This window comes from Lytechinus pictus, chromosome 18 (assembly GCF_037042905.1).
Source record: "Lytechinus pictus isolate F3 Inbred chromosome 18, Lp3.0, whole genome shotgun sequence".
NCBI lineage: Eukaryota > Metazoa > Echinodermata > Echinoidea > Temnopleuroida > Toxopneustidae > Lytechinus > Lytechinus pictus.
In genome coordinates, this window is record NC_087262.1 from 21,190,799 (window position 1) to 21,242,500 (window position 51,702).

The window sequence follows — 51,702 nt, forward strand, 5'->3', positions numbered from 1 at the left end:
GTGCAATGGACAGAATACTTCATTCGGTGAAAGATGAAATAATGATCCATTCAACTCGGCTACGCCTCGTTGAATGGATCATTTCATCTTTCACCTCATGAAGTATTCTGTCCATTGCACTCATAAACATTCATTATTTGTATACCATGGTAACAATGATCAACAGCCAATCAAAATCAAGGATTCCATGATAGTTACCATTGAATGACAAAAGTTATTATAATGGTAATTTTTATGCAATGGAGTCCTGATCCTGAAATTTTTAGCCTATTCCATGCTTTAGAAGGGGGTTTCATACAAACACATATATTTTGATATAGAATCTTTAAATGTATCCAATAAAACACATTCTTTATTTTAAATCCTTCACATGATACATGTACCTGTTTTAGGACACACAATTTCATATTAAAATTATATTGCTTTTTTTTTCTTTCTCCTGACAAGACTCTTGATTTGCACCTTTTTTTTTTAAATCTACATTACAACATCTGTAAGCTAGGATTTAAGTTGTAATATGTCTAATTTTCTGTTGCCACACCTATTTACAATTACCACATGGTGAGAAAATATCATTTCACCCGAAGCATGGAATTCTTTTACTATTTGGAACTGATACTACTTCTTTGTATACCCTTCTCTTTTCTATCCTGAAAAGACGTATTTGCTATTTTTAAAATTCAAAATCTATGTTATATGTACATCATCTGAAAGCTGGTACATGTATTTGAGTCAAAATACAAGTATTTCTGCATTTATCAGTTGCTACACCCATTTTTAATTACCACATGATGGGAAAATTCTCATCCTCAAAAAGAAGCATGACAGTTTCTTCTTTGTGGAAATTCAAATTCTTCTTCTTTATTTTCCTTTCTTTTTTCTACTAAATGTTTCATTAAGCATTTTTGTAAATGATTTACCCTGACAAAGTCACCCTGAGCCAATCAGATGCAATGATTTAAGTAGCTTATAATGGTTTTCATTGAATATCAGTGATTATTTGTTGCATGAAATGCTCCCTGATGTATGATTTTACATCTGGGTCCCATTGCAGGAAGAGCTGTAATTAAACACAACTCAATCACATGTCACTAATACTCACGTCTGATTGGTCCAAAGTAAACTTACATTTTAATGCAACTCTTTTGCAACATGCCTCTGAAAGCTAGAATTTGACTCATTACCAGTTTAAACCTTTTTATATTCACCCCATTGGAAGTAAGTCCATCATCAGCCTTTTGTACAATTATTTTTCCATTCATGAAATGGTATAACGCTACATTTTCCCTTCCATTTTTGTGAAACCTGATAAGATTGGATTTGCTTTTTATATTCAAATGTGATGTCTGACGTACATGAACCAACAGCTAGGATTATACTGTAATTTGGGTATGATTGAAGGGACAACAAACATTGATCCCCCCCCCCCACCCTTGGGTAAACGATGTCCCAAATGACATCAAAACAATTTAAAACATGACATAGATGATTTCTGAAAGTGATTAGGATATTCATTAAGGATGTATTTTAAAAAAAGAACTGACAAATACTTACAAACTTGTCCCTCATCCGACCCGTCCTGGCAATGGTTTATCCCGTCACAGACAAGCAATGAGGAGATACACCGCAGGATGGAGGTACACTGGAACATTCCACTTTGACATGGGAAGGGGCAGCTTGTTTCATCTGAGTCATCTGGGCAATCCACAAAAATGTTGCAGCGCTGTCCATCGACACAATCACCGTTCGAACACTTCAATTGACTTGGAATGGGACAAATCAGCTCTGATAATATAAATGGAGAATACAAATGATTACTTAAATTACAATGGAAAGATACATTAAAAATATTACCAGGCAATTTACAACTTTAATTAATTTGCTCAAATTTTTCCTGACTAATAAAAATGTTCTGTGCCACACCTTTTATCATTTTAGTGTCTTCAAGTGGCATTATCACATTCCCTGCTAGTTTGTCTATGCTAAAATGACAGGATTAGTGAAGAAAAGATGCTTTAAGAATTCCTACTGGACATGGTCACAAATTTTCTATACTATTATGTGTATTATTGACCCAACTACAGGAGCCCATATCACAGAGACTTAAAGCTATCACAACGCTGCCATTATTGTAACCGCCATGGTAACAGGGCTTAGCAGCCAATCAGTCGAGGTTTCCATGGTAGTAACAACAATGACAAAGTTACCATAACTGTAACTCTTTATAAAATGTGCCTCTAGTGATTTTTGGTGAAACTTACCATTGGTTTCACAGTTAGTACCAGTGAAGTCTGTCAAGCATGTACATGTGTAAGTGGCTGGTTCGGTGTTTGTATTGGAATTACACACACCACCATTTAGACAAGGGTTGGGATTGCATGGATCTAGGTGAAGAAAAAAGTTCATTTCAAAAAGATTTATAACATGATAATGATAACAATAGTAACACTAATAATAATGATAGAAATTATAATAATAGTAATAATAATAATACTTATACTAACAATAACAGTAATAATGATTACTAATAATATGCATCATATATCATATAGGGAAGATTCAAATAACAGACAAGGGTCCTCAGTATTATCATTATCAATATCACTTTTATTTTCATTATTTTTACTATTATCATGATCATCAACATTATAGAATTATTATTATAATATATACCATCATTGCTGTTTTTAATATTATCATTACTTAGAGATGTATCATATTCCATAAAAGTTACTTAGCAATAAATGGAAACTATGATGTTATTAAATTGAAGAACATACCTGCAATCTGTCATTCTTAATGATTAGAGGAATAGATAATGATGTAATGTAGGATATCAATATAGAGTAATGATTATTCATGAGTACATTGCAGGTTTATGATGAGCAGGTAATTGTGGGTCAATTGCCAATTCGTCCACTGCCAACTCATCCACTTACCACATGGTCTACCTTAATTTAGTCTTATGCCATTCTGTCCATCAACATTTTGTCTAATAACCATTTGGTCCAATTATCACTTCGTCTAATCACAGGTTCATCTATGACAATTTCGTCTCATAACCAGTTGGTCTAATATTCGTTTTATTTTCATTCGTTTTGTCAATTTACACTTATGGGGCATTGCAAGAAACTTACGATCAATTGCAAGTCTATTTTTGTTCCCGAAATCAAGCATATGCCATGCAATTAATTGTAAATTTGTGATTGATTGCTAATCTGCTTCTTGAAACAAGGACTGTAATCTGATTTGCTACAGTTGAAAGTGATCAATCAATTGTAACATTGCAACGGAATATTTGCGATTGATTGCAAATATTTTCTTGCAACACCCCCTTAGACTAATTAGACCAAATGGTACATGGACTAAATGGCTACTGGACCAACTGGTTATTAAACAATATGGTGAGTTTACAAAATGGCAATTAGACCACGTGGATATTTGACGAACTGATGGTAGACCAAATGATAGTAGACGAGTTGGCAATTGGACGAATCGGCATTGGACCAAATGAAAATAAACCTAATTGTGTATGGATGCAGATGGAGCATAGTAACATGAGGGACAGGTGATGAGGGGCAGATGGAGATGAGGTGTGAAAAAGAGGTGCAAAGATCCATTTAGTGGTAAAAATGGTGGGTATGTTTATTTTGGGTGGTACCCTTAAAGGACAAGTCCACCCCAACAAAAAATTGATTTTTGAATAAATAGAGAAAAATCCAACAAGCACAGCACTGAAAATTTCATCAAAATCGGATGTAAAATAGGACAATTATGACATGTTAAAGTTTCACTCAATTTCACAAAACAGTTATATGCACATCCTGGTCGGTATGCAAATGAGGAGAGTGATGACGTCATCCACTCACTATTTCTTTCGTATTTTACTATATGAAATATTCCAATTATCTCCTCATTGTCAAGTGAAACAGTGATTAATTCCTCCCTGAACAAGTGGAATTAGCATTGTTTTAATTGATTGTTTAATACACACAATTAAAAAAAAGACATCCCCCAAATGTGTAATTCACATGAAGAATTGAAACAAATTATGAAAAAAAAAGATAATACATGCTAAAATATTATATCATAAACAAAACAAAAGACATGCAATTTTCATGATAAAATGGTGAGCTGAAATAAACAAATAGCAAACAGCTAGAAAATACATTCCAACAGCCAGAGTGTGTTAGTATGTTAGCTTGCATGAAACTAATTTTTAAAAACTCAAGTAAAAAGACAAAAGCAAAGAAAGTACCATGAATGAGATATGAATCATGGCATAATGAAAGATGGGTAAAACTAAATATGGATGGAGGATGGATGAATGATGAGATCACATGCACACTCGACCCTTGACCCCATGACTTTTGAACTTACGACGCAAGTGACACTGGTCTCCATAGTACCCTTCCAAGCAGGTACAGTCATAGTCATTGCTTCCACTCATTAACGTACATGTTCCTCCATTGTAGCAGGGCGTTGCACTGCAAAGGTCTATTAGAGTGATCGTATGGACAGAGAGCAGTTAGTGCTACTCAAGGTCTACTTAGACATGCTGCCGCAAAGCTAAGCAAGTAGCTCAGCAAAAGTTTTGTATACAAAGAATCAGAAAACTACAATTGCTCATTTATAACTTTAGCCTACAACATTTTCTACAGGTCTTCATTGTAAGGGATCTCTCATGAAATACCACATCTTCAAAAAGGAAATAGGCTAGATGTCTTAATTCTATCAGCAAATTCTAAAGCTATTGAACAAATGAGTGTCAGAAAAAGTAGATCATACCTACCGGTGTACACAATTAACTATCAGCTCCTGAAGTTCAATATTTTCTCAAAGTAGAAATAGAAAGTGCTTAGCCCTGTTTAAATCTACTATCAATATATACAAAGACCAAAACTACAATGTTTCCAAACAATACAATAGCTAATACTGAGAGTACAACTTTACAGACCTTAAAGCTCAATACAATCTCAAAGTAAATATGAAAATACTTTTTTAATGTTAATGTGAAATATATAAGCTCTCATCAATAACTACTATAAACTGAAGTTCAATTAGCTTCACAAAGTATAAACAGAACAAGATAGTCTTGCTTTCTCCACTAATGAAATCTTTAAGACAGCAGAAGCAAAGTGTCTTAATACAATACAATAAAATGCAATACAATAGGTCATTCTTGATCTACAGTATCTCTTACATTACCTTATACGTATAATTAAATTTAATAAATAGAAAAGATTTCCACACTAAAACATACATCTATCTTCCAAGCAAGAACACATGGTATGTATAAAATGAACCTCTACAACAAGACACTAAAGTTATAAAAACAATATTATTTCATACCAGAATATTACTGTAAAATATGAAAAGGAAACAGTGTTTCAATTACTCTACCATACAAGGTGGCATAAAAATTGATAACATTACAGAAGAAGTGCTGTATTATTCAAGCTTTCTAAATCAAACAGGGCATGCACACAGAAAATATATTTCAATATATCAAACATCAAACAAGAATACATAAGGCACATTCTCACTTTTGCATTAGTTTTGTATAAGCCAGTAAGCTTCTCGCACTTCTGCTAAGACTTTGATTCATATTGTAGTATCAAATTAAGATTACTAAAAAAAAAATCAATTAGTCTCAAATCTAATGAAGGAAGCTTATTAAAAAGCCTTTAAGAAACTTCTAAAAGAGGGCAAAGCATTGAATAACCATGAACTCACCAATCAGGTTACATGTTTCTCCTGTGTATCCAGATGTACACACGCATCTGAATCCACTTGCTCGCGAAGGATCATCAAAACACTGCCCACCAAACAGGCAAGGGTTTACGCCACAGGGATCTGTCAACACATTGAAAATGTTGAAAAATTCATTTGTAGGTAGTATACAAATGAATCGCAAGCATATTCAATTAGTTAATCTGTATCATATTTATGATACAGATTAATGATGAAAATTGCCTCAAGACATTGACATTAAACATGATCTTTACGGTCATCTTGGTCACCATAAATATCTCCATTTACACCCATCATTATTGTCATTGACATCACCACCATTATCATCATCATCATCATCATCTTGCGGGTCATCATTATTATCATCATCATCGTTGTTCTAAGCATTAATATCATCATTGTCATTATTCCTAGCATCATCACATCTTCAGCATCAACATCATCGCCATCGTCTTAAGCATCATCATCAGCATGAAACTCATCATCATCATAGTCATTATTCTTAGCATCGTCATCATCATCATCTTCAACACCATCAACATACTCATCTCCTTTATCATCATCATCTTAATAGTCACAAACATCATCATCTTCAGCAGCAGCATCATCATCATTTTCACAATCATTATCTTATCTTCATAACAATTATTTCACCATCATCATCCTTGTCATTGTCTTCATTACATTATCTGTATTTATCAAAGATAAGTGAGACCCTTACCTAATATTTGGCAAATTACACCAGACCACCCTTGGGGGCAGGTGCAAATATAATTGCCCAAGAAATCAGTAGCACTGCAGGCACCTTGATTTTGGCATGGATTTTCTGGACTGCAACCATCTGATGATAAAAAAAATTGAATAAAAAAAAGAATTGTTCCAATTCACTGGTCATGACTTTAAGAGTGAAACATTCCCTGAGGCTTTTTTTAATTCCTTACAACATGATATTTACTTCCAAATGGAACACTGTGAATTATAACAGGAAGTAAAACTTCAACAGTGAAGACCATATTATTTTTGTTCAAATTATTTGATCTTCTGTGTTCTATACAATGGAATATGACACCTCATTGTTCCCATTCCAAGAAAAATCCCCTCCTACGCTTGCAATGGCTTAGTTAAAAAGTCTCTTGACTAGGAATACATTCTAACGTTCGATTGCTGCAGATGCTAAAAACAATCTGGAATTACATCATGTATTGTCTTTGTATGAATACAGTAAAAACAAAATATAGTAAAGAAAAAACGGCGAGAGGCATTTATACTATCAGTGAAGTATTCTCTCAAAGAATATTTCCTTAAACGCCATCCCCACAAGAATGTAGATTTAAATCCACTCATGTCCAATAAATGTAGGGCAATTCCATAAAATTATCAACTTTTTTGTACATCTGACCCCTATTTTTCTCAAGTCTAACTTCACTTCATAAACTGACCAAGTCATGGCCCTTTGAGAACATACAGACTGTCAAAAGTACAAGAAATCAGAGACAAAAAAATTCATGAAGGTCCCACATAAAAGGGGTCGGACGTACATATTTTATGGAATTGCCCTGTAGTTACACTAGGGTACCTCGTCAAAAGTCTTTGCCGCATGCTCTAGCAGGAATCCCATTAATGAGACACTTTGCATCTTTTCATAGCGGCTCTCTTGCTGCATTCCCCATTATTTTGTCTATGATGAAGGGTCAGAATTGGGAATGAAAGGCCACTTGCGGGATTCCTGCATGAGATACGTGACTCCGACTTTTAACAAGGTACCTTGATAGTTGTAAACTCTGAGTGAGTGGGAAAGATAACGCGAGGGGAAGGGGGAAAGTAAGTGAGAGAGGAAGAGAGAGAGATTGGAAGATGGCATGAGAAAAAGGCCGAAAAGGCCCGTATTCTGTAGTCAGGTTTAACTTAAACTCAGGTTTAAAGTTGTGGTTTAAGTATGGATAGCCAATTGTTACATAAATCACTAACTGTAGAGATATCATATTTCAGCTCATTTGGCTCTCAAATCATTCATAATTGTCTAGGAAGTATAAATAAATGATTGTCTTCACCATTGAAAAATCAGGAAAGAGCACAGTAAATATAAGAAACATACAACATAATAAAAATTTTGACACTTTTGGCTTCCCATAATTTTAGCACAGAGTTAGACCATGGTCTAAGTTAAACCTGACTTCAGAATACAGGGCTTTCTATCCGGAAAAACCCACCTTGTAAATTACACGTTGGACCAAAGTATCTTGAGCTGGGGCAAGTACAGGTGAACTGAAGGCCCTGTGATGTAACGCCACATACACCTCCGTTTACACAGGGGTTCGGCTGACAAGGATCTGACCAAAATAATTTAAATGTTCAGTTAGCTGACTTGTACAAAGCACAAAAAGATAATCATATTAATAATATATTGACAATGCCAAATCCACTCTGTGGATTGCTCAAGGTGCTTATTTTGCATTATGAAGGAAATTAAGAACATTGATAAGAAATGTTTTTAGTTGTGTTTGAAAGCTTGAGAGATTGATTTTTTAATGACTTCAAGATGCATTAAAAACTGAAAGAAAATTGTTCTTTCTAATGAAAGTCACTATATTAACACCATTGAAAGAAATTATGGCTCACATTATTCTTTTGAAACTTCAGGAACCTATATCCTTACCATAATAGTAGAAATCAATGTTGATAAAATATTTTGTTTTTTATAAGATTTTCAATTTTGCATTCATATGCATATTTCAAAATGTTGCATTTTCCATTTTCCTCGATTCTGTCCTCTATTTGTTAAAAATATTAATTTTTTAAAGTGTTTTCAAATTTTAATATCACATTGGTGATAGTATTTATGTCTACAATAGCACACTCACACATGCATGGTATAATGCATCAATGAGAAATTGCTGAAGACTTACTTGAAATATCACACCTGTCACCCAGGAAACCCGAAGGACAAGCGCAACTGAATGTATTGCCATCACTGAAACATGTTCCTCCATTAGAGCAGGGGTTGGAGTTGCATGGCACTGAGAGAAAATGAGAATGACAAATTTAAAAACAGGAGAAAATGAGGAGAGGAAAGACCGTAAGGAGGAGGAAGGGGTAAAAGAAGACAAAGAGGTGAGAAAAGGAAGAAGAAATAAGGGTAACAGGAAATATAATGAAAGGAGAGAAAAATTAAAAATGAAAGAATGAAAATATAAATAAAAAAGAACAAAAGAAAAATTTACGAAAGAAAAAAAGAAAGAAATATCAAAAGAAAATGAATAAACAAAGAAATAAACATAGAAGAAAAATAAGGAGAAGGAATATGACAAAATTATGAATTTGATCAGGAAGAAGGAGAAAGAATGGAGATGATGAAGAAGAAGGAGGAGCAGAAGAAGAAGAAGAAAAAGAAATAAGAGTAACAGGATATATAATGAAAGGAGAGAAAAATTAAAAAAGAAAGAATGAAAATATAAATAGAAAAGAACAAAAGAAAAATTTACAAAAGTGAAAAAGAAAGAAATAGCAAAAGAAAATGAATAAAGAAAGAAATAAAGAAACAAAGAAGAAAAATAAGGAGAAAGAATATGACAAAATTATGAATTTGAACAGGAAGAAGAAGGAGGAGAAAGAATGGAGATGAAGAAGAGGACAAAGACGACGACGAAGAAGAAGCAGCAGCAGAAGAAGAATAAGAAGACCCCAAAAGAAGATGAAAGCACAGAGGGAGAATAACAGCCACTGCAAGAACAAGAATAACAAGATGGAAAAATATAGTATTCCTTTTACATTAGAACTAACAGTAATAGTTAAACAAGTAATACAAATATTAGAAGTACAAGTAACAGGAGTCGTAGTAATATGAGTACCATTACTACTTTTGAAATAATGGTACTTACATTACTAAAATTAATATTATTATTATTATTATGACTGGACCATTTAGTAACAGCAAACATATACTGTACACCATTTTCAGTGCAAATGGTCCCTGTACCAATTCCATTTTTCCTTTCATATTAAGTCTTCCAATCGATTTTTTTGTTCGATATCTCTGATGAAAATTCAGACAAATTAGGGGAATGAACAAATGCAAAATCAAGGTAATCTAGAATATTATTTTTACAGCGAACTAGTGAAAGTTCTATTGAAAAGAAGCTCTCTCTTACGACTTATGCTGCACAGGTTTCCTCCATACCCGACAGGACACTGACATGAAAAGGTTGTTCCATCAAGAGATGGGATACAGGTACCTCCATTAAGACAAGGAAGTACTACACAGATAACTGTAAAAAGAAGAAGAGTCACATAATCACCAAACTCATGGTTTACTCATCTGCTGTTGCATGAACTACATATATCCTTGACTGCACATAGCTGAAATTCATGCCTCCACCATTACAAAACAAAAAATATTCTTTTTATACTGTGTAACTTTTACATTTTCAAAGAACGTCCTCTTTGCCCTCTGACCTTTTGACCCCAAACTCTAATTGGATCATCCTCACTTACATAAGCATCTGGAGAAAAATTTGACATTGATTGCTAAAATGGTATTTCAGTTATTGCAAGAATATATTCAAAGGTATATAATAACCATTGTGCCCTCTGACCTCATATAATCAGACAATTGTCTCTCTATTACGCAAACAAGAATCAAAATTGAGAATGATCCCTAAAACAGTTCTTCAGTTATTGCGAGAACAAGGAATTCCTTTGCATCTAATGACCTACATGACCTATAACCTTTGACCTTGAAGCCCTGAAAACTTACAAGATCATTGTCATTAACCAAGGGTGAATTTGATCAATTAAATAGTACTTTAGCTATGGCAAGAAAGAAAATGGGACAGACATCCCTAAAACGTAATGCTTCAGGCACTTTGAGGCATACAAATTTGATCATACCAACAAAGATGTACTTGTTTATCAATGTATACGTAGTGCTGGTCGATATTTGATTTCAATTTGTTGAATATCACCAGCAAAATATCCCTGATAACACATTATATCCTTAAGATATATTGCCGAGTTTAAAACTTCATTGTATACATTCATTAAAAGCTGCGATTCTGTGAGAGAAGGGACGGTGAAATGAGAGTAAGACTTGGTGCTTATCCATGAAGACTAGGCATTTAGGTACCAACTTAAGAAGTTTTGAGTTGATTTAAAGCAATACAGTGCAACATTTGTGGTCAATAAAGTATAAACAGTAATCAACATTTCATAATGAATATTTTGGGCATATCATATTATCGCAATAAATCAACAAAATCACAAAACCATTATCAAATATTAAATAGTTTTTTTTAATATCACATAATTTTGATAATATCATCCAGCACTATGTATGCTTACCTGCTGTGTTGCAGTTGAGTCCTGTCCAGAGAAGGTCATTACAGTCACAGGTATAGGAAGCACCAGAAAGTGAAGGTTGACAGATTCCTCCATTCTGACAAGGGTTATTCACACAAGGGTCTGGGAGTAAAGATACAGAACAAGGATTTAAATTGGGGTAGAACTTATATATATATTAAAGGATGTCGGTAAAAAGAAGTAGGAGGATAAAGACAGGGAAGAGGAGGAGACAGAGAAGGAAAGCAAGAAAAAGAATGAGAAGAAAAAGGAGCAGATGGAGGAGGAGAACAAGAAGAAGTGGACAAAGAAGTAGAATGAAAAGATTAAGAAGAAAAAGAAGGAGAAGAAAAGAGAATAAAATGGAAGAAGTGGAGGATTAGTAGAACAAAAAGAATAAGAACAAGAAGAAGATACTTACTTGGAACACTACAGCTCGGCCCAGTAAAACTTTGAAGACATTGGCAAATAGGCAACTGCCCTGATGAATCTAGCGTACATGTCCCTCCATTTGCACAAGGGTTAGGCAGACATGGATCTAAAACAAAACAATGTTCTCATAACATTTAAGATTCCTTTACAATGTGAAAGAGATCAGAAGGAAAACTCCTCGGGTAGAGAGGGATTCAACTACATTGCTATAAACAGTCACAACTACAAAATAAGACTGGGGGACTGCTTCAGCTCACTTCCCTCCCCCCCCCAAAAAAAAAAACATACCTTTTAAACAATTAAATTGTAGATTAATTAAATGGATAGTTTGTGCCACAATGTTTCATTACTTTTCTGTTAAGTCTTCAATAACTTTAAGACAGACTTTGCAATGCCACAGCACGCAAATCAGAATTACGCAAGTGCATTTTAGACCCAAAATTGCTCAAAAACCTTATTTTAACTACAAATCCAATAAAGTTTTACACCACATAGCACATGATAATTTGTAAAGAGAGCCACACAGCTGACCATTTTTTTCTTCAAATCAATCATCTCCTTTTAAGAGTATTAAAAGGAGGACACATTTTATTGACATGTACTATATACTTACTATTGAATTGGCAACGGTCTCCACTGTATTGGGGCAAGCACTGACAAAACCTTGTATCACCCTGCAATATACACGTTCCCCCATTTGAACATGGGCTCGCAAAACACAAATCTAGAATAAATGAAATATGATCATAAGCATAATGTAGTGTACCATTTCAAGAATAATTCATTTAATTAGATATCAATGATGGAAAGATGTGAGTTGGTATAATGTCAACTGGCATCTGTGCGGCAAAATATACTGTGAAGATTTAGAACCAAGGGAGGGGGTTTATTAAAAAGAGTTAAAAGTGACGTTCCCATTCACCTGTAGTATAAAAGGCAACACCGCATTGGTTAAAATATGCTAAGAGGATGCACACTACTGCGTATTAATCAATAAGATTGCGCAATACAAACCAAGGGCGTGCTGGTATTTATGCATGACTGTAAGTGGCACATAACTCTTTTGTGAAACAACCCTCAGGGTTAGGTGTAATGCTCTGGTTTACTTCTGGCATAATGGTCAGATATGGGGAGTACTAAATGATCAAGTTGTAGAATACATGCCTCAAAATTGTATGAGACGGAAAGTGATTTCACGTGCTTAATGTATCGGATGTTCATTTTATTTCTCTCTCTCTCTTGTCAGGAGGAAGCATACTGTTCTGAGTTTATATACTATCTTCAAAGAAAAATATGGACCAAATAAGATGGCATGTCTTACCTACAGTTTGGCAGTTCAACCCTTGGAATCCAGCAGGGCAGTTACAGGTATAACTCTGTCCAGAAGCATCAGAAGAACATGTACCTTGGTTCTGGCATGGGTTCGGAAAGCAGATATCTTCATTGGACAAAAAAGGAGAAATTTTCATTGAGCTACTAAAATAATCATAGCAATAAGAATTCTTATTAATCCAGGGAAGCCATTTTATCTTGTATGTTACTATCCTCCTAGTTGGACGTGCACAGCATAATGTTAAAAATGTTACCCTTGCCATTCTTATACACTGAGCACGTGACAATGTCTTTGGTATGACTTGGCTGGGGATGGAACCCACAATCTCCATTTTGTGAGGTAAGAACTCTACCACTGAGCCACCATATCTGGTCATTTTCATTTCCATTAAGATGAAATGGGAGAATCTGAAAACTGCAGAAATGGCAGGACTGAAATAAGTGATCAAAATACTGGTCTGATGCCGAGTGTAGTGGGCGGAAGAGTATGCTGACCTAAATTGAATGTACTCACAAATAGAAGAGGCAAGTCTAATGAGCATTGGGGAAAAACTGAGTAAGTAGTTTGCTCCACACATTTTTTCCATGATTTACTGCCAAAATGTGGCATTACCATGGCAACCCAGTTTCTAATATATTAAAACAAAAATACGTTTTGCATATTTTCACATAAAGGCCAATTTGGGTCTCACAAGCTTTGAGCAAGAACTGAGGAAGTAATTGGATCCGCAAATTTGCAATGGACAGAGTCAGATAGATAGACGGGCAGACCAACCAACCAACAGCCACCCCCCCCCCCCCCTGGCTAAACGCTAATTCCAACCCTTCAAAGTTTGTTTAGCAAGGGTTTTATGATACTGATAACAAAAATTATACTAACAATAATAGTAATGTAATAACTAACAATAGTTATAATGAAAATAATAGAAATATAATATATAATATAAAATAATAATAGGATTCAAATATAATTTAAATATAACCCAGAGAAAAGAAGGCCCTTCGGGCAGATCAAGATTTATTGTACAGGTAGGTCAGGGATTAATTTGAAATGATTGAAAAATTATCTTGAAAGTGTTGACTTACCAGGGAACTGGCAATTGACGCCCTTAAATCCCTGTTGACAGATACACTGGTAGGTTGCCAAGTTGATATCAGGAAGACATGTTGCTCCATTCAGACAAGGAGACTCTAGTATGCATCGATCTGTGAGGGCAAAGGTCAGATTATTTCAGTAAATAGCTCTACTCCTCTAGAACTCAAAATAATAGTACTTCCCAATAGGTCAAAGGTCAAAGTGCATTAGCAATTGTCTCCTAAGTCAGAAGGGTCAAACTATGGTTTTGGGAACCACTGGTTGATTTTTACATACGTGTGCAATTGTGTACAGAGTAAATGGAGGTGGTAGTCGAAAATCAATGGATGTAACTGAATAAAAACACTGCTGTAGAAAGTAAAAAGTGATTCCCCATGTCATGATAATGCTGGTCGAAGGTGCGTACAATTAATTAACTCTAACAATAATGGACAAAAATATACTTTTAAGTCAAAGGATGAAATTAACTGTATATATCAATGTCATAATATAGTAGCAATCACTAACTCTAGATGTAAAATGTCAAAAAATCGTCAACAAACTCTAAATTAAATGATTTTTGTAGGTTTGCATGGTGGAGTTTATAATGTGGAGAAGGTTTACGGTTCACCATGTGTAATGTGAAAAAGGGAAGGAAATACTGGCAGAAAGATTAAAATTGAAAGACGAGATAAGATGAAAAGAGGAAATTAGAAGTATTCTTTCTTGAAAGTGAGTGAAGTCCTGAAAAGGACTGTAAACCAGATGAGATGAGCTGAATATGGCTTGAGTAGCGATGGTTTGTGAAGTAGCAGGATGAAGTGAACTCAAACCATCGCTACTCAAGCCATATTCAGCTCATCTCAACTGGTTTACAGTCCTTTTCAGGACTTCACTCACTTTCAAGAAAGAATACTTCTAATTTCCTCTTTTCCTCCTATCTCGTCTTTCAATTTCAATCTTTCTGCCTGTATTTCCTTCCCTTCTTCACATTACACATGATGAACCGTAAACCTTCGCCACGTTATAAACTCTAAATTGATGAAATAAATTTGCATGATATATCACAGTTTGATTTTACTTGTCTGGCACTTTACTGTTAAATCCTGTCAGATATGCAATTCACTTTAGAAATTTGTTTTTAATTTCAGGTTCCTTCTTTTTGCATTTCCAGCTTTCTAATCATTTGTACACCATATACTTTAAAGTATACATCAAGGCTTGGTACATGGTCTTTAATGCTCTCTTACCTCTGCTCAAGCAAGTAGCACCACTGTAACCGACCGGACAGTTACACAGGAAATAGGTGCTTTGTCCTATGCGACTGCAAGTCCCACCATTGGAACAAGGCAAAGAATTACATGGATCTGCAAAGGGTGCGAACGGAACAGAATTTCAAGGGGGTGATTCACTAACATCTAAAATCATTCTAAGTTCGGGAAAAAATGAAATATGATTAGTCAACAACTTGTTAAAATTGATTTCATTTGTTATGGAACACCAAACTAGTTAAAAGATTAAAGCCTGTCGATATCTTGTTCAATGGCATGAATAGGTGAGGATAGTGATGATGATGGTGATAATGATGATGTTGATAGTGATGATACTGATATTGATGACAATAACAATAATGACAATAAAATTGAAAACAAGTATTTTTCACACATTTCTTGCTTTAGAAAGAGTATCAAGTTTTTCTAAACTGAAAACAACAATGAAGTGATACATTTTAGGCAATCTGGTGGAGCACTCTTCGTTCAAGCTCAACAACATTAACGACAATGCTTTTAAAAATGAATAGAAGAAAAGTAATGAAATACCTGGAGGTATAGTACACAAGAAACCTGTGTAGCCATTGACACACACACATTGGAATGTCCCATCATCCTCCGGAATACACATACCTCCGTTAAGACAGTTGTTTGGAAAACAGGGATTAACTGCGTAATAAAATTTAAAATGGAGTTATTTCTTGATGTATGTGTAATTGAATAAACAATTCACAGTATTTATTCTAAATCCCCTCTATCAATAGCAACAACATGCAATATTTATAGAATGCGCAATACAAAGTTTCTAAATGCTGTACACAATTAGGCACCTTGTCATAAGCAAGAGCCGCGTATTTCCGCAGGAATTCTGCAAGAAGCTGCACAAATTGTGAGTCACCATAGACGGAAAAATGGGGACTGAAGGAACGCTGCAATGAAAAAGACGCATAGAATCCTTATTGTGGGATTCCAGCTAAATGACAAGGCACAGACTTTTGACAAGTTGCATTACCCCAGCTTTAGCAGGGCTACCCTGATCACGCATTCAAGGAATTCCTTCCTACCAGGTACCCATCTACTAAACCTGGATGGAGAGTGGAGAATGGAGACAAACACCTTGCCAACAGACACTTAGGCCCGAATTCACAAAGGTGGTTTTGAAAACCCATGGTTGAGTCCATGGTTTATGCAGATTTCCTGTATAAATTACGCTTAATTTAGCGCGTGTATAAAAATGTCCAATGCTGATGCGCGCTTTTGTCACAGTGCGCCAAATTGACGCCTGTTACCATGGTTAGATACGCTATTTTATTAATTAGTCCACTGTTTGAAGAGTGGATTCATTATTCAAAACAGTTGACTCATGAATAAAATAGCGTGGATAACCACGGCAACAGGCGTCAATTTGGCGCCCTGTGACAAACGCGCGCATCAGCATTGGAATTTTTCAACATACGCGGTAAAATAAGCGTAATTTATACAGGAAATCTGCATAAACCATGGACTCAACCATGGGTTTTCGAAACCACCTTTGTGAATTCGGGCTGTAGTGCTGCAGAGGGATATGGACCCCAGACCTTGCGGCACAAGGTCCAGAGACTTGTCCTCTGAGTCACAACACCTCTACAGAAGATACATGTAAACGTTCAAGGAGCTTTATGTGTACTTCTGTTTGAGTGTGTGCTTTAGTAGGCAAGCTGGCTTTCTTGTTCTGCTTCAGTTACACCAATGAAACCAACGTAAAGCCTACATTATCTCAAGTAGCATATATCATTGGTCGGTATAGGGTCGGTCTGCAGGTGTGTCTGTAGCATTGCCCTTACCAATATGGGTATCGGATACTGTGTCATCAAGGTTTCCTGTATTCTATTGTGTTTGAATTAAAGTTCAATTTGAATTCAATTCAACTCAATCCATTCCTTCCTCCTTAATATATTAAAAATGGACATTGAAAATAAGCCTTCACCAGCACAAATGTATCGTGATTAATTAACACTCATGTACACCCCAAGATGAAAAATATACACCAGAATGTTGCATACTACAATATAAAAACATTTAAAAAAAATTTAAATGCATGAAAATGTTAACACATGTATTTTGGTTTATATGGAAGTATGAATTTCTCCATGTTATCTCTATAGGCTTCTTCACACTGACACTATCTGCCCTCGATCACTGATGGAATAAAACTAATCCAGAGGTTGTTTCATACAGGTACTCATCACTTCAGGATCAACTATTGTGTGTTCTTTTGTTTGATGACATGCACAAATATTTTATAGTAGTTTAACATGGCGGGAATGCTATAAGCCAAAGCACAGTTTGAAAATTTCCAACCATCTGATCATACTCTCACTGAACCCATCCATAGGCGAGGCTGCATCAGCAAGGCTGTATCAGCAAGAAGAAAATTTCTGTTCAACACTTAATCAACTGTAAATCCACAAAACAAATGTATGTCCTTTGATCAAATGCAAATTTGTAGCTAATTTACATGCAATTGCAACTCAACTTCCCTCCGACACCCCGTTTCACTTCATTTTAGGAACAAAATCTGTGGCCCGTCTTACAAAGAGTTGCAATTGATCCGATCAATTGCAAAACTATGGAAAGCCAGCAAAGTCTCGTTTGTTTACAAAGGACATTTCACAAATTTCCTGTATAAAAAAGTTATGACACTGATGGATTTCCATAGTTACGATTAATTGGATCAATCGTAACTCTTTGTAAGACGGGGCCCAGATTTGCAATTGAAAGCAAGTTTCTTGAAACACATGTTATATACAAGCTGTATCATGTATTTAACCCATGAAATACAGGATCCATTCGGCCCTGTGTCAAAGTTTACATGAACAAGAACCTTTTTAAATAAGCAGTTTAAAATAATGCATATTCAAGGAAATGTGGTCTCATCGAAACAAGGTTAGAGTGTTAATGTTTCTTTCACCTGTTTGACATCGGATTCCAACCCAAGCATCGGGACAATTACAGATGAATCCATCTCCCTGCTCAATACATGTACCGCCATTAATACATGGATTGGATGCACACGGTGATGGGGCTGCACAGTGAAAAATCATTGCAACATATAATAGACAGATTTTGACATAAGAAAGATGTTCACAACACTATAAAGCACATTGAAAGGATGGGAGGGGAAACATTAAACAAAACACATTGAAGTAAATGATGGACAGACTTTGACATATGTCAGATGTTCACATTCCTATACAGCATACAGGATTGGATGCACAAGGCGAAGGGACTGCATAATGAAAACCCATTGCAATATATAATAAGACACACTTTGACATATGACAGATACAGCACATTTCCAGGGAGTAAGAGGAGATATAAGAAAAACATTGTAATAAATAATAGACAGACTTTCACATAAAAACAAATATTCACATTACTACACAGCACTTTAACAGGATACAAGGAGGCATTGGGGCAATCATAAATAAATCCCTCTAGTTTCTCAATACATGTACCCAGGCATGGATTCCACTGGGTTAGATACAATAGTTTTGGGAGACCGGGTATTGTTTAAAAGCAATATGGCCCCCGAAATGACTGTGTCTAATCAAGCTGGGTCCGCACCTACATGTACCACCATTAATGAAGGTTTAGATGCATACGGTAATGGGCTACAAAGAAAAAACCTTGTAATAAATAATAGACATACTATAAAGCAAACAATTGTAATGAATTAAAATTTGATTTTAGCACAAAGAAATATTCAGATTATTGTCTGGCACATTGACATGATTCAAGGGGAGACATATTAAGGCCTGGTCACACCGCCCAAACTTTGTTGGAGCTTTCCTTGAACGGAAGGAGAGCGGGCCAAATTTCGACAACGCTCGTCATCGCGCAAAACAGAGAAAAAAATTAAAAACACAAGGGTTGCCTAAGTGGTGCAATGCTGAAACCGCTGTTGCTTTAGCGTTGGTTAAACGGTAGTGAGAGTTGGTCCGCTCCCACACCTCCATACCAATGCCAAACCAAAGTTCATCATTGCAATGGATCGCTGCTTCAACGCCCGACACCGTTCAAGCAATCCCGTGTCCGCTTGTGAAATGCTTACAACCGCTCCACCAAAGTTTGTGCAATGTTTAATTACCACCCGGGCAAAGCTGGTGATGCAGCGGTGGTCCAGCATTCAAGATTTCTGCGTTGGCCTAGCGGACCCAAGCGTCCAAGAACTTGCATCTAGCGGTGCCAAACTTTGACTGGGCCTTGTTGGAGCGGTGGTGAACTTTGCCGGAGCGGAAAATTACCGCTCACCGCTTGCAATATTTTGTGCAGCTCAAAACTTTCGGAGCGGTAGGAGGGACCATCAGCGGTGGCCGAGCATATACAGCCTTGCCTTAACTGGGGCCAACATCTGTTAAATGGTGGTGAATGGTAACGAGCGGTGATGAATTTTTTCACCGTTCCAGGAATGCTCAAGCAAAGTTCTGGCTGTGTGACCAGGGGTGGTATTCTGAAAACGTTCTTATCTTTGTTCTTATCTTTGTTCTTATCTCAATGAGATAAGAAGACGCTAAAATCATTGCAAATCGGTATTCTGAAAATCTTCTTAACGCGTTTTTATCTCTGTAAGGACTGCCTCCTTCTTATCTTCAACACGCCCATTTTTAAGATATTACCAATCAAAATGCGCTTTATATTGGCAGTTTAACCAATAGAAGCGTTCCTTATGTCAAGAGAATATCATGGGCGCTGCGCGTACACTGTTTCTGGCCCATTGCGCGAAATTGGCATTTTATACGCAATGACTGATCATTTCGAGACACGTGCACAAAAGAAAGAAAGAAAGAAAGAAAGTAAAGAAAAAAGGTGAAGAAAGCAGTTACGAATAAGAATAAAACAGGAAGAAAGAAAGTAAGTAGGTAAGTAAGAAGACAGAAAAGGGTCAGAATGAAGCAGAAATTTAAAAAATAAAAGGATCAAAGCAGAAAACAATGAAAGAAAGAAAGCAAGCAAACCTATTAATCATTTGTAAATTTTGTGATTTATTTCAATTTGTATAATAAAAACAGAATTATAAAAAAAAAACTTAAAAGAAAATTAAAAAAATCAAAAGAAATAAAAAAGGAAATAAATTCAATTTTAAAAAAAGAAAAATAAAGAATAAATAAAATAACACAAAAGAAAAATAAGGAAGAAGTTAAAAGATTCAAAAGCGTGGAGCGTTGTGGCCCAGTGGATTAGTCTTCGGACTTTGAAACAGAGGGTCGTGGGTTCGAATCCCAGCCATGGCGTAATTTCCTTCGGCAAGAAACTGATCCACAAGATGCTGCACTCAACCCAGGTGAGGTAAATGGGTACCGGTAGGAAGTAATTCCTTAAAAAGCTGTGTGCGCTATGAACGCCTAGCTTAGCCGGGTAATATAGGAGCGCCTTGAGCACCTAACAAGGTGGATATGTGCGCAATATAAATACCCTATATTAAAAGACTAAAACAAAATGAAGAATGAAAGAAAGGAAAAAAAGACAAACAGATAGAAAGGAAGAAAAAGCGAAAATAAATAAATGAAATAGAGAAAGACAGTACGAAAGAAGAAAGAAAGAAAAAAGGGATAGAAAAAATAAGAGACAGACAAAATAAAGGGTGAATGAAAGAAAGGGTGGGAGGAATACTTGTTACTACCAGTGGCCATCGATTTTTAGCAAGAAAGGAGGCGGACATTGTAAGATGTAATAACCCTCTAGCTATCTTAAATATTATCATAAATATCGTGAAAGATAAGAAAGAAAAAAGATAAGAACGTTTTCAGAATACCACTTATCTTTATTTTGTTCTTATCTTTTAGCGCGCTTTTGTATCATATGCGCGAATAATAAATTTACGCGCTCAGCATCGATGGAAAGCAAGATAAGAAAAAGATAAGAACAAAAGATAAGAAAAAGATAAGAACGTTTTCAGAATACCAATTTGAGAACGTGACGTAGATAAGAACGTTTTCAGAATACCGCCCCAGGCCTTTAGAAACCATTGTAATAAATAATAGACACACTTTAACATATGACCAATATTTGCATTACTATACAGCACATTGACAGGTTGAAAGGGGAGACAAAAGAAAATATAATAAATGATAGACAAACATCAACATATGACAGATATTCACATTACTACACAGCACATTCACAGGGTGGAAGGGGAAACATGAAAATACCAAGTGAAATACATAAAAGACAGACTATAACAATGTCAGACAATAGCACATTAACGTGACTGATTCCATAAGAATTAGAATGTATGTCTGAATATGGCTCCTTATTGCTAGCACAAATGTATTTTTTCTTTTTTTACAAAGATTACACAACTGTGTTGCTGTTAAGTATGACTTAACTTAAGTTTAGTCACACTTAACTTGTTTAATAAAGCACCCAAAGCATGATAAAGCATGGACTGAACACATACCCTCACACTGTAGGAGTTGGCAGAATCTGGTTTGTCCACCAAGGGTGAAAGGCACGGATGCTGCAGGATTCTCTTGAAGATCAAAGCAGATGTAGGTGTTTGGAGTACACTGTACGTTTGTCAGGTCCACTTGCCCCTGATGATCAAACAAGGAAACCCATCAACAACATTTGTCTATAACACCCAACTGGATACACAGCAAGCAACTTGCCCTTCTGTAGTAGCCCCTTTGAATAATGGCCAGAAATCAGCAAAGAGTGTCTGTGACACCATGTTTCTGGACCACTGGGATGTTTTACCGAGACTGCACAGTATGAACATTTCCTTCCAACCCTATTCTTTGGCGCTATCACTGAACTTCCTGTACATTAACTCAAGTGCTTAAGTACATGTAGGTTATTATTGATCAATTTTGACAAGCTATACATCATTCTTTTTCAAGCTCATTAAAAATCTCCAAAATAATTTTGAGTGACTTATTGTTGGTATGGGGGTGGCAGGTCACATATGTAGCCCCATACCTGTATATTGGTGAACTGCAGAGTACCTCCTCCCACCAAGTCTAAGCTGGCCTGGTTTCCAGGCAGTATGGCCAGCAGTTGTGACGAGCCACTGGGCGGGTCACCATTGTTGACGTTGGTAGTGTAGACTTGGATTTGCCAGAGGTTGTCACCGTTGATGCTGGCAGAGGCCGGGACAGCCGTTGCGGTGAGGTCAAAGGTTATGGGATTGACCTGGCCACTGGTCACAGGGAATCCGTTGCTGATGCTTGCAAAGATGGTGTTGATAGTCACACCTTTGAAATAAATATGGAGCAAAAAATGCACTATGATAATGACTGGGCCCAGTTACACAACAATATGCAATCAATTTCAAATATGAGATGATTCTGATAGAATTATTGTCTTTTAGCCATAATCACATAGAATATTTATCTCCATTGCCTGTTTGCAAGTTTTGAGATTGATCAGTTCTATAAGCACAGGGGAACTAACATTTTATGAAGGATCATTTCTATTGAGAAATTTGATCTCATCCAATCCCATACAGTAATTTCAGTAGCATATGAAAATTGTCAGTAAGAATTTAAGAATAAACTTCTCTGTTAAATAATCTGTCAGCTTTTTTACTGTACTTGTTCAAGAGTCCAATGTTGGTAAGCTGGACACTATGAATGACAGTTAGCACTGTACCATACTAAAACTTAGTCATTAATTTGCAAAAAAAAACCTGAAATATAATGTCAAGTAACAATAATCATTTGAACAAACTTAGATTTACAATGCAAATGTTTATCAAAATTCAATTTTAATATTTTTTAGGGCAAAGAAAGTTTTTCTAACACAAACTCAATGTAATAGTTTTAAATAAAGTTGTGCTATATCAAAACACTGGGGTGACCTGTAAGCGTTTAAATTGCAATTGATAATTAGTTCTATGAAGGGAGGAAATGGTTCGAATGTGGATCTTGATGTTCTGCAAACTTCATGCCATGCAAGATGAAATAAGTTGAGACAAATAGGAATCAAGAAAAACCTGAGCACAATTTCCATTGCCATCACAAAAATAAGCCTGAATTGATGTCGCCGTGTGTTTATGTGTATTGTTTTTATTATGTTTTCTAACATACTCTTTAGTTTAGTGTTTCTATAAATATTTTTTGTTATGCTGTTCTAAGTTCCTTTCATTAATGGGACCCCTTTCACAGGGTCTGCGTCTTTGTGGTCTCAAACCTACATATATTACTTCTTATCAATTTACTGTAAAATGTTGTTTAATTGATCGGTTTGAATAAACCAAAACTTTGATCTTGAATACCGCAAATTAAAACATGCGCAGCTCAGTTGCAGACAAACACTAACCATTGCAGTTAATATTCACACAGGATAAACTGCTTTGAGGGACTACGACGAAATCCAAGCTGGGGTTCGCACCCTTGGTGAGCTCTGCACAGAAGTATTGGAACTCGCTGCAGTCCACATTGGTCAGGTCAGCATTGGTGCCCACGTTCTGGATCTGTCTCCGCTGTCCTGAGACTGCTGGAACAGACCCCTGGATGGCGGTGAGGGGGACGTTGGTCCTCAGGCTCAGCCGGGGACCTGAACCATCGGGCTGGTTGCTGACAAAGGTGTTAATAGACCTGTGGTTGACGGATGAAGAAGAGATAATGACTTTTGACCTTTTTGGGTGAACCTACGATATTTCATCAATATTAAAGCCCGTTGATAAAGTCCCTCATAATAATAAAACAATACTAATAACAATAACAACCATAATAATAGGTAGATTTACACAGCGCCTTTCCAGAGGATAAAAAACATCTATTATTTATAACAGCAATACACGCAGCTCGAGCTGCAGCTCCCATGCAGCGCTCTCAGTGCATTAAAGATTAATCCAGCCAGGGTCCTATTTACTTTACCTGGGTTGAGTGCAGCACAATGTGGGTAAATTTCTTGCTGAAGGAAAACATGCTAAACTATGTCTGGGATTAGAGTCTGAATATTCAGCAATAATGTTTAGCATTAATATCGTTACTTAACATTACAATTCCTATGTAGCCCTATAATTGCATTATTCTGTCCCTTTACATTGTAATTTGCTCATTTACCTACCAACACTTGATATCTGTTTTCAAATACAATAATAACTTACCAAATAACATTATTCTCCAAGTTTAGCTCAGTAAGAAACCAATTACCCATGTATCAGCACACTGACTAGCAACTTCTCAAATTTGAATCAGTTTATCTAACCCGTTGGGGACTGAAAGGATTTGTTATAACACACGTTTTCCATAGACTCCAGCTTCCACAAATGCATTCTCAGTCTCTAAAGGATTAATTCGGAATTACAATTTTCTAAATCCAATGGAATAAGTTAAAGGTCATATACACCTTGTATAGTCATTATGAAATCTGGCCAGCATGGTCTTTAATTAAATTGTTATATTTTCTCGGAATGAAGCCCTTAATATGTTCTTTCAATACACACAACATCAAAAGTGAAAAATGTACAAATTACATTAAATTCAATGACTTTTTACACTATACAAACTTGACTTGAATTTATTGGGAGAGGTTGACCATAAATATTTATCACGACAACAAGGAATTCAAAGTTTTGTTAAAAACTGCAATAAGAATAGTGATTAAGTAATGGTGAGGGGGAAATTCAGCAACGAAAAAGAAAATAAAAGAAAGGATAATAGATTGGTAAGGCAAGGACTGACCACAAGTTAGTTCCTGTTGCACTTCCACCTGAGGGATCGCTGAAAAATGATAGGCTGAATTGCATGGGGTTCGTTGCACTGTTCTCATCAGGAAGGAATCCAGACAGAAGCGTCAGATCAAGCGATGTTATATTTACTCCTAGAGAGGGTAAACAGACCAGGGGGGGTGTTTCATATAACTTGTTATCATAACAATTTTTCAATTACAGTTTTAAGCTACTGAAATCATTCAATTTGATTGGCTGACGGTAAACTTGTTATAGAAACAATGCACTTGTTATATTATAACAAGTCTTTATGAAACAGGAACCAGGTGTGCATTTCATACAACGGTTTATAAGTTACAAATGACGTTACGCCTGACTGGAGACCCTTACTTGTGCTATGTGATATGTATATCCCTATGTAGCTGACGTAGCACCTAAGAATATGTTCCAGTTGTTCATAAAGTCTTGCGTAAATTTACGAACAGCTTTATGAAACACCTACCTGCTTGTTGTTACAATATGGTACAAATAACACTGAAATTATGTGGGTATAGGGAATTTCTGTTCAGTTCAGGGTGGTTTATATTAAGGTTGAGTCATGTCGGAACATTATATTTCCAGATTTAAATTGCATCTTACCAGTTGAAATAGATTTAAAAAATTTAGACACAACGAAATATTGATTTTCAGGTTTCCATGTTTAACCTGTAAGTAACTAATATACTTATACAGGATTAGCATGCAGCACTTCCTCCCATTCCCGTCCATATCTTAGACAATGTCTCTCACAAAGGATGTCATCACAGAGATCTCAAAATAACTTTCCATCAAATATAAGTGACTTTTACATACCTCTACAGTTAGAAGGTGAACAGCCGATCAAAGTCCCTCCAAGTAAGAAATTTGGGTTTGGGTTCTGCCCTTTAGCGACCCTTACACAGAGATAAGGAAAGTCTGAGCAGGACAAGTTTGCCAAATCCAGGTTAAGGCTGACACCTTCGATCGTAGCCTGACCACCTGACACAAGATCAACCCCTGACTGCTCAAAATTCAGGAAGGGGGTGATCCCAGGAGCTGGGGGTGTCCCAAGACCATTGAGAGAGGTACTGGGGTAAATGGTAACCTGCCACAGTCCTGATCCTGTGGCATCGTCCCCCGCTGGGTTGCTGTTCAGCTCAACATCAACGTTGAGGAAATTGAATGCGGTAGCCTGGCGCACCACACCAGAGTTGATCAGCAGCCGCACAAACTGCATTATAACACCTAATCAAAATGTGAAATATCAAGACTGGTGAATATTGAGGTAACTAAGGAAAATACATTGGTGAAAAAATTGCAAATGTGGTTTTTTCTCTAAAGAAATAATTACTACCGGTATATTATAGACCTTGCATGATGCAGTTTTCACACATAGCTTCATAGACATCTCCATGCATCTTGCCATACCAAAATTTAAGTTAAAGAGATCATGTACTAAAACAGAAATTTAGCAGGTCACATGATGCATTTGAACTATTTTACAAATCTTGCTTATACTTGTACCCATGTAACAGAACAATACTCACCAGTATCACTTATCTGACATTGATCACCCTCCCATCCAAGGGGACATGTACATGTGAAAAATGTTTGGAAGTTCTGACAGGTTCCTCCATTAGCACAGGGGTTGCTTGCACAAAGGTTGATTGCTACAGGGAACAGAGTTTAAAAGTTAAAGGTTAGAGTACGATACACAGGTAACAGTCAATGTTTGGAAATTCTGACAGGTTACTCCATTAGCACAGGGGTTGCTTCCACAGGAGTTGATTGCTGCAGGGGTAAAATGTTAAAGGTTAAACGTCAGGTATAATATTCAGGTAACTCTGTCAATGTTTGGAAGTTATGGCAGCTTCCTCATCAGCACAGGGATTGCTGACACATGCTGGCCAAAGATTAAAGGTCAGAGTGCAATGCACACAAAATTCTGCTATTTCTAAGTACCAAGAATACCAAGAAATCAGGGGGTGTTTCACAAAAATTTAAGTCTGACTGAGATTTGCACTTTAATTCCTAGTTGCATGCATTACAAATAATATCACAAAATCTAAGCATGACTCAAAGTTACACTTTGTGAAACACTCCATTATTTGATAACATACATTTCACATAAATTAGTTGAAAATAGCTTCAAATTTGGTAATTACATGACTTGGGGAAGGTTGATTTATTTGTGTTTAAATGATAAGTCACTCAATAGGGACAGAGGTCAGTGGCTTACTCTACTGAGAATTGTAAGGGTCAAAGGTCATTTATTTAAAACATGTCATGTATGTTATTCTTATAATGATGAGGTAAATCCAGATAGGTTTAATTAATAACTAACATTTTTTGCATACAAGCCACTGTTGAAAGGTTCGAAAGTGAGGGTATTTACTGAAATAAACATATGATGGATATACTTAAGAAAAATGCTAAACATTAAAATGTGTTCCTCAGTGCTTTTACAGAACATTTGATTTTTCAGAATACATGAAGACAATTTGGCCTAATCAGGTGATAAGTTTTATCAGATTATATAATTCTAAATTCAAGATGGTTTAAATATTGCAAACTATGAATACTAATTGATTAGATGGAAAAGTGCTGCAAAAACACTTTGTGTTTTCTCAATTCTTCATCGATTAAATGACTAAAGGACTTACGGGTTTGACAGTTTGTACCAGTCCAACCAGGTGCACAAGTGCATACATAATTCAATCCTGACTCCACGCAAGTGGCTCCATTAACACATTGGTGGTTTTCGCAGGGGTCACGATCTGAAATGTAAATCAAAAGAGTCATTTGCCATTACATATCTCTTTGTTGATGAAGATTGAAACTACAATTGCCCACTTGGAGATACTGATATTATAATGCTATTACCACACTCAAATGCTACTATAATCTGGTGGGTTTTTTTCAGTTTCAGCTGGGTTTATTTTATCCCTCAGAAAATGAAAAATCATAAGATTTATAAAAAAAAAGAAGAATAAGAAATTAATAAAATAGTATAATACAGTGATTCAATAGAAATAAGACCATCATAACATTTACAGATACAGATTGGAGACACATGCAGTATATAAAGATGAGAATATGAACGGAAAACTATTTCATAGCAGAGCTTTGTAATACATAGTTTTCCTATAAATGACTCGTAAGTATTATAAATTTGTTACAAAAAAAATCAATATAATGCTTGTACATGGAAGTATCCCAGCCATAATATTCAATATAATGAAGATATCATGGAGTAATAATCTTGATCTCTTCTCACCGTTACAAGGAACGCTCTTGCAGCTCACTAAAGAGTTGGCCGAGGATCCAGAAAGAGTGTATTCCGGGTTGGAAAATTGGTTTCTGCTGAGTCTCACACAGAAGAACGGGATGTCTGCACATGCGTAGGGTGTTAGGTCAAAGTTCACCTGCAAATTGTTGAAATTGAGGGAGCTCCCTGCCAAAAGAGTTGTATCGCCAAGCCCCGAGGGCAGGTTCACGGTTTGGAGGAGGCTTGTGGTTCCCTGGCCGCTACCAAGCGTGTTGGCAAAGATTTCCAGCTACATAGCAAAGAGTATATTGGCAATGCACAGTGTTCAGTTTCAATAACTGAAAAGATGTTTCTTTGTGATGGATTTTAATGCAACTCTTATCAGATCATGACTTCATTGATATCTGGATTCATAAGTTGCAGTCATGCCATGCTTGGATGCAAATCAAAATTTACATCACAGAACATAACGTACTGAATATCCAAGCATAAACATACATTACATAAATATGGTATCAAATTATTTTTTGAAAATTCCCCTTCAGTATACTAATATGTTCATGATACTGAGGAGTAATTTTTTTCCTGACTCACTCGGTAGAATTTATAACTCTGTACCCACCTGCCAGAGGTTTTGCCCAGAGACACTGGCCCCAGAGGCTAGGGAATTGGCCAAGAAATTGAAATTAAGAAGGTTGTTTGAAGAGCTCGCTTGGAGAGGTTGACTTGACTGAACATTGAAGTCCACATTGTTGATAACAACTCCTGCAAAGATACATGAGGAATTTGTAAAACAAGCAGCTCTCTCAAGACTTGATTATTGAGAATAATCTTCCCATCAATATAGAACTTAGGATTTTCATCATTAGAATTAAAATAATCAAACATTTACTAATTTAGCACTAAATATGTACATGAAATCACATTTCTGAGCAATTGTGGGTTTGAAAAAATGACAAAATAGAGCACAATTTATTTTTGGGTACTGCTTAACTGGGTGTCTCAAATTCAGTCTCAAAAATATGTGTGAGATTCTAATAAGACTATAGATTAGTTTTTCCATGTTGATACTAAAAAACAATTTTATCATTACTGACCTTAAATGACCTTCAAACTTGACTTTGTAAGTTACAAAATCAAGTTTGAAGGTCATTTAAGGTAAGTAAAATTACCCCAAATTTATGTCAAAATATTCCTGGTACCTCATTGCCCTTATGACGAAGGATTTCTCAGGATAAACAAACTTATGCTTTCAAAATTATGAAAAACTAAACCTTAGGTTAAGAATTTGACATTTACAATGTTGCCACCACAATTGGAAAACAGTGCCAATGTCACACTTTTGCAACACATGCTAGATAAAGACTATTTGTTACACCTTGCTTGTTCACGAAATATGGGAAATATATACGTTCTAGTTCCATATTTTATGAGGCCGGAGGCCGAATAGAATAAGGAACCAGAAGGTAGATATTTCCCATATTTCATAGGAACAAGCAGGGTGTAAAGATTTTATCTTGGCAGAATAAGATAAATCATTAGAAAAGAACTAAAAAAGCAAAACCCTGCATTTTGAGAGTGATTCTTGAAAGGAAATAATTGATGACATAACAATGATTACAGTAAAAAGAATGCCATTAAAATTGATGAGCAAATAGTAGCGCACAGCGCAATGCTTGAATAGGCACATAATACGGTTTCATATTACTATTATTATTATTAGTATCATTACTATTATTATTATTATTAGCGGATGAGTAATGTCGCAATACCGTGACATTATCCCACTGAATACTGAACTATATGATTCCCAAACTCTAAAACAAGTAGACCATCCAATTCATGCAGGCAATGGGTTAATCAACTGACAATTAAGCTTGCCTTGGCATTGGACTGGAGCACATGATGTCAGCACACTATCATCTAGTCCAGGAGCTGGTGAAAGCGTGAAAGTAGGGTTAGACAGTGGATTCCTTGAGAGAACGGCACATGTGAAATGGTTGTTCCTACAGAGTGCGGAATTCAAATTCAGTGTTCCAGAGACACCGCTCAGAGTGGTCGGACTTCCTGGTGTAATGATGTCTATCCCAGCTTGAAACTCTGTCAATTCGACCTATAATGGAAAAAATATATATATTTTCTTCTTAATATCAACAAAATAAAAAGTTTAGGACCATCTCTACTATCTTCCCAAAACTAACATCACTCAGAATTTTCTAAATTGTAGGCGAATCAAGCTATTAGTTGAGTAACAACATTAAACAGAGTAAAACTTTTGGAAAATTGGAGGTTTAAATGTTCTCTTAATATGAAAATCTTGACAATAAAATAGCATGAATCTACTGCATTGTAGATCCCTATAATCGTATCTCATTCACACTTTATTTGTCTTTTGCCTTGATGTTGTTTTTTCATCAAATCCGTCAAGAAATACCATAAAAATTTGAGAACTGCCTGGAAGGGTTAAAAATGACGAGAAACCTACCAAGGATGTGGGGGAAAGACCATTGTTTATTACATCACTCGTGCTGTAATAAATTCTGACTTCCCATAGAGCATCCCCGATTACTCTTCCTCCTTCAGTATGAGTGTTTATTCCAAGGTTAAAGGTCACCTGATGTGCGTTATCTCGTTCGATGATGGGGTTGCCATTGCTAAGAGAAATGGAGGTGCTCGTCACTTCCACACCTGGATAGTGCAAGAAAAGGAATCAAACATTATCATTCAAATGCAGGATACAGCAACAAAATGTTTTGAGGGATATTACATCGGCTTAAACCCTTTTCGTACACAATGTAAAATAATGAAAAATAACAATTACAACACGCAAAAAAGGAGATAGATGAGAGGAATTGTGGATTATACAAAAACATTTAAGGAATATAGGCAAGTAAACAACAAAGGATATGAATGTCAAAAACATCATTACTGCAACAATTGCGTCTCATCCTAAGTTATAATCCTCCATTGCCTACGTTGACTACAAAATGAGGAGTCGGTAAAGCTGCTATGAAATACTGCATACAGTGAAGCCCTGGACTTGATTTACGTTGGTTTACTTGTACCTTGCTATGCACAATCATCAGACCGATGTCTTATTGTAGGCTACATACATGGAGTTTCCAAGCACTTACACAATTAAATCTTACATCTAAATTTGTTATTGTATGAATTTAAGGCTACCATTCACATCTTAGTGTCAAACAAGTAAGATTTTAAATACCTCTGCATGTTATCGCTTGGCATGCGATCTCCGGTGGCTGGGACAAGAAGAAATCTGGGCTAGGGTTATTGTGCTTTTCCACCAGGGCGCAGAAGTAAGGAATCTCAGCACACCTGACGCCCGAATTCAGATTCCACCGCGTGTTGATTCCTTGCAGGACAGTATCTTGCCCAAGTACCACGTCTGCCCCGGCTTGTTGTTGATTCAGAACCACCACGGTTTCACCAACCCTTGGTCCCAATCCATTACTGTTAGCACTGCCAAAGATGGTTACGTTCCACAAGTTGGAGCCGGACACACTTCCTGCCGATGCCCTTGGAGACATGTTTATATCAAAGCCGATATTTGGGGAAAGATATCCTTCACGCAAGGTACCCCCTGATGTGATTGTCAAGCGAGTAAAGATGATTTCCACTCCTACAATGAATGATGGGAAAGAAGCTTTGCAACTTGAGCATAATCCACAAGAACAAAGAATTTCTGAGTACCCAATTGGATTGGAATTACATGCAGTCATCTCTCACTCTTTAAAAGCTCATCAGTAGAGGTGTTCAATCTAAACCTGAAAAGAGCAACTTTCAATACTGCGCTAGTTATACTTCGCACCATCTAACACAGGCTTCAACTACACCTCCTGATCCAGTTACACTAATAACAGTAGAAATAATAATGATAATAACAATAATAACAACAACAAAAACAACGACAACAATAATAATAATAAAGCCAAATTTATCCAGGGTAGCAATTCAGTTCCAAAAAACTGTTCTAACAGCAGGCCCTGTTTAAAATGATAATGTTATTATTACCCCGGCTTTAATTTGGCTGCCTATAGGCACTCATGCATTTGAGAAATTTCTTCCTACCAGGATTTGGACTTTCCATAATTTTAGCACAGAGTTAGACCATGGTCTAAGTTAAACCCGACTTAAGAATACTGTATCTAACCTGGCTAGATCCATCACTGGGTCAATGTCCTGAAATACAACAATTTCAAACAAACCATGACTACAAGTTTATCAAAATATCAGTAAATCTCTCTTAAAATATGGTTATTTTTTATTACATACCCACGCATGAGAGGGGGGCACAGCCAAGTAGTGACTGATCAGTAGGATCACCAGCAATTGTGAAATCCACACTCGGATTTCCACCACGTTCGATCGTTGCACACAGGTAACGCATCTGCAAGCACGACACCTGGTTTGTGTTAAAATCTCCCCGGATGTTGCCAATCACCGTCAGAGACGTCGGAATCCACGGAACGCTGCTCTGCTCCGAGTTGAGATCTACCACGTTACCTACCACGTTCAGTCGTGGCCCAGCTCCAGTAGGGCTACCGCTTAGGAATGTGTTGACACGCCACAACCCAGTTCCAATCACATTCCCAATGGACCGCAATGAGGGGGTTAACTGGAGGTTGAACTGGACTGTTTGGAGTGATCTTCCTTCAATAACCTGAGCACCAGAAGTCAATACAGGAAGTGTACTTTGCACCAGAACCACCACTATGATGAAGAATAATGGATAGATGTCATCTTTATTAAAAATTGATCAATGAAGAACAATACGCCACATTCAATGTAAAAAAGTACTTAATATGGTGTTTCTAAGCAGTGCATACTATTTCCACAGCTTCAGCACGGCTACACTTATCAGACACTTGAGCAAGGAATTTCTTCCTACTAGGTACCAAGGAGCTTTGAAGCTCCTTGCAGGTACTAATTCATTATACCTGGGTGGAGAGTGGCAAATGTAGATAAACTCCTTGCCAAATTATTCAAGTGCCATTGTGGGACTCAAACTCTGAACCTTGTGGTTCAAAGTCCAGAGGCTTTTCCACTGTGCCACAACACCTCTAAAACCACATAGGAACAAGGAAATGTAACAATAAACCAAGGACTATGGAACATAGTATTGCCATTTAGATGTTCCATTGGCAAGTTATAAAATTTGTATACATGTCAAAGGAACAACTTCACTCTGTTTCAAAACTTATTTAATGAATTACTTGTATACATTATTAAACAATAACAACAACTTAACATATATAAAACTTGAAACAAAGTAGGATCTATTAAGTCATAGCAAGAATTGGCATTTACATGATGAAAATCAGGAAAATTTTAAAACAACAAAGTGTTTTCACATCAGTTGATTTCCAATTTATTCCAATGAATATATGTTGATCTACAGAACTTTGATTAATGTCATTTCAATTGTTGCCTTTGCCATTTGAGTTTATGATTAAAATGCTTTAAACAGAAAGCTTATTGAGTTTTTCCCAAGTAGTGAATGAACTCTCTTTCATTACCTTGGCTGCAATACGTTCCACTGTACTGAATTGGGCAGTCGCAGGTATATCGAAGCCCATCTGGTTGGCAGGTGGCGCCATTTGCACATAAGTTCTGGAAGCAGGGGTCAGATTCTGCAATGATTTGAAGATTTCAAACAAGATTTCAAAAAGAATTCAAGAAGATTTCAAGAAGGTTTGAAGATTTTGGGAATCTATTCAATTTCACACAAACAAATTACATTTTTTTTAAAGAATGATGTGGAGAAAAGTGGGGTAAGATGAGCCTGTGGGTGAGTGGAGACACCGGGGAAACTAGACAAATATAAAATGACTGCTTCACAGCTGAATGCATGGCTGGTGGCCGTGGCGATACTTGTGATTGCAATGCAATGGTTTCGAATCAGCAGTGAACTTATAACGTGTGACGAAATAGGTACGGGTTTTTAATCACTGATTTTGAGATTGATAGAAGCAGAAAGAATGAGAGTAAAAGTACCTAAATATTGGACACACAGATCTCTAGATTTACGGTATACATAATTGGACCAAGTCCAAAATTGAGAATACAATCATTTTTTTAAATATTATTGTTATGAATAAAGATTGAAAAGTAAGAGGACAGGCCCAGCGGCGTAACATGGGTCGGTGGCCAGGGGGGGCAAGAGCCCAAAATTTCCCGGTCATATCATGGTATGAACAGGCGTAATGGTGCGATGATTGCATATCAGGCAGAATTTATCTTTTAAAAAAAAGTTGCGAGCGAGCAAAAATGTTGACATTTTAAATACAAAAATCCAATTTTGTGATAGATTTTGGTCTGTACGCCACTGTGAACAGGATTCTTTGCAGCAGTAGCGTGAAGAGTAAAAAAAAAAACGAGGGGCGCAGTATGGTGAATGTGCTAAAAAGCTGCTTAATATAAGTCTTGAGCGAGCAAAGCGAGCGAGAAAAAAAGAATCACCTTTTCATGAGAATCCAACTTTGAGATATCAGTCAGTCGGCAAGCCCTGAAAAAGTAGCTTCTTTTATCCAAGTGATATTCATGACCAGAGGGTTTTTGCATTGTTAATGAGCTTGGTGCGAACCAAAACACCTCTTTTTATTTGGCCATTGCTGCTCTAAATATTGACCAAATTTCATGTTTTTGGTATCTTTGAAAAGAAGAAGAATCATTCTTTTAGGTCATGTGTTTGGATTTTTAAAAGGATGTTGTAATATAGGAAAAACTTTTGATCTAAAACATGGAACAAAATAATTTTTTTCATGCAACAAAAGTTGTTGTTTTCACACTTAATTTCTGTTTGAGCACAAATGATTCTTAGATCATGATATAGCTGAAGATCTAAGCTTTAATATGATATAATTTTTATAAGAAGGTGTATTTTAGATGGCTCAGCAGCCAGCTTTTCATAGGCCAAGTAAATTTAGCAGCTCAAAAACAAGTGCTCTGATTGGTCATAGAGACCACACACCCGCGCAAATTCCAATGTTCCCCACTCTGGGCCTCTGCAAGGACACACTCACCATGTGGTAATCTCTTCAAATTACCCACGCCAGTTGTTCTGAAAACATTATTCAGCCAATCAGAACTGTGGATTTTATGTTACTCAGAAATTTCAGAAATCTCGTCTTGCATCTTGATGGAAAAAGCTGGCTGCTGACCCATCTAAAAGATGCCACATATCAAGAGTGACATTGTAAGAAAGTATAGAGTTTGAGCTTTCTGATGATATAAATAATGTTTTTGCCTAAAACGGAAAATGTTGCACAATTTGCAAGTGAAAACAGAGGAAGAAAATTCTGTTTGATGCATCTTTTCAGGTAAAAAAAACCACTTATTTATCAAAATATTTTATTCAAAAGAAGTGACCAATATAATAGAGTAACATTTACTCTTTCCCATGGTATAAAAATAATCAATATTTCTCAAGGAAAAAGTGGTTAAATTCTTTGAGAAAGAAAGTCTCACAATTCACGAGATTTTGGAGGGACATGAATTCAGCCATGAGAGGACTTGGATAAATCTTGCTCATTTGCTCATTAACACAGGTGCTTGCCGACTGACTGATATGTTTTGACATTATATTCAGTAAATAAAATCATATCCTACACTTTTCCTTTGCTTTTCTTTCCTCCTTTTGTTGTTCTTGGTTGTAGAACTTTTGAAGACCATGGCCCAATCCTTCCATACTCATATATGGCAGTGCTATGCGGTTGGGGTCTGGGGCGGAGCCCCCGGAACTTCTTGATATCAAAGCCATTTAAACCTCGCAGATTGCTGCTTTTTTAATCAAATCAAGGGTATATACAGAATATAGCTTTTACACAACACATTTATTCAACCCAGTTGAACCAAATATTTTGAGGGGGCAAAACATAGCAATGTGGGAAAATTTGTAAAAAGTCACCAGCGAGCAAAGAGAGCTGGGAAAAAATTGCCTATTGAAATTAAATTCTAATTATGTGATAGATTTTTCCATTATATTCAGCAAATAACACATTCCATTGTTTCCATTAATTTCATTATACGTCGTCTCCCATAATTTATTTTATTTCCTCTTGGGTGTGGAACCAAGACCCCCTCCCCCCGCCTGTACGCCAGTGATTGAACGCAAAGCTTAATGTAGGAAGGGTCCCTACACGCAGTGGCGTAGCTAGGATTTTTTTCCTGGGGGGGCACTGGGGGGTCCTTGCTTTTTCAGGGGGGCACCATTTTTTCTGTTGTGTGTATATGTGTCACAAGGGCGGATCCGACTTTCGCCAATAGGGGACGGAGCCCGAAATTATCTTCACTTATATTTCCCCCGATCAGTCACTTCTTAGTTTTATTCTTATAAAACAACATAAACATGAAATAATCTCATAAGCCTTATAAAAAGTGCGAACGCGAAGCGCGAGTGTTTTTTAATTTTTACTTTCATGTATTTTGTCCTGAAAATTTAATATTCTGGGCAATGTTATGTGTGATCCTGAACAAGTTTCGTATGTAACTAGATGGTTACTGTGAACGCCTCGCGCGAGCAGTAATTTTTATTAACTGTTCTAGCATTATCGAAAAGGGACCTGTTAAGGACGGCTACAGTAACCCATGAAAACGGTATATATTTCAATAATGCGAGCGCGAAGCGCGAGCAATTTTTTTTTTACATTTCGACCTAAAAAATTGTCATTCTAAGCACTTTTTGTATTAATAAATGAAATAGGTATGTAACTAAACAATTGATGCAAGCGCGAAGCGCGAGAGGAAGAAAATTTAGATTTTAGACCTAAAAGCGGGACACTCTATTCATATTTTGTAAATCATAAATAGGATATAGTTAATTGGGCATCATTAATAATGCGATCGTGAAGCGTGAGCAGACAATTATTGATATTCTGATGTGAAACGGGATAATTTAAGTACATTTAAGAATATGCAGGCTATCACGCATATTTTAGATTTAGACCTAGAATCTGGGCAGTCTGAATACATTTGTTTAAAGGAACATTATGAAATACACGTAGACAATAGGAACTTGGCAAATCAAACAATTTGACCACGCAGCGTGAGCTTATAATTGCTGATATGTAGACTATAAAAGGGACATTTTACAGCTAGAGCACTTAAATTTGTTAATGAAAAAATGGATGAAAGCTCGATGTCTGAGCTAAAATATATTTTGTATATTGACTTCAAAACTTGCTCCATATCAGCCTATTGAGCAAGATATGAATCTCATCGAACAGGCAATTCTGGTGCAAAGCGCAAGCATAAGTTTTATATAGTAACATGAAAGATTTGTTTTTTTGCAAGTCTTCCCTTCACATTATTTCATTCACTCGTCTTCCTCTTATTTTTTTCTTCCGTCTTCTTTTCCTTTTTTCTTTTCTCCTTTCTCCCTTTTTTCTTTTTTTTTGCTCTGCCAATTTTTTTTCAGGGGGGCACCTGGGGGGGGGGCACACCAAATCTCAGGGGGGCACGTGCCCCCCCCCCCCCCCCCGTAGCTACGCCACTGCCTACACGGGGCGTTATAGAGCAATTTGAAGGTTATATATGAAGATCCCCTACTGCGTGGGTTCTGGGGCAAAGCCCGGTAGCTCATTTGCATAAAATCTAGCAAGCTTATAGCACAATGTTGTATGCAGTCCATCTTTCTTCCCACTCTTTATTTTCAATCCTCGGCAGCCTGGTCGTGTTATTAATTTTTTTTCTTGTCCCTTTTCTTTGTCTTCCAATTTAGCTTTTGACTAATTCCATTCTACCTTCATTTCCCGCTATTGTTTGCCATTTTGTCATATTTTAATTTATTTCCCATCATGCTATTGCATTACATAGGCCTATTTCAGAATGATTTGTTCTTTCTCAAATGTTCTTCTTCCATTCCTTTTCCCGCTTTCCTTCCTTTTCCACTAAAAAAAATCTTTGTTTTCTTTTCACTTTTCCCTTTCCCTTCCCTTTTCCCCCTTTCCTTTTCCCTTTATTTCCTTCCCTTTTTCTTTTTTTCCCGTTTTTATTATTTTTTTTTCCAGGAGAAATCCGCCAGGGGGGGGGGGGCAGCTTGCCCCCCCCCCTGCCTGTTACGCCACTGGACAGGCCCTGGCCCTCAGTAAAGCTATAGACTACAGTAATGTTGAAATAGATCTAGATCCACTCCACTTATTCAATGAACAAGGTTATGATGATCCACTCAAGGGTTCATTACATGCCACCGCACACAAACCATAACGTTAGATCTAGAACTAAGTAGAAGTCGTGTGTTGTGGACGCCGGAGAAGTGGCGTCGCAGCACACGAGACCCACTAGTGAGAAATCCACTGCCAAATGCGGTTTATTGTGCGAGGTTAGTATACTAATAGTTAGACCAAAAGCTTCAGTCTCTGTATTTTGGTTGTTCCGCTGAACTACGTTGGCTCCACTCACCATAAATGGGGATTACAGTAAAATGTCAGAAATTGTTGAATAAATCCCCAGAAACGACGGTTATTCCTGTCTAACTAATAGTATACTAATACTAACATCGCATTAGTGTGAGTGATCTAGATCCAACGACATTACCGCGAGCAGCGCGCCCATGCAGCCCCATACCTACATAGCCATAGCCATAGGCGTAATGTTAACCCAGGGAGCTCCGGCCCGCAAAGTGGGCCGGATCCCAGGAGTTGACTGTGCAAAACGAGGGAGACAATGGGGTACTAGATTGGGGTCTCAATAGTAATCTTGATAAAATGTGGAAACAGAAATTATGCACTTACCACGATTATAATGGATGAAGGTCTATCGTGACACACAAATCCTGACATCGAGGCACAGACTGGAACCTCAAAAAAACGAAAAAGTTCTGTCGCGATACCTCTCCTTCTTTCAAAATTCAAAATAAAATGGCAGATCGAGACCGAGGCCACTCACACAAGCATGCGAGGTTAGTTGTACTAACCTCGCAAAACGCATGTCATTTCATAATGAATTTTGACGTTTTCATTCATCACACGAATGTGAGAAAATGAAACACGCCGAAATCTTCACAATATACTAAATATATTCATCGAAATCTTATCATATAATTTAAATTTTAAAATGTGCTCGAACGCATTTATAAAAAGGGATTTTAAACGCTTACCTCCAAATCTCGGCCAAGACACTCCGTGCGATCCTTAATACTGCGGTGGAAATTACGCAAACAATCGAAATGCGAATTTTTCCTATCGAACAGTCTAGATTCAAGTCGTCGGCGCATAATAGGAAATTGTACCAAAAAAATCAACAGGTTGCATCTCACGTATAATCGCTGATGGCGCTACATCATAAAATAACGCTGAGCAGCAAAAAAAAATGTGGAGCGCCTAGAACGCAACCAGCAGTACAGCTGATCTGACGTAAACAAGCAATTTTTATTAAATGATATCGCGCACCCTATCTGTGCGTATAGAGAAAACCAGCAAATTAGCTCCATACCTGCTTCGACATCAAGAAAAATCATCGATATAAAGCACCAGAAAGACAGAGAGGAAATGAAATTGGCTTCATATCGTTTGGCAAGTTTCATATCCAAAGCTTACTTAATTTTAGATATAGCTCTGTTTCTAACTTTAACAAAATAGGCCTCAAATTATTGCAAGTGCCGTGCCAGTGGTTATCCTGTGCACGGCGGCGGTAATGTACCCGCGGGTCACTCACACGTATTGCGAGGTTAGTATTAGTATACTAACCTCGCACCAGGCATTAACCACATTTGGCAATGGATTTCTAACTAGTGGGTCACGCGTGCTGCGATCCCACTTCTGGTGTCCACAACACACAACTTCTATTACTTGATTTTTCTGTGCGCGGCGGCATGTAATGAACCCTTGATTGCCCGCGGGTGGACCGAGGCTATATTTTCTTTTTTTGAGGTTCCAGTCTGTGCCACGATGTCAGGATTTGTGTGTCACGATAGACCTTCATCCATATAATCGTGGTAAGTGCATAATTTCTGTTTCCACATTTTATTAAGATTACTATTGAGACCCCAATCTAGTACCCCATTGTCTCCCTCGTTTTGCACGGTCAACTCCTGGGATCCGGCCCGCTTTGCGGGCCGGAGCTCTGACCCTCCCTGGCTGGGTTAGCGTAACGTTAGGCCTAGATCAACAACTTAGATATCTATGTACGGGACCACAATCATTCAGTTCCACTTTCATTGCACATTTGTTTGAAGATTTCCATAAACATAACAAGGAAAGTTATGAAAAATAAAATATCTACGAGGAAATTGATAATCTACATACTGATATCACCACTATCCTATTTCCCTTCATCATAGTCAGGCGTATTACAAACACAACTTTTGAGCACGAACGACACGCAGCAGCCTACTATTTAGCGTTGTTCAGACTTTGAGATTTCTAAACATGCGCGCGCACGTGCTTTTCTGCGCATGCTCAGTGCTTGAGCCGCGTTGAAAACTTTAGTCCAATCAGCAGTTTGATAATAATGAAAAGTTTTTTGCACGAGGGACGGTGGGAGGCCTTTTATAATGGGATCACTCCACTCCGTAACAAATTGACAAAGTTATCAATATTGAAACGAAGGAAAGCAAACAAACAGGCATAGAATGAATAAATAGATAGCGAGATATGATCCAGCCAAACTAAAGAGGAGACAGAATATGGAACTGAGAGAAATATCTCTATGAACTGAACTGACAAAGGGGACAGATGCTTAATTAAGCCTGCGTTCAGAAGCAGGGGCGTAGCTACGGGGAGCCGGGGGAATGTGCCCCCCAGGTGCCCCCCTGATAAAAAATGGCGGAGCCAAAAAAAGGGGAGAGAAAGAAAGTAAAAAGAAGGGAAAGATATTACGAAATAAAGAAGAAAATAAGAGGAGGAAGACGAGTGAATAAAATAAGGTGAGGGAAGACTTGCGAAGAAATCTTTCATGTCACTATGTAAAATTTTCGCTTGCGCTTCGCGCTCGCATTGCCTATTTGATGAGATTCATATCTTGCTCAATAGGCTGATATGGAGCTTAAAATATCAAGTTTTGAAGTCAATATACAAGACATATTTCAGCTCGGACATCGAGCTTTCACTATTATTTTTCATTTATTTACAATTTGATTTTTTAAGTGCTCTGTAACATGTCCGTTTTATGGTTTCAATATCAATATTTTCAGCTCACACTGCGCGGTCGCATTATTTGATTTGCCCAGTTCCTATTGTGTTCGTGTATTCCATAAAGTTCTCAAAATATCCCTTTTACGTGATTGTCAAAACGTAGGCCTATCAACTAGCGCTGCGCGCTCGCATTTTGATTGGTGAGTTATTTTATACCAATAATTCTATATCAATCTACTTGAAATCCTCTTTTCATTACAGTTCATAAAAAATTCGGCTCGCGATTTGCGCTTGCATTATTGTTAAAAATCTATCAACCATACGTCCTATTCATAATTACAAATGCTTAAAATGTCTAGTTTTCAGGCCTTAATATCAACAAATTCCACGGTCTGATTAAGCATATTTGATTAATAAGTAAAATAACATTTTGATCAATTTTTTTCAGCTCCCCCCCCCCCTCCAAAAAAGGGTGAAATATGATATCATTTTCTGAATATTGTGTCAAAATCTATCACAAATTTGGATTTTTGTAATAAAATTTTTGAAATGTTTGCTCGCTTGCTCGCTTTGCTTGCTCGTAACTTTTTATTAATCTTACGCGATAAGCCATATCGAGCCCCCTCACATTTTCGGCTCATTATTACACTTACAAAAAGGGAGAGGAATAAAGAAATAGAGATGAAGGGAAAGAAGAAGGCAAGAGGAAATAAAAGGAAAGGAGCCGAAAAAAAATAAAAATGAAGAGCTAGGGAAAGAAAGAGGTCGTGTGGAAAAGGTGCGTAAGAATGTCCCGTTTTTAACTTGCTTCTGAAAGATGAAGGAACTGCATTGCAAACCAGACGTGTCCTGTTTGTGATATATAGGTACACTCAGAGGAGAATGAGCGAGTCTCTCAATGCTAGATCGCTATAGCTCACTCGCATACGAAAAATACGTTTCAATCATCGTAGTTTTTTCCCCTACATTTGCTGCAACTCCAGACACATACATGCACAAATCCATGAAGAATCACCCAATCTTAAAACTTTGACCACTAATCCAAAATGCATTCATTAAAGGGGTACTCCGGGCTGAAAATTATTTGTATCTAAACAAAGAGTAAAATCACAAAGCAAAATGCTAAAATTTTCATCAAAATCGGATAACAAAAAAACAAAATTATTGAATTTTACACTTTACCGATATTTTTTTTAAATAGTTAATATGCACGTCATCATGAATATTCATTAGGCGGGCTGATGATGTCACATCCCCACTTTCCTTTTCTTATGTTATTACATGAAATCAAAATAGTTTCATTTTTTCATACATGTGTGAATGAGTCTCCTTTATAATGAAATAAGTTGCAGCAATGGATATCTAATGCACTAAATCAGTCATTTGATGTCAATCCATTTTTTTTCAGTTCTTGGTAGAATTTCTTTTTGAATGAACCTTATGTCATGTGATAAAGTACAAAAGAACAAGTGGGGATATGACATCATAAATTTTCTCATTGAATATTCATAAACATGATAAAGACATGCCTTGACCTGTTTCACCGGAATGATGCAAATCTTTTAGTTGCCATAAGTTTGTTATTCCTTGTCTGATTTTTCTTTATCTGTTTAAATCATATATTTTTTCAGCCCGGAGCATCCCTTTGAGTAAAAATACGAGTGTGGCACACGTATACACTCTAAAAACACTGAGTAAAATTTTACCCAATATTGGGTAGAAAGGGAACATGCATGTTTGTTAGTTATTTTTGTTTACTCATATTAGGCTATTTCAACGCAACACTGCGTAAAATTTACAAAATATATATCTTTTCACCCAACCAACATGCGTGTTCCTATTTTACCCAATATTTGGTAAACCTTCTTTTAGAGTGTATACACCCTCGGCCAATTATTGATGAGGAACGGTTTAAGAGGCTGACCACGTGATATGATTCAACCAATCCTTTCACTGGGATAACTGCCAAGAATAAGATATTTCAGTATTCAATATAATGTAACTTATACTTACGGATGCCGTAGGATATGTTGAACCCTTTGCTTAGTATGTTATGATCGGATTCCCACACAAAGGTAACTTGGTTGACCCCAATCAGCTGTATAATTCCGAGTTGATTAGTATTATTGCCGTTGAACTCTCTGTCAATGTCTAGTATATCAAAATCAGGACCAGCGGTATAGTAGAGCGCGTCCTTAAAAGGTTCACTACTAAAAAAGTGCAAATTTAAGGTGATGGTCGTAGCTGTTGGTATCCTCACAGAATACGCACACGCTTCGTTTGTCCCAGCCTCGCTCGGCCAATTCGGAGAGGTTATGACACCAGAAGTGCCGAAGAACACCCGACTGCATGGACTAAACTCGTACTTCGAGTGGATAAGTGTAAAGTATTCTAAAATGAGATAAAGGTGTCATACAAAAATGCATGATATTTATTATGTCAGATGTAACATTTATAATAGCGATACAATTGGAGATGATAATCATTATTATGTATTTTGATAGTAAAATATAGTTTATTCCTGACGAAATCCAGCTTTTTTCAGCTGGCAAATTTTCTATCCGTTAATAATATCTTAGTCAACAGAACTCCATTTGCTGTAGTACATCACTTTATTCACGGACACAAATAATCAATTTTTTCAATCCAATCAATGATAAAACCGTTAGAGCAGGACACATTGTTTTTGCAATATTAATTTGATGAATCATGCACTGCAAAAACTCCGGTGTTAATTTAACACCAGGCTGGTATCTATACCGGAAAACACCAGAGAGATGTTGAAAAAACACCGGTTTGGCGGTAGGCTAACACAAGATAGGCATCAACGCAACACTAAATAGCGTTAAAACAATCTCGGTTTGATTCTAAACTGGTGTTGATTCAACCATGGACCTACTTCTCTGGTGTTTTCCGATATACCGTTGATACCGGGCTGGTTTTAAATGAACACCTGCGTTATTGCAATGTGAGGAAAGACAATGGCTTCCAATGATCTAAATAAATACTTCTGAAGTGAAAGGTATCGCGATTAAATCTCTAGACTACATACAGTCTGTTCTGGCTTTTTTTTATCAAGTTAATTTTTCATGAACTGATCCTATATACTCGCGATGGCTTTTCCAACAAGCAAAAACGATTTGCTGCACAGTACGCGAAATCTTCATTAGATTCCAAGCAATTTAGTCCATGGAAAGAACAGTGGTATTTTGTAAATACCGCTGAAATGGGCCATCCTTCATATAGGATGTATACGATTTGATAAATTTGAACATATATATATAAAACCCTCTCAAGAGCAGTTTTTTATTGGGGTCTTTTTCTTACGATTAATCCTATTGATAGATCGACATTTTACTCCTTGATAATAATTTGTCAACCAACAAATAAATTAACTCAATTTTGAAAAATAATAATCTTAAGATTGTCCACTGTGACCAGCCACCCAAAATCAACAACAACTACTTTTTCTTATTCATTTTATTTTTACTTTGATTAGAAAATCAACTGACAATTCTTCTTCTTTATACTGTCAAAACTTGAAGTTGTTAAGTTAAATAAAGGACGATAAACATTATGTTTTGTAACACAAATTTTTCGGACTGTTTGGAAGATTAATATATATTAGACAATGTACACATTTTAGTCCTTAGTGAACCCCGAACTTCAAACCTTATTTTTCTTCTTTATTCTTTGTATCACTAAATATTTTCTGCATCAATAAAGCTTAGGATATGTGCTTTATCAAGCTGAATGGAAATATCAAAGCTCGTTTTTGGAGACGTATTGTTGATGGTTTGGGGGGAACAGTGTTAAGTCGCATCAGGTTCGAAATTACTATGAAGTGATTACATACGTTGCGCGTTTTGATCACAATGTCTACCAATCCAGTCTACCGAGCACAGGCATACGTATCCAGGATCCAGGATAGCTTCTTGGCATTGTGCACCGTTATTGCACGGGTTGTTTTGACATGCTGCTAAAAAGAAATGAATAAATAGAGTTTCGGTAAGTTTAACTATTATGACAAGGGAAACGTTATCAGTTATTTTTGTTACAGAAGTTTTGCTGGTATCAAACAATGGTGATGATGACGATGATGAAGATGATGTTGATGATGTGGATGATGAGGATGATGATGATGATGAGGATGATGATGAGGATGACGACGATGATGACGATGATGACGATGAGAACGATGAGGATGATGATGACGATGATGATGATGAAAATGATAATGATGACAATGATGAGGGGGAGGAGGAGGATGCTGTTAAATTGTCCCTTGGTCACTCCCATGTTCATATTTGAAATTTTACATAATTCAAATTAAATTCTTCTAAAATCATATAGCAGACATTTATCGTCATATTTAGTATCCAGTCATACAATGTTCAAAACAAAACTATCTCAGATGAATGCGACTGTTAACTAGTCATAATAATATTTGGTAAGAAAAAAGATGAGTCGCATACTGTTAGATATGACGAGACATATCAGTTACAACATTCACCTACTACACCCACCAAGCTGACTATCAATTTAGTCACCTTGACTTGTTAGTTTGTAGGGTCATTTTAATGTTTGACCATGGACCTACCTTGTGCATCTGTTAGAGTAACACACGCCAAAAGAACGCTAAGAACAGAGAGATATCGCACCAGATGCTCCATCGTGTTTCTGTTGAAGGAAAATGCATAAAAGAATAAAACAGGAGGAAATTAGTTTTGATCAATTTTTAAAGCTATTTTGATTCTACAAAGAATGATGTCTAGATATTTTCCAGTGATTAGTTTTATGCTTTGAATTGAGTGGATGGGAGTTACACGATATAAATAAAATTTATTAACAACCTGTGTAAACTTTATACAAGCTGATTTCCTATATGAATGTTGGATAGTATAAGCCAAGTTTTAAAAATAAAACCTCCTAAAATAAAAACATCATTGTCCCACTCTTTTTGAAACAAAAGGGTATTTTTTAATATGAAGTCTGGCGAGCGTTTCATCAACATTTTTGTCGGACTAGTTTCAGATCTGACAACTTTCATTGATTCTGATTGGATGAGAAGCACTGTTACTACGGTAACTGTCTGATAAAACGGGGGGTTCATGAAAGGATTTGTCAGACGTTTTATCCGACATTTACCATAGGAACAGTGCCTCTCAGCCGATCAAAATCAGGAAAAGATGTCAGATCTGACAACTTGTCATGCAGATGGAAATGTTGATGAAAAGCTCTCCATGCAGGACTTGTCGGATAAGTCCTTTCATGAAACGCTCCCCGGTACTGATGATCATTTAAAAGCTTCTCTTACAATAATACTGAAAAGTTTGCATCAAAATCGATACAATAAATTCTTTAATGAATAACAATTATTTTGAAATATTTTACAGGAAGTGAAAGATTGGAATGATAATGGCAATAAATAAATTTCAAGCAGCGATCAAGATGACATTTCAAAATAAAATATTATACAAATAAAACTTTAAAAACGGTGATGATAACAATAAAAATTACTGTAATGATTTCAACAATTTAAGTAACATATTAATAACGATAATGAGAATGGTAATAATAATTCCCATAATAAATAAGCGAATGAATGATTATGATGACTATTCAAGTAGGGGGGAAAAAGAAGAGAACGAAGAAGGAGGAAAGAAAAGAAGAAATATCTACACTCTAAAAAATATTGGTAAAAATGCTTCATGAGGGTATTTATGTGTCCAACCAACATTGGGCATTTCTTTCGGGCATTTTTATTTATCCAGTGTGATGAAATGTTTGCCCATTCTAAAGTAATTGCTGCTTATTTTTTAACCTTACTGGACAGTGGACAATCATGACAATATGCTTCCCGCATTGGGTGAAATACTGCCCAAAATTGGTTGGACACATAATTACCCTCGTGCTGGTTAAAATTTTACCCAATATGTTTTACAGTGTTGGTTGCATTACTCCAATATACCCCTATCAAGAGAAATAAATGACATCATCTTTCGTTCGTCTCTCCTCAATAAGAATACTCCAGTGTGGCCTCTGGCCCTCTAAACATAAAGTTTAGCGATTGATCGTAGTGCTGATTTCTACGATATATTGCAATGATTATAGAGTATGATCAATCGTACAAAATGAGTACAAAGATCGTTGAAAATTAGTATTACAGGGTTCTGGGGCCCGTAACACAAAACTTAGCAATGATCGTAGAAATTTTTTCTACGATTGATTCCATTGACTACTATATACAATCAATTGTAAAAAAATCAAGCGTACGATCAATTGCTAACCATTGTGTTACGGGACCCTGGCGTATGATCAAACCAAACAGACGATTATCGACATAATGTGCCAATATTCATGAACTGATATACTGGTTTGAAATAATGGCGGCAATTAAGTGCACGTACATGGGTAGAATTCAGTCTCTATAATTATGTAAATTATGTTCTAAACTTGACATACAAGTGCCTAACTTACCACGAAATGTTTAAAAAAATAAAGCATATGTGTTGAATCAATTTATTTTCCAAGTTGAAGACAGTGTTCCATAATTCCAGAGTAATTCCTTATACCTGGGTGTGCAAGCCAGTGTCTGCTTGTAAGCGCGTGAGACCCAACTGGTCTCTTTTCTTCGATTTTCAAAATCAGTCCGGTTCCTTTCCGATTTAGATGTTTTAAACACCCCTGCCTTTTAAATAGAATTAGTCTGTGACAAAGTTCCTTATGGATCCTTGTCTGAAAATAAGCATAATATTGGCACGTGCAAACGGTCATAATAATACAAGTTGAATATTCAGTGTGGTTTATTTTCTTTTAAGGGTTGTAGTTTCAAAGAACTCCTTACATGTTAAAAGGAATTTGTGTGGCATTATTTCAAAATCTTAATCAAAAATTGTAATTAAGACTGAATGTACCAGACTACGAAAGGTTTCTTTTTTCTAAAAACTTTACAGTCGAACTGTCAGGGAACGTGCAGAAAAGACGAGTTCGGTGACAAAATAGAGACACTCTATCAAAGAATAATATTGAGTGGTTGGTCCTATTGTCCAAATTGACCTTTCTCGACATTTTGCTTGGATATGAATTACACGCCACGCAATTTATTCAAAAGGAAAATATAATTTCTCAATGACACATAGAATGGTTGATATCAGGGTCCCGTCTTACAAAGAGTTACAATTGGTCTGATCAACCACAACTATGGAAAGCCAACAATGTCAACGTTCAAAATGCAAGTTCGTTCAAAATGTTTTCTAGAAAATATATGTATATTCATGCATTTAATGTTTTCTTGACAATTCAATGTGCTCCTCTATGTATACAAAAAGTACATTGTCAAAGTTTACTGTATGAAAACTTATGACATTTTTGGATTTCCAGTTGAGTTCGATCTGGGGAGCGTTTCATGAAATGACTTGTCAGACGTTTTATCAGACAAGTCTTTTTTCATCCGACAATTACCATGGTAACAGTGCCTCTCAGCCTATCAGAATCAAAGAAAAATGTCAGATCTGACAACTTGTCGGACAAAAATGTTGATGAAACACTCCCCAGATCAATCACAACACTTTGTAAGACGGGACCAAGAAGTGGATGCGCATGCGCAAACTACATCATAATTATTTAGATGTTGGAGTGTTGTAGCCAAGTGCTTTCATAACAACCAAGGTTATATTCATATATGTAACCCACACATGACACTACTGTTTGAAAGGTTCTTTATGCCATCCTTTATCTAAATCAACTTGACCTATTATTTTATTTTATTTTGGTGTCATATACTCCATGATAGATTTAGATTGAGGAAGTAATGTTTATGTGCACTCATACCTTGAAATTATTACATTTTCAATCCGTAGGCCTATACTCTGTTTCGTAGGTTATTTGATAGTATTAGTAACTATAGGGATTATTGGGATTTACTTTCAGAAATATAATAAGCAGAATACTATACTAATGGGTATTGATATACCCCCTCTTTCTTTCTCTTCATCTCAATACAATCAGATCTTACAAATCAATACTTTTAGATTAAAAGGCGTTTCTTTAAGTTCTCTTATTTCATTTCATATTTTCATGTATTTGTATATTGGCATATTACGTGATAATCGTGTTTGTTATACTTTGTAAATATCTTTTAATCGAAATGAAATAAATGGATTCAATCAATCAATTGCAACAACAATATTTAGGTCCAAAACAGTCGCAATTTAACAAAAGTTGAGAACTGTACCAAAAAGAGAATATTATACGGCTTTTTCCACGTTCACCCTTACGGATGTTAATATGTTATTATCTTATTGAAATATTTTTCCTATATTAATCCACACAGCTTTTATACTTTGATTACTTGACTTTTTTATCCAAATGCTACCACTAATTGAACTTGTGCCGTTCATTGTGTATTGTTCATGTTCAAACTACAATCAATGCCTCAAGAATGTACATTGAAAAAATATTTCTTCAGAACTCACAAATACATAATTATAAATCACGTCAAAGGGATCTTGTTCGTCAGCGTTTTGCGAGAACAAATGTCACTCTGACCTCCTTTCATATATCCTGCATTAAAGAGTTGAACAGTTTACCTGTTGATATTAAAAACATAGTAAAACTCTTTCCATGTTCCAAAGGTTATCCAAAACTTACTTTCTTGAAAGATTATGATTAATTTCCTTCAATGTGTATTTTAGTAATTTTTTGCATTTAAGTTGACCTATTCATTAATTTTAAGTATGTGCATGTGTGGGTGGAAGTGGGTGTGCGTGAGGGTGTGTGCGTGTTTGTAAATAGTTTTCCATTCTAGTTTAGCATCTTTACCTTATTACTAGTATATAATTCTTTTTCTCTCTTCTTTGTATTTTATAGATAAGTACATCCTATATTTTATGTTATTAATCATGTTAAGTATTCCAGGGTCCCGCTCACCAGCCTTGCATTTAAAAGGGTCCTAAAACCAATTCGTCTATGCTATAATCTAATTGATACGTGTTTATGTACTCTTTGTATATTTAATTTGATTAAAATATGATGTGTTTGGTTTTGAAGAAATAAACTTGATCTTGAACTTCACTCCTGAAAAAGGTAAACGTTTAGGGTTAACCTACAACGACTCCTGAAAAGAAAATCAAGAAAATCCCAGTTCAAAATTACCGACGAAAGAAGAGATGAAAACGGAAACTCCAAACAGACCGATGATATGCCATTTGGATTAACGTAATAATGTTGATGACAATGAGTATTGTTATTAATAGTAATAATACTTGTGACAATGATGATAATATTTATAATAGTTATGATAATAATGACAATAATATGATAATAAAAAATAAAAATAAAACAAAAATAATGATATAATAAAATATCAATAAAAGCAGTTATACAAATAAACAATATTAATGACGATGATGATAAAGACCAAAGGCATGTACAATACTGAATAAAATTAATAACTATTGTGTATCAATACGAGTAATTCGCTTGTTCATATGTTTACCTGTTTACATGATTTATTTATTTTGACTATAGAATATAAGAATTATGTTCTCTTTTCTATCTTGTATTATGATCTATACAGTATGTCCTGCCTCGGCAATAATAAGCCAGGACCTGGGCTACTTTTACTTCCTTTATTAATTGTGTTTGTAAACTACTATGTAATTGTTTTATTTGTAAATGTCATCTGATCCTTTATGAATATTGAAATAAAGTGATACAAAATCAAAATTGATCGGTCTGGAGGTCAGTTTTCGTGGTGTGGCTGTACCATTGCTTCGTGAACAAAACACGAGACGCACACATGCAAGATAGAAGTTATTCCTATTCATGTCTTACGATGATAAGAAACTATTTATTTACATTTATCACTCGTCCAATCATCCTATGAAAGACAAGTCAATCCTTTTTTATATTCAATTGAAAGATTCTCCACAAAAACTGTATACAAAAGTAGTCGTTGAATGTGCCTATACGGTGAAGGAGGGGTGTCTGAAACACGGCGCCGTTTAAAAATGGTCAAATGGACACCGCAATAAAATCGACTTAATTTTTACCTTCTATTTAACACTGAACGTGTCAATATAAATAGTAGTAGTAAAGCGTCTTAAAATCAAACACAGCGTTCAATGTCGGTGTTTGAACAGGTCCAAGAAGAGAGCTAGATTCATTGTCATGATTGTGAAAGGAGAGGGCAAAGACTGCATAATATCGCACAAATTTAACATGAACAAGGGCTATGGATCAATTTGTTGTCCTTGAAATAGAGCTAACATGCCTCATGTACTAGATATCGCTAAAGCTAGAATAATTTTGTAACATTTAATTCTATTGTCATTTGGAAATTTCATAGCGCTTTACGAAGTTTATATCAGCGTAAAAAGTTACACAATACTAAAGAATTCAACAGTTTTCTGAAAAGAACGTGCAGTGGGGAGACTGACCGGCAAGTTATGGGAGTTTTACATTCC

The 51,702-nt window shown here is 36.3% G+C and overlaps 1 protein-coding gene across 3 annotated transcripts; it reads right to left on the reverse strand.

Moving 5' to 3' along the window:
- Window positions 1-436: 436 nt before the first annotated feature.
- Window positions 437-45,909, reverse strand: LOC129282010 (uncharacterized). Of its 3 annotated transcripts, none has more exons than XM_064113365.1 (33): window positions 45,834-45,909; window positions 45,090-45,209; window positions 43,247-43,624; window positions 33,680-33,793; window positions 32,436-32,873; window positions 31,366-31,782; window positions 30,628-30,830; window positions 30,024-30,255; window positions 28,765-28,907; window positions 28,152-28,431; window positions 27,538-27,651; window positions 26,422-26,544; window positions 25,709-26,119; window positions 24,870-25,008; window positions 23,500-23,777; window positions 22,159-22,433; window positions 21,638-21,773; window positions 18,149-18,262; window positions 15,748-15,867; window positions 15,178-15,294; window positions 13,939-14,058; window positions 12,842-12,958; window positions 12,134-12,244; window positions 11,510-11,626; window positions 11,092-11,211; window positions 9,903-10,019; window positions 8,661-8,771; window positions 7,965-8,084; window positions 6,476-6,595; window positions 5,737-5,856; window positions 4,381-4,497; window positions 2,262-2,384; window positions 437-1,785 (listed from the first exon to the last, which is right to left on the reverse strand). In XM_064113365.1, exons 1-33 carry the CDS (start codon window positions 45,904-45,906, stop codon window positions 1,460-1,462), a joined length of 5,964 nt encoding a protein of 1,987 aa, XP_063969435.1. In that variant the 5' UTR covers window positions 45,907-45,909; the 3' UTR covers window positions 437-1,459. The 3 variants fall into 3 exon arrangements, with proteins under 3 accessions (XP_063969435.1, XP_054773916.2, XP_063969437.1); XM_054917941.2 differs by having other exon boundaries at window positions 45,090-45,212; XM_064113367.1 differs by lacking the exon at window positions 18,149-18,262 and having other exon boundaries at window positions 442-1,785; window positions 45,090-45,212.
- Between the last annotated feature and the right edge of the window lie 5,793 nt (window positions 45,910-51,702).

Bases quoted from the DNA above. Each gene is read 5' to 3' on its own strand.
- LOC129282010 (XM_054917941.2), bottom strand. From the start codon at position 45,906: ATGGAGCATCTGGTGCGATATCTCTCTGTTCTTAGCGTTCTTTTGGCG. The intron at 21,774-22,158 runs GTATGGGGCTAC...TTTGATCATCAG, and splicing joins TGCAGTTCACCAATATACAG to GGGCAAGTGGACCTGACAAA. The intron at 10,020-11,091 runs GTAAGCATACAT...TTCTTTTTACAG, and splicing joins ACTCAACTGCAACACAGCAG to TTATCTGTGTAGTACTTCCT.